The 72089-nt window shown below is 44.5% G+C and overlaps 1 protein-coding gene across 4 annotated transcripts; it reads right to left on the bottom strand.

Annotated features, from left to right (window-relative positions):
• Positions 1-29492: 29492 nt before the first annotated feature.
• Positions 29493-41365, bottom strand: gata3 (GATA binding protein 3). 4 transcript variants are annotated; one of them, XM_040150281.1, is made up of 6 exons: positions 41070-41365; positions 40492-40891; positions 39102-39578; positions 36434-36480; positions 33680-33805; positions 29493-31130 (listed from the first exon to the last, which is right to left on the bottom strand). In XM_040150281.1, the coding sequence occupies exons 2-6, from the start codon at positions 40724-40726 to the stop codon at positions 30840-30842; spliced, it is 1176 nt and encodes a 391-aa protein (XP_040006215.1). In that variant the 5' UTR covers positions 40727-40891; positions 41070-41365; the 3' UTR covers positions 29493-30839. The 4 variants fall into 4 exon arrangements, with proteins under 4 accessions (XP_040006215.1, XP_040006198.1, XP_040006206.1 ...); XM_040150264.1 differs by lacking the exon at positions 36434-36480 and adding an exon at positions 36548-36693; XM_040150272.1 differs by having other exon boundaries at positions 39045-39578.
• Between the last annotated feature and the right edge of the window lie 30724 nt (positions 41366-72089).

The raw sequence follows: 72089 nt of genomic DNA on the forward strand, positions 1-72089 counted from the left end.
AAGCCTTGCTGATTGGACCTCAGACACATGGGTAAATAACACCTTGGGGAATGTCTGGAAATTAACAAAGCACATTTCAGTCTGACTCATTTATACATAATTATACACAGAGAAAGGATGAAAGCATCTGTCAGAGAGGGAATCAACCCGTAATCAAGCCAAAACAAAACTATTAAAAAGGCAAAACGGAGATCGTTAAGTGGTTTGACCTGAAGTGACTCCAGTGCTTGGAGATGTAAAATAGTCCAGGCTTTTTTGGTATATTAACTGAAAGACATTAAAGTTATGGAAGGAAGAAGATGAAACCGAGGCGGGAGAAGGAGAGCAACAGATTAACTTTCCTTTCATGCTCTGATTTACAGCTGTGCGTCAGGTTAGTTTAAGGACTTTAATATAAAGTGATCTATGTATCTTGGCAACAGCCCGGTGTGACGAAAGGCTTGACATGAGCAGGTAGACTTCCATTCCTGTGTCACACCATCAGGCTGCATCAGCAGGCTGCAAAAATGGCAGAAAGAGAAGAAAACTGTGCTTTCCATATGTTATGTTTATACAAATGTAAACAGTAAAATGTGGGTGAAAATACGCCTTGTGAATATCAGTTTGTTAAATACTCTGATGGCTTCTTATTTTATGCAAATGCAAAGTTACACGTCACAGAAAAACAGTTGCATGGCAAGCTGACCAAACAAAGTGCCCGGCGAGCTAATAATATAAAGTAAATTGTAGTATATTGGCTTGTGGCACTTTCTATCTATTAAAGATCAGTATCATTATTTACCTTCACAAACTGATGTTGGTTAAACCTGAACACCGACTCTAACCTTGACCACGCTCTATTTTCTTCAACGGTATCTCTGCTGGTTACACTTAGAAAAACAAACTCTCCACCAGCCTCTGCTCTTATCCGACACGAGCCTCAGTGTGTTTGCTCTCGTTGAGACGTGCAGACTCAGACCTGTGTCAGTTTATCTGCAGCTGACAGCGCTCCACGCCATCACGCAGCCCATACAGCTGCAAGTGTGTGAATGCAACAATGGATCTCTCTCTATCTCTCTCTCTCTCTCTCGGTTCGCTGTTGACCGAAAGATAGAAATGATGCTAACGTTAGCTCAGCTCCGCTATCGCACTGCAAAGCCCTAGAGCGTATGAAGGGGGCCACAATGCATAGCTCCCTCAATCACACACACACACACACACACACACACACACACAGACACACACACTCTCTCTCTCATACAAACAAACACACAGAGATTAAATCTGGGCTGGCTACTGCTCCCCTCTCACTTTGATGAGCCAAGGAGCCAAGAGTCTGGGTGCTGGATTAAGATGGCTGAACTAGATTCACACACACACACACACACACACACACCCTCTGATTCCCTAGAGGGGTTAACCCTGATCCCCTATTCATTTACATTGAGTAGTCTTTTTTTTTTTTCTAAAGCGAACACAAAGACTCCCTCCACAATGGTTAAAAAAAAAAATCCAGCTTTGAGATTAGCTAGCATAAACACTTAGTCACCTGAGAGGAGACCTTTCTCTCCTCTCCCCATCACACACAAGGACAGAGGCCTCCTTTAGCTTGGGCTGGTTAATAAATGACATTGAGGGTCTAAAGGAATGATCCATATTATTAGTGGTGCTGGAGGCTAGTATGACTGGCCTGTGTTGCGTTACACTGCGGAAAGCTCACTTGATTCTTACTGCGTGATGTGTTTATGGAAGCTGACACCACGGGCCATTCGGTGAAAAGCGACGAAGAATGGACCGATGCCGACTGATTCGTGGTTCAAGCATCGCCTTCAACCATCTGCGTTTAGGCGGAAGATTGCTCCGGACAGATGTAGTGTTTGATGTGGGGGCCTGGTATTGATTACTTTGAGTGTGCCGGCTCAAATGCGGGGAACAAAAACACCACCACATGAGGAGAGGTGCTTGACACACCAGCCGGGTAGGGTCATCAAGACCCGTTTTGCCCGATTTGATTGACCAAAAGTAGCCCAATCAAAGACCAGAGCCCGCCAAACTGTCGTGAAAGTAGCCCAATTTTTAAAAGTGTCATGCCAGGCTTACTGAACTCAGCGCTCTGGCAATCTCAAACATACTACTCGGAGGAGAGGAGGATCGGTTTTATTGGAATAAAGCCTAACTTTTCGTCGGGTACCCAAATGGTACAAAAAGTAATGCAAATTATGTCGGCCTGCCCCGAAGAGTTTTTATCCTGTCAATCAAATAAAAAGTAGCTGAACTGGGTGGAAAAACGCTCACTTTTTCCATCACTGATCAAGATTTGAAAAGGACATTAAGAAGCTGAAGAAAAGTGAAGACAAAGACAGTTTTTTTCCAACAGTCAGGATGTTAAGTGGGCGACTCTCTTAAGGGCTGCAACTTAAAGACACAAGGACACAATGTGTTTATGGTGTCTTTCTTCAAAAATTTGATGAACCGGAGCAGGACAAAACATTGAGGGGTTTTACGAAGCGCTCAAATGTTAACGGGTCAGAAATCTCAGTATTATGGCACCAGCAAGGCTTCATCAGAGCTCAGTTAAAAAATTTTTAGTTTACCTACCTGTGCATTCTGCTTTGGGAAAACTATCGTGGCACAATTATAAATTCCATGTACACTGAAGTTCATCTACTGGTTTGCCGCGGGGTAGCCACGAAAGTTTTCATACTGCAGTATGTGTCTTTCATAAAACAATAAAAGAAAAAGACGTGCGATATCTGACCGTTATTATTAAATCAGTATATTTCATATCACGAAGTTTGCTTGACAAGATGATAATGATATAAAACAGGGAGAAGTAGAAAATGCTCACATTTATGAAGCTGGAACCAACAAGGGTTTGGCACTTCTGCCTGTTAAATTAGTTAAATGATCAATCAGAGATTAATCATCAACCTTTCATCAAGGTTTGATTCCCCAGCCGGATTGTGCGCATACTTCCCCTTGAATGACAGAAGCATTCAGAAGTCTGTCCTTAAAAGATTTGAAAGCTGTGCAGTTGTATAAACACACGGACCAGTTAGTAGACTAGAAGAAAGGAACGCCTGAAGTTTATTTGACAGTAACTGAGCGACAGTGTCGGGCGTTAACGCGTGCAGGAATACCAGAGAGTACGAGTGAAAGGCAACAAGAGCGCTTAACTATCCAGCTGATCCCTCGCTCACAAACACACAGTGAGAAACGCACACCAATCCCTCCAACATCCACACCTGTAATTAGCCAGTCTGGCATCAGGGGTTGACTGCCAAGAACCACGCACATGATTGTGTGTGTGTGAGTGTGTGTGTGTGTGTGTGTGTGTGTGTGTGTGTGTGTGTGTGTGTGTGTGTGTGTGAGAGAGAGAAAGTGTGTGCGAGCAGGTGTATTTTAATTTGACCACTTTGGTTAGTTAATTAACCAGTGGCGGTATGACAGAATATAACGCATTAAACAAAGATACAGTAGGTACACGCCACATTCCCAAACATGATTGCTTGAGCAAGAACACAAAAACTGCTAAAATAGCACGGGAACACTAAATTGTCCCCTGAAATCCAGGCCAAGAAAAATTGTTTATCTTAGTCCGCAGCTCTTTGGAAGAATACCCTGATATTTTAAGAATTTTTTTCCTTATTTCCCAAAAACCCTGAGAAGTTTGATATTGGATGTCATCTCCTTGAGTTCAGTAGTGAGATAAGTCCAGGTTTAGCCTGTCTTAGCTGAGCTAGTGTGGACATATCGTGAAGCAATCTCTCCGAGGAACACATCGTGGATTTATTAAAAGAGGTGGACACTGTGTTCCAGTGGTGCCTATGACCGCAGCTCTCCCGGTTGAACCGGGTCTAAGTGACGGCGTTGGTCAGGGAGGAGCTTTCATCATACCATCTTTTGAACGGCTGATACGTGATTTTTTATTAAGAGGGGCCAGCATCTGCAGGACATGACTGTATGATCGCACAGAGCATGTATCCCAGCGAACAAAGACACGAAATGAAGTGGAAGTAATCCCCAGACATATCATTTACACATTACAACACATGCCAACCTACGCAACACTGACAACACTGCAAACTTTTCCAGTGTGATTCAGCAGCACCCTCCATCTCTCTCTTATACAAGGGGGTTTTGTTCTCAGTTCAGGCCCAACTATACCCATACTATGAGGAAAGAAGACGGGGCGAGGGAAGAAGGAAAAAGAGAGAAAGACGAGACGTGAGAAGTGTCTGCCAAGCTACTCGCACCTCCTCATTGCCCCCAAGCGTGGATTTAGACGTCCCATATTGTGCAAGCGTTTCACATGTTTATTGTCCCGCTCAGAAACCATTCACTCTGCGCTGAGGCATTAGTCAACAGATTTCTTCATTACCACTACAGTTTACCACCAAAGGAGATGCAAAGAGAGACGCAGAGATGAGGAAACATTGTCAATGAAATGCTTTCGACACCCGAGTTTGTGAAGCCAAAAGTGACAAATTGCAGTCTCCCTCATGACTGTAACAGCTTATCTTTACATGCACAATGAAATGCTCTAATTCTAACACTGTTAGTGGTCAAATTCCACATTAAATGTGACACGTTATCATTTCGACAAAAAAAACAAAAAAAAAACGCCAACTCCAGGTCTCTAATGTGACAGCCCAAGGGGAAACGACATGTTCTGACTGTTTGCTCTTAATGCCAATGAAGTCAGGGCACTCCCTATACTTTGCTGTGGTAATGTACTGAAAGCTTAGTGGCATTAACAAAAGCCATCCGTAATCACATATGAGCCCATATACTCTACCCACATACTGTGCTGATATTTGTGATTAGTGATCCAAAGTTTCTGGAAACAATAGCCAAACAAATTACTTAGTCCTGATTCTTGAAGTCTTATCTCTTGTAAAAGTAAAAAAAATAAATACATAAACACACACACACACACACATATATATATGTATCGTTTCTGAAAACACTTGTAAAGCTTGTAGCTTCAGCAGCTACAGTTTCAGAGTAGCTTCCTTCGCACTGCCCCCTGGACTCTTTTCAGCTTTCACTTAAGCACGTAGTCGAACCTCCGCTGGCAATTTTTAAGCAAGTGGCAATATTTCTATTTGCTCTGGGTATGTTGTCATCACACAAGGAAACTACCAAGTTGACCTCTTTGACCTATTTGCATTGCTGTAGCCACATAAAGGGGGAGCATGTGCAGGGACCACTTCTAGCTCCGGCCCGTGTCACGGCTACAGCTAGCATGCTAAAAAAAAAAAAAAAGCGACTGTCAAACTGTAAAGATGCTTAACTCGGACTTCGTGGCTGAAAAACAGAGAGCGAAAAGACAACAAACATCAGGAGACGATAAACAGGACACTCTCATGGTTTCACTTATTAGGTTTTCGCAGAATCTAATCGCCCATCCGTTTTAGTGAGGATGATGCCGTCATCGTGAGACACCGATTGTAACGAGAGAAAATGACAGACGGATCAAAGTCTGTTGGAAAAAAGAGGTTGCAGAAAATGAGGGGAGACAGGCAGATTGCTGCCTGTAATTCAGCAATAATTTGTCAGAGGAAGCAATTCCCGCTGGAGTGTTGCCAAGTCACAGGAGGGCTATCATTATATCTTTATTAATTCTAATAAAACCTGGCAAGCGTAATCGGATGAGTCAGACCTCCCGCAGTCAGACACACAGTCTGAGATATTTCTCTTAAAAGTCGATCAAACACGAAAACAGTTACTATTTTGAGAAAACTGTTTCACGGCGGATGCTCCCCATGTATTACGCCTATTTACAGTACGCTGCGTGCTGTGTGTGTGTGTGTGTGTGTGTGTGTGTGTGTGTGTGTGTGTGTGTCTGTGTGTGTGTGTGTGTGTGTGTGTGTGTGTGTGTGTCTGTGTGTGTACTTTCTCTAGTCCTCATCATCAACATATTTTGGACCCGATGAGTTAAAGGGCTGACTAACTGTCAGGCTGTAGGAGGGTAAACATCAGCACAGAGATTTTTAACAACCCTTGTCAGTAGTTTGTAGCTCGTGTGTACGGCACAGGTATGTAAGAATTGATCGCTAGTTATTTTAGTCATAATGACTGAGTTAAGTAAAGCGTCTCTAAAGACTTCCTTCAGCTGCCTCCCCCTCTGTCTCAGTCACCTCTCTTCGTGGGGTTTCTGCCACTGCACGCAGTGCACTAGCCCCGATGAAAGGTGTTATTCAGACAGCTACGTTCTCAAACCACAACCCAAAATTAGCCTCAAGAGACTTGAAGCTCCAGGATATTTATAGCGGTGTGAGTGAAATCAGTAGCTGTTTCCTTTGTATAAATGAAGGAAATAAGTAAAATAATGAAAATAAATAATAGTAAATAAAAAATCACAAGTTACCTGTAACGCTTACTAAAAATGGCCCTGCTCCAGGATCGATTCATGACACAGAGAAGAAATTGGTCACCAACTTTAATTGTGAGACAAATACACAGACCAACCATCATGGCTAAGAAAACCTAATGATAAAAAGTACCTGACATTGTGTTCATTTTTGCACGATGAAAGATTTCCCTTTCAACCCCGTTCACTTTGTGCTTGTATCTTACGTGTACTGCTTCAGTTTTGTGCGCATTATCAACATCTTACCTTAATTCCTGCATATATATATATATATCTACCCCATACTGTGCTCTTTGTTTTAAACATCTGCGGGGATTTCTGCGTTATATTGTGTGTTGTTCTATTAAAGAGTAAAACTTCGCCAAACCAAACCCACTCGGTCACCGAGAGAAATGAAAGCATACACCGAAGAAGATGACATTGTTGCCTGTTGAAAGCGGTCTTCACGATATTATCACATTAATAATTATAATTTTTAAAGAAGCAGAAACCATGGCAACAGGAACACTATTGAAACACATATAATAATTTATATATATCATTTTTTTGGTCCAGCTAAAGAGGGCAAAAGGGGCTTTAGCTTGAATTAAGTCTCGTATGTGTAAACTATAGATTTACATTGCTACATGAGTGTCTTGTGTGCGTCTCTGTGTGTGTCTGGGTGCTTACAGTTACTTCCGCAAGTCAGTACTCACTGCCACTTTGTGTGTGTGTGTGTGTGTGTGTGTGTGTGTGTGTGTACCTTTGCATGCCTGTGTAACGCAGCCTCGGTTGGGCCTGAGTGGTTCTGATCCATCCATGGCTGGCATTCGCATCCAGGGCTTCTCAATTCCGCTTTGTGTGTGTGTGTGTGTGTGTGTGTGTGTGTGTGTGTGTGTGTGTGTGTGTGTGTGTGTGTGTGTCCCCGTCCTGGCGGGAGGCTGGCAAGCGGGTGTAGCCACGGCTGGCACCGGGCCACCGCCGCCACCACCACCACCACCACCACCAACAACACCACCCTCCCCACTCTGTCTGAGAGCACAATGGGCGATCCGGTAAAACAATACAGGCCCAGGAACAAGGCCCACTATAGAGCGAGCGACACACTATCCCTGAAAGAGAAACACTCCAAAACGCAGGGCGGCTGAAATAGACATAGAAAGAGAATTTCCACCTCTCCACCACTTTACTCTCTGTTAGTTCTTTCAAAGCCAACGGTATTATTTTACCCCAAGAGAAATTTGTACACAGTTCATTTCTTACGCTTTTTAGTTACAGCTTCCAAACTGGTGATTTCATCTTCTTCTTTTTCTACAATCAGGGTGACTCAGTTCACTCTCGCTGCGTGCAACCAGGAAACCGAAGGACCTTATCATGTGCAATATGCCGTATGTGTTGCCTTTAGCTTGATGAAAAACGTGTAAAAGTAGTGGGGATTTCTTAAGCCTGATGCAGGAGAGCAAGTATTTTTATTTTTTGATAATCTGACTGACACTGCTGTTGTATATAAAGCAGGTCTGACACGATTTTGAGTCATCAGTGAGGCAGAATTATAGTTTACACAAGTTTATAGGAAACACTGCTGTTGATTGTGTGAAGCCAGTTTGCCGGTTAAACCAGTGATACCACACCCAAGAAGTGTCCTTGTTGCTTTTTTGACATGGAAATTTGCAACAGTGTGAAACATGTAGAACTTTTGTTTTGAGGGCAAGTGCTCGAGAAAATTGAATATTAAATGAACACACGTCTGATCAACCTAGCTAGTGTAACACTCTAACAGGCCTGCTAGTTATCGTTTTCAACCTAGCTAGCTAAAATAGCGGACTTAGTAATGTATTTAATACATTAACTATCATAGCTAGTCCTGCTTCTAACCCTCAGTTGGCTATTTATTTATACTTTGAATGTTTTTCTCACAACGAACTAAAAGTTTTTTCGTTCAGACGGGAGCAGGACTGTAACAGTAGCTACCTTGATAAGTAACGCAGCTTGCTAGCTATGTTAGTGACACTACCCGTGTCTGCTAATACTGCAAAACTCATGAACTTGTTTAATTTACATTTATTCAGCTCGTATATCCTGAGCAGGGATTAAACTTTTCACCACTATGTTAGGATGCAGCTGTCTATCTGACGACGCCTTGATATAACGTGATCTCATGGGATTGCGTACAAATGCCCAGCCAGTTTCGGGGATGTTTTACATGCCACATTTACACATTTTAAGCTTTTCAGGTGTCATTTAACGCCCTTTAGTCCCGCATGCCCTTTTGGTTAGGGTTGGGGGTAGGGAGAGGGTTAGCGGTCAGCGGTTAGTAAGTAGAAAAATGACGTGGCATGAAATGACACGCGAAAAGCAAAAAAAAATGCGTATTGATAACACGCAAAATGACTTAGGGAATCACAATTTTGAGACCCATTTTCATATATCTGCGAGACAAACCATGCACCGAGCCACTTTGAATTGCTAACAATATCACAGGTGTGGCTGGCAATTCACAGACCTGGAACCAGGCTGTGTTGAGAGGAGGTTTTGGTTTCTGTAGCTAATGCTACATGCTTATGTGTGTCAGTACTCGGCAGCATGCTGGCTAGCGTGTGTTGCTCAATGGCAGCTTTGAGTAACTGGAGAAAGTGGTTCAAGCACAATAGACAACAGACAAAAACCCACTCTCACAATAGCAAGCGTGTTTTAAGCTGTATATACAGTAAACACTAAGACCCCAAAACACACTCTCACACACACACACACACACACACACACAGATATACACATGCAGAGCACCATGCTGACACATATAACGAGCTCTGACCTAGCCCTGCGGGTCTGACAGGTAAAGAAGAAGAGCGGAGCAACCTGTCGATGCAGGTAGAGAAACATTCCACGTGCCCCGGCCACCCCCGCACAGCGTGAGGGAGACAGCGCTACTTCCATGTCACACAGTCGAGATCTGCCACCTACCATTTGTGTTTGTGAAACCCAGTGCAGTTTATTCCTTTATCAAGCACGGCAGATCTTCCTCTCAGTGCCCAATCACTAACACCAGTTATAAAACCAACATCCCGTTCTCCTTGCTATCTCTGCTACTTTACAGAGCTGTCACTGAGCAGAAATCATGAATCTCAGTCCTCCAAAGCAAGAGCAGCCTTCAGACATGCAGGTCTAATCAGAAATCTAACGTTTCCCTTGTTTGCAGATGGAATCTCTCCCATATTTATCAAACACAGCCCCCCCCCCCCCCAGGCTACTGGGTGTATCAGAAATGAGTGGCACATCGGCACATTTATCACAGCTATCACCATCACTCTGCCACACACTCTACCCAACCCAACACACACGCAGACAGACACACACCTCAGTTACATTACCACTTATGACACATTACACGGCTGATAAGATCCCTCGTGCTGATAGCATCGCCATGCCCCAGAAAAGGTCGACAAAAACATGTTGGGAAAAACTATCAAAGCACGTGCTGGGAGTTTTTAAAACATGCCAACATGTCATACAAGACTGTTGGAGGGAAGTGGCCTAATAGTTTTTCAATAGCTGTAGAAAAGGCTGATAATTAAATGCGCACAAGACGTGTTGCATTCATTTCATTTCTGAGCCTCCAAACAAAGGACTATTCAAGGATTTTTATTGGGGGGGGGGGGATTGTTTATTTGTTTTCTTTTGGTTTTTTGGTTTTTTTAATGAGGCCGATTCGCTGACCGCATTTACCTTTAAACGGGCACGATCCCAAAGATATGTTTCTGACGGCGGAGTCATCGAACCCCGCGGCTCATTTCGTGCCATTCGTGACACATTTGTTCATATCGTTTAACGCAAAACGTTTTTGCATATCCTCAATATTATGTCATACTTTGATAAGAATAAACTTCCTATGACCGTCAACTGTATCTTGTAACAATTATGTTCTTATACAGCTGTTATGCATCTGCATAAATGCCGGTCGGGGAAAAGATAAGTCAGTTTCTGCAATAAAGTCAACAGATGAGTTACACTTTACGTACAAAGATTTTTCTTTTTTTTCTTTTTTTCCTCGTGTCTGCATGCGGCAACTTGTAAAGGTACGACTTGGTTAGAGTTAGGGAAAAACAAGGTCGGAAAAAGACCGCGGTCACGGAGAAATACTGGAAACGTCAAAAGTACCGGGATGCTCAAAGGATAAATCATGGCTGCACTTGTGGAAAGGGCTGGTGCCCCTTGAGGGCTGGGGATATTCAGACGTATGCGGAGGCAAACGTCAGGAAGTCATGTGTTAAGGTTACGTTTCTTCATTAAAACAGCCCCGGATTTTAACCAGTGTACAGACCGACCCACAAAACTTGCAGGATCTACAAAACCTCCGTAGTGTCGCATTATAGTGCAACTCCACTTCCCTGTTTGAGGAAGGTGCATGTAGTCGCAGTTTATGTTATTAGCCTGGATTCATTTACTCTTCAGCGGTTCTTAAGATTATGATCTCGACACTGGTTTTGTTCCTATGCAGGATTTGTATAATATAGGACACCATGAAAGCCAAACCCCAACACAATAACGGCTCAATGGTCCATATCAGACACAACCACAAAGTAAATAATAATAATAAACAATAAACAGTATTTACTGCAAAATAAACAAGAGTAACTTACAGACCAGACGAGAGATCAGAGGATGAGAACTCAGAATTCCCACATTGAAAGAAAATGTTTATTCACTCTCTCGTGCTCCTATTACGAACACTTTGATAGATGCAAATTGCTAAAGGAAAATAATTGCATTTGATCAAAACTCATATGCAACTGGGTCGAAAGATTAGTGAGCATCACTTTAAGGTGTTGCCCGAATCAGTTTCAAAATTTTACATCATCCTCAGAAAAAGCCTTAGCAGCTGTTCATAAACATGATATTATTGCCTATGAGGTTTTCCCCGTGTTATACCTTGACCTAACAGTACATCACGTCCACCCTAAGTCTCACGATAATGAGATTTTAAAAACGTCGGTCAGTTTGAAAGTGACTGAGGCTGAACGGTTTCCCTGAAAGACTCCGACTTCACTGCAGGCCGCGCTGTGCTGCATTCCATCATCTTAACCGAGGCCCCATTAAATAAAGTAGCAGTCTTCCATCCAGCTGCCCTCCTGTCAACGTGACTCAAGAGCGGCGCGCTGCAATGCAGCAGCACCGGCTAATTGGAATATCTCTGTCTCACTTCTCCAATCACACCTGACATGTTCCCGGGAGGGGAGAAGTGGTAGGGTGATGAGATGGAGTGGCCCCTCGGGGACGGAGAGCCGCCCGAGCTCCTTACCTGCCCCCCTTCCCTAGCAGCAAAGGAGAGGATTGGTAGGCGGTAAAAAGGGAGCAACTCAAAAAGCTCTTGAAGACGTTCTCCGTGTCTGCGCACAACTGAGACAAAAGTTCAACTATTCCGGGACAAGCCTCAGTCTCAGCCTCGCTGGGTTTCATGTCAAATCTTGTCTCATCTGTTGCACCACTTGAGGAATGTGAGGAGTGTGAGAGAGAGTCAGATTTTATAAAACCCAATAGTTTAGAGACTGAAACATTAGCTGGAAGTTGATTTAGTCACTTCAAAGCCGTGCTATGTCGTAACTGCATAAGACACACCTAATGCTATGTAAAAATATATTGTGTCTTCACATGCCAAAACCTGTCCTCATGCACTTCATTTCACTTCTCACTATAAATTATATCAAGTGTGACTCACCTTTCACGTACTCTGCACACGTGTGCGCCGATGTGAGTGGAAAAGTATGTATCCGTGTGTGTGTGCGTGTGTGTGTGTGTGTGTGTGTGTGTGTGTGTGTGTGTGACCTCGAGGTTTAAAATGGAAATGGAAATCAAGAATGTTAATGTTGCGAGCAGCCCCGCAGCGAGGGGAGCGAAAGCAACCAACGACTTCTCTCTGTTAATGAACAGTTGAGCATTCCTTCATGCAATAGAGGGTTCCTTCTCTCTTCAACACACACACTGACACACACACACACACACACACACACACACACACACACACACACACACACACACCTGTCTTCAGCTTTCCCAGGTGTTCCCGTCCTTCTGTCGCTCCACAGCAGGGAGGTCACAACAGGGCACGGCTACTTCCCTTTTTCTTGTTCAGATCAATGCAGTGGCCCTTAGATTTAATCATGTTTGCAATGGACAAGCGAGTTGCTGCCACGGCCGTAGGTAACCTGAATCAGGCTCACGCACCTGCGGCACAAGCCCCTCCCCTTTACACCTGTCGCCACAGCGGCAGAAGGCGGGTAATGGTATGAGTCGGCGATGGTGATCGGGTTTTTAACCGCCAGCCGGTGGTCGGGGCTGTGTGAACCTTGCGGTGACCCCCAGCGACCCCTCCAGTGCAGTTCACAGCTCCTCAGAGCCAGCTCCGGCCTCGCCGTGAACGCAGCTTTAAATGAAGCCCATTATCCAGTTGCACAACCTCCCAAACTGAAGTCCCACTGGGGCTTCCCTTAAGGGCTGGCAGGGGTGTCCATTATGGGTCTTCAGCCAGGAGTTAAAGGCGGGGGGGGGGCATCTATTACGGCTCTGGGGGATGCAATGTCCAGATGGCCAGGTGCTACACAGGAACCTGTCCCATCACGCAACAATCCCAGCATTCATCCCCAGCCCACCTCAACCCTGCGCCGGCCCAGATCTTGTGGTCACACAGGGCCGGTCAAGCAGAGAGGAAAGGAGGAAGAAGGGTGCTGGACTGGGAGATGTTTTCCTTGATAAGGTTTAATCCCCATTTCCTATGAAATGGAAAGTCCTCCGTTCAAGTTGGGACTGTCTATGAAAATAATTACCGCCATGAGTTCATCCTCACTCAGACGGAAGTCCATCTGTGTGCGAGGAATCTCCGACAGTGTCAACAGCACGCACAGAGACGATTCTGAGATTTCAATCTGTCCGCAAGTCTATGTGAGGCATGACTGACACATAGCTATACTGTATAAATATAGTACATGCTACATCATCTCAGTCATTCTGTTTCTCTTTTAGACTGGAATTACCCAAAGCAGAGGTAGAGAAAAGAAAAATCTATTTTCGATTCCCTGTTGCTCAAGAGCTTGGCAAGTATAAAGCATGCTACGCTCTCATTCCAACCCCTTCGCCACTCACGCAAAAACATGCATACATTCAGAAACTAACACACTTCCCACCCACACGCAAACAAATCCCACCCCAATTCACACAGGCGCATTGTGAAGCCACAAAACAGAAACAACAAGCCGCTCAAAAAACACCCAGGGGACTCGCAATTCACTGCTCAATCAATCTGGCCGCTATGCGAGCAGACGTGCGCACACACTCTCGCACACACTTGAGGCACATTTAAACGCAACAAATATGTTTTATGACAAATGAATGAAAAACATGCGCACACACAGAGAGAGCACTGCATTGCATTGCCCTCGAGGGACAGGCCAGCCAGTGCAGATATAGGATTACTAGAATTGACGCTTCAGTCTTTCCATTGTGAATGTGAAAATCCAATGAGGGGCCTCTAAGTGGATGCACTCACACAGAGAACCTGTTCTAAGGCTGCTAATTAAATCTTAACAGGCGGTGACATGGATTTGAGAGGCCATTACCGTCCTCTTATGGTCATAGAGGCCTCATATGTTTTACAAGTGGTGTTTGCGAGGCAGGCCGGTGCACCACAAGGTTAACGGCTGAAAACAGGCGACGGCTTTGTCGGCAGTCAATGGAAAATAGACCAAGAAGAAAGTACGAAACCATCAGAAAAGAGGTGAGTGTTCATTTATGTATTCCGATCTTTAAAAAAGCAGCAGACGCGAACTTCGGCAACACGCTAAAAATGGATTCATCACATGAACCCGGATTTCTCTCAAAAACCCCAAAACATGTGCTCAAAGCGGCCTCGTCCCCCTGTCGCTGTGTCGGCAGTGCATCGGGTCCTTCCTCCGTCTGTACTTTCAGAGAGAGGAACCAGTCAGGGATTCATTAGGCCAAGGCTGAGTAATGCTTCCACAGAAAGGCACATTAAATCCATGGCTGTTAGCGTGGGGGAGGGAGGAGGTGACGTGTCTTTGTCAGCTAAAGGTGATGCTGCAACTTTTTTTAGTTTCACATTAACACAACGATGGCACTATTAGAGGTGTAAGCACGATTAAGTGAAACATACCACACTTAAATAATGATTTATCATCAATACGTCACACACAAATTGTGAATATTGTAGCATTTATGGCACAGAGTAAATAGGGGGATTCTCTATAATGAGAAGTATTGAACAATAGGGGAAATACAGTATTTGAAAAACACAATCTGACAAATACAGGCCAACAATTGTTTCAGCCGTTTTTAATGGAAAAAAAACTTGGTAAAAACTCCATAAAGCTAGCATCTGATTTGCTTCTCATGTTTGTAAACCATCACCTGGTAACACTTCATCTCAATTTTATTTTCACATTTTTAGTGAGTGAATGAAGGAGGAAGGAAGGGGGGGGGTTACAGCCAAAAACTACAGGAACAGTGTAAATGTCACCCAGGGTTTCACTTGCAACTCCTGTAATTACCATAACCTCTGACAGCATTCACATAAAACTGCGACTGAGCAACGCTGGGAGTCTCAGCCTGCGTTAAAGCAACAAACCAGAGAGGAGGAACAAAGAGAGAGGGCTTTTGGAAGAGGAATATACAGGTTCAGTGAACCAAACAAAGGTCCACAGGGGTTTCACAGAGGCAAAACTCCTGGTAGAGTGTCTGTATGACATGCGGGAATAACTCATAAATATCCCCGCCGTCCCCTGCTCACCCTTCACCGGGGATACTTGCTGCGAGGCATCGACGTCCGGGTGAAGGAAAGTTCAGATAGGTTCATTTTCCCTGCCTAACAAACTGCAATGCGGAGAACACACACGTGGCACAGGGACTGCGGACCTCATCGATGCATTTGAACCCGAGAGTGCGTGAGAAGACGTTCAGTGCGTCTACTTCTCCGGCAGTTTTGCTGGACTGTTTGTGTTGAGTCCGCTATGTTCTTAGAGTCACTAAGAAAACAGATTTGTCTGAGTGGTTGAGTAGTCAAGAAGTTGCCAAGCTTGAGTTCATTTCCTCAGAATGAAAAGGGAGAGAATTAAGCGTGTCTTCAAACAAGCGGCGGCGGAGGAGGATCGAGGGTTAGGGTCTCATCACGCCAAAAAGTCACACCAGAGCAAAAATACCTTGCTATGTAGTCGCGTTTACCAGACTTTAGCTAGCTTCAGTCGATTTTGAGAACAGGTTCTAGTAAAACCTTACATGAAAGGTCACTTTTTACTCTACTGTGGCATGAAAGGGTTTTTTGACTTTCATTGTCGATTCAGTTCTTATACAGAACTACCAAAATCGGTGCCTTGTCAATATGCCTTGTTATATTTTTTTGCAGCACTTCTGCTTGATGGGAGACAACAAAAATTTCCCCATGTCCCATTTGTAATTTCCTCTAGAGTTCTGACACGGCTGGTTTTTACTCTTCATATTCACATGACTGACTGTGCTAGCTGTCCGAGCGGCCCTTGTTAGCTGCGGCCGCACTGGCGTTGATAGGTGTAAATGTGTGTAGCTGTATGAACTTCAGTCCCGGTGCTCAGTTGACTTTCCTTGGACGGATTTAAACAAATGGCTCTTATCTACAGAACTGGCCAGGACAATAGGCTCACTGGCCACAGTGAGTCAGGTTTTATCAGAATTAGGTTAAGTTGATTGATAATGTCCAACGACTCCACTTTCACACCTGATTAATTGCCAAGTGTGAAAACCGCGACAATAACAAACAACCTGCCATCACAGCCAGACGAAGCAAAGAAAAGAAAATGCTTTTAAAAACGTCTGGCTCGTCCAAACTATATTTACCCAACTTCTCTTGGAATGTGGGAGTTTTTCTTTTTCTTTCTCATGGGCCAACAATTACAGGAACATTTTCATCTCCCTGGAATTTAAAAAAAAATACCTCGGCGAGAGGAGAGGAGCGCATAACGGAGGAACATGCTGTGAGGGAAAAGCCCTACTTTTGGGAGGAGTGATGGAGATGGATACGATAAAGTCAAGAGAGGGAGAAAACAAAAAAAAGATTGATGAGAAGTGATGAGAAGTGTTTTCCTTTTCCGAAGACTCACTTGCTGTCCTACTCTTCCCTCTCTTTCTCTTTCCTCCCCTCGGGCTGATCTCTCCCTTGCATGTCCGGGCGGGCTCGAGTCATTCCCAGGTAAAACTGGTCACCCGAGTCTTCCCCTTCGTGTAGCCCCACCCCCATCTCCCCTTTTGCTCACCTGCCCCGAGGCAAACCTCCCACTCCATCTGGCACCATGAGTGAGAACAGGAGAAACCACTCGGGTACTCCACAGGATTCTGCACTGATGAAACATTACATGAAACAATGTCCCCAACTGTTGAGCCAAAGTTTTGTATGAAACAACTTTTTTTTCCCTTTTTTTTTTTTTTTTTTTTTTACAGCAACATTGTTCCAAAGTGAACCCATGTATGCATTTGACAATCCCAACTTTTGTTTGTCCCGCTGCTCTCATCGCTTGGCGACAATAGGCCAGCTCTCAAGGTTAAGCTGCAGATGTGTTAATGTGCTAAGACCGTGTGATCGGGCTTTTTAAGAAATTTGAAGAAACAGCCGAGTGAATGGCAGAGAAAGAAAAGAAAAGGGAAGGGATGAAAGAGGAAAAAGCTCATTTCTGCTGACATGGAAGGGCTGCTTAAAGGGGACAGCGAGCCAGGGCAGCAGAGAGTGACAGAGCTACAATGGAAACACAATGGAGACTCTCCTTCCCCCAACGCCAGCCATCTCCCCTCACTGGGTTTTTTATCCCACTGTCGCCCCTGCCAGACGACAACACCGGCCAGGCTTGCTCAGCAGAGCCGCAATAAGACAACACTAATAAACGCCAACTGGGGGGAAAACAACAAACAGCTTACACTTTCAAATTTTACACTGAACTAGTCAGGGCTAATTCCTCCTCCAATGTTTAGGGGAAAACACCAACCCTCACTAACCCCTTCCCTTTTTCTCTTAAACTACCCTATCCCAACCACAACCTGTTTATCCACTGTCAACAATACAGGCCTGTCGTTGGAGCGAGGCACCTGCTGCTTCCTGGTTCACGGGTGGTGATCGGGAGGCGTTCAGATAAACACACTCTGTCTCGTTTGGTTCGGGTGTTGACAGCAACACATTCCCGCTTTTCATCTGCTCTTCTCTTACGCAACCCCACGCTGCACTGGCGCTCTGCAACGCTTTTTCGACAGATTGGTTTCCCCCCCGCTAGGGTTAAGCATATTTCTCTGTGTGTGTGTGTGTGTGTGTGTGTGTGTCTGTCTTTGTGTGTCTTTACTTTGCTTATTCTGCACCTTAAAAGTTGCTTGCGCAGGCACCGTTAAGTGCGGCACTCCAGAGCCTTCCCTAGAGCAGAAAGGAGATGAACTGTTTATCTGTCTATTACAGCCTAAACCACACCCACCCTTATATTATCGTGAGTACGGGCCCCGATGGAAGAATTTCTCTAAACTCAGTAAACAACAACACTGCAGCTCAGGTGAATGATCAAAGACATTGGAGCCTGAGGGCCTCAGGTAACCTACAAATCAAAATTACGAGTGACTTTAAAGAATGTATTTAGCAATCCCAAGCGGGGCTCACGTTTTCACCCCTCAGCTTAATCTTGAGCAGATACATTTGAGGCAGTAGATCGTCAAAAGAAGTTATGGTGCTTTCTTTGTCTGCCTGCTTTGTGCGACTGTCACTAGAGGTCAAGGTCTATTAGCAGCATTCTTATCTCTTCCTCGCCGTTTAGACAGCACTTAAGTAAATTAGAGGCCACAGTGGACGCACACTGTTCTCCCTCTGCCTAATCCATCCTTCGTAAAGTTCGTCTGCTCTCCCAGACCGCTCTGTACGAGGCCTGATCTTCGAACAAGACGTGCCTCACGGTTTACTGTGAAATGTAAAAGCCTGCAGCTGCTTGGGTTGTACGAACAGTAGTTGGTAGCTCATTCATTCCCAGTCTATGGATAAAAGTAGGCACTGATTTGGTGATTTGCGGGTTACGAGATGCAAAAGTACCAAGGTCAAAGCTGGGCTAAATATGTTTTAACATAGATAACATGTACGTTTTTTTGAAAAGTATTCCAGTGATTATATTTCCACTTGTGGTTGATACCCAAACCTATCGCCAGACAAGAGTGTAGATATGCAGAACACCGGATTCCCATTGATGACAATGTCTTTCTTGTTCAGCAACAACATTTTCTTCTCTTTCTCTGTAATACCTTGGTGTGGCATCGCTACGGCATGACTGAGGTTAGGGGTGTTATGGTTAAGGCCGGGGAAAGATCGTGGCCACTGCTAATACAAAGAAATGCAGCATTATATGCAGTTTTGTGATGTGATGTGATGTGATGTGATGTGATGTGAACACCCTTACTTTCGGCCTGGCTACATAAATGCGTACAACTTCTTGCACAGGCACCGAAAGTCGACATTGGATGTAAATGGTGAGGTGCGAGATTTACCAGGGTGAAGGTAGTCGTTGAGGTAGCCGGCTGCGGGGCCTGCTTCAGACCTAGATGCCTAAAAGGGCCTCGGTTTTCCTGCCAACTATTCTACAGCAGTCGATGGCCAACTTTGACTACGGGGACTTTTTCATGAACCTTTTAAAAAACTCAGGAACTTAACCTTTGTTTCAGCCCCGGGTGCTTGACTCCAGTTTTAGGCCCTGAGTCATAGCTTTTGCTTGCCAAAAAGTTGATGCTCTCAAGGAAATACTATACCACTGACCATGTCATTGAGAACTCTGATGGATGCTTTCACGGGGCTTCTCACTCCCCGTAGGTTTAAATGTGTTGCTTAATATTAGCATCATGCTATAGACTGAGCATATCGATGTTTTAAAGGGGTTTCAGCTACTGCACTTATATGTCACTGCAATACTTCCTTGCTTTTCATTTCTTATAGTCTGTATATCTACTATTGTAAGGAAAGCATCCCTGTCCCAAAGCCCTCTGCATCTAATCACGTTCACTTATTGTAATATGGCCTGTTTCTAGGGTTTGTTATGTATTTGGATCATAGAAACGACAACTCTGTTGAGCTGCATTTATCATGTACTTCCACGACATAATATTTACACATCTTATGTCAAACATTAGAAGATCTAGCAACCGTAAACTAGTTTCCTTGTGCACTGGACCTAAGTGTACAGAATATTTTTCTCTTTTTATTAATTTTTTTTGTCCTCCTGCGCCATAAATTCTCTCCTCAGTGCGATGATCTTTTATTAAACTGTAAGCTCATATGCTAAAATGTCTCGTTAAGCCTGCCAAAGCTTAAAGTAGGACTGACACGTACTGACTGAAGTATTTGAGGCTGCTTCAGGCAACAAAACACACTGGGAGGGCAAACAATCTGTTCAACTATTTATCCATAAATTATTTTGTCAAGATCGTTTAATGTTGGCAGATGGGTCATACATTTTGGAGTTATCAGTAGAAACATAATTAATCTTTTTTTTTTCATTTTCCAAAATGAATTGGGCCTAGAAAACAAAATAATGAGCAGAAAATATTTGACCTAACTATAATGGTTTTTAATGTCATGACTACCACATTCATTTTCATCATGTAATGTTTTTCAAACTTATCCTGACATGTTGTGGGCGTGGTCCGCACTGGCAGGCAGCTACGTCTCCCAGACAGCAAATGCATGTGAACTGCAGTGCTTGTGAAATCATGTCGCAGTGCAACTGTTGGCTGCTAAACATTAAACTGTAGAGCTGTAGAGCTCCGCGCCGATGTGATCACAGACCATCCATGACCTCTTGCCAGAGCCGCCGCTGGTCTGTACATGCTACAGCGGTCAAGCCAGGCCAGCATTACCTCAGGAAAGAGATTTCGCTATGAAAACACCAGCCGTCTCCACTGGCTGCCTCCAGTACAAACACTCCCAGGGCTCCCAGAGGGAGGTGGAGTGCCTGTGGAAGCAGAGCGGGGATGGAAGGTCCGGGGGAACATGGGACAGTTGCAGGGGTAGGGGAACAGTTTGAGTCAGGGAGGGTGAAGCAGACTCTTTCTGTGGCGTTCTTGTACAGCAGTGAGCACTAGGAAAGACATGGTTGATCATCGCACTATTGTGGCTGACTGCAAACTGTGCAAGAGGCTCAGATTGCATCAGTGTGTGATCTGCTGCTGCGAGTTCTGCAAGCTTTAAGCAGGGACATAATGTCTTTTTGGCTGTTTTGGCATTGCCTCTTAGTGTTACATTATCTGATGGCCATAACTCTGCTGCAAGCAGTAATGGGAACACAAAACTAGTGGTCAAAAATTAACTAAATTAATCCAGTTAATGTGGTCCACTTTGCACAGCATTTAACTTTGTCTTGCTGGGCCCCTTTTTTGATACAAGAAATCAATCGGTCCTCATCGTTTTATATTGAACTTAGCCAGGAGAAAGCGGACTCATTTCACAATTTGTTTTGTGTTTGTCCAGCTCAATTCCCAATGTGCATTGCATTTTGGAGCAATAGTCTCCAGAACCATTTTTCCTGAGAGAAAATCACATCAGTGGGGAAAAAGGAAGTGCATACAAGAGCTTAATCTGCCGATATCTGATCGCCGTGACCGTAACAGAGTTCCGTGGTTGTTCGCCGCCGTAGGAAGTAAAGTGATTTTTCTCATCTTGTTGTTCACACTCACTGCTTTGTCTGGTATAATGACCTAAGAAGTTTGGTTGGTTTTGAAATTCTCGAGGTAATGTTCAGGATCAGTAGTGGACCCTACGTGGCGAACTTTATCGTGAAATCCAGGGCAAAATGTTGCCATGTTTGACGTTCACACATATTGAAATGTGACGTATGCGTTGTCCGCCGTCCCTTATTTCCCATCACATTTCAGAAATACACATTTTGTGTCTTTAAATTTCTCACAAGCACCAAAGTTACATGATAAAGCTGATTTTGATTTTCAAGTTATGATGCACTTACAACTTTTTCGTCGAATGGACATGGCACAAAAATAAACTTTTTGATGTGTCGGCAATAAAAAAAACCATCAAATACACACTTTCATTACATGTTTGTAGCCAGAATACACATCATAACTAGGATTAAATTGGCTGTTGTCTTTTGAGTTAAGCTTTCAGACAGAATTGTGTGTAAAAGCAATGATGTTTATCAGCCAACTTGGAAAACCCACATGTTGGAATTTCCCAGCAATATATGAAAATGCCTTATGCAAATTCGCACCTGGCACTTCAGGCGCATCGTGCTAAAATAAAACCATACGCTCACCTAAACATTCCTCTGTGTTGGTCAGTGCTTCTGCAAATCTGGAGACGTTCACACTTCTCCAAGCAGCTAATTTATTATCAGCGATGCCTAAGCCTCTCTATGAAATCCATCAGCCACAGATGGTGGGCGAACAGAGCGATATCGACTGTCCAATCGGAACAGAGATGGCCACATGAATTAAGTCTCTAATGAGATATGAGGTACTGCAGATAGTCAGAGGAGATGAGATACAAGGTTGCACTAATGTGTTTTGTCACTTCCCTCATCATTTTCTCCCACTTCCTGGGGCCCTGCAGATAACCAGCCCAGATTCCCATGTGCTTGCCAGCGATTGGCCGCACCAGGCCTATTTACCTAATAAGGCTTGTCTGATTGGCCCACGGGAGACAATGGCATGTGTAAACAGCCCCGGGGCTCTGGACAGCCGATGGACACAGCAGTCCCTTTGTTAGTTATGTAGCTACTCTAACTGTTGGCAGTCGGCACATGCATGATCACACACGCACTCACTGGTTGCAGTTAAGAGTTGGGCTTGCATGGGGTTTTAAGGCCAACTGTGAAACTGGGATATTTGGGTAAAAGCTCCCAATAACCAGTTACCTGTGCCAATATTTAACATCTTCAAAGCTGAGCAGTATCAAGAGGTTATTCACTCCTGCACAGCATTAGGATTTTTTGCCATCGAGCGCTGGTAACGCACAGGACACCTCACTGTTCCGAAAGGTCAAACTGACGTGAGCACTGCATCAAAAAATACAGCCCTGAAGAATGTTGGCCGGTCAGTCAGTCCATCACGTTGCTGCTGGATGGACGCCATTAAATCTGGTGCAGATATCCATGGTCCCCAGAGGACGAATCCTACTGACTTTGCTGATCGCCAGCCACTTTTCCTGTAGTTTTTATTTATCCATTGATCTGTCTAAATATCTACTTGTATTGGCACAATACAACCATAAGGTCCTTAAGTCCAATCCCCTTTGGTTCATGACCAATAAACTACGAAACTAATGATATTCCCATCAGCCTCGCCTGCAATTTGTGTTTAGTGCCAATTAAAACACATCAGACATCAGCATGTTAGCATTGTCACTGTGAGCATGTTGGCATGCTAACGTTAGCATTTTGCCCAGAGAACCGCGGCGCCTTAGGGCAACCTCACAGAGGTATGAGGAAAACTTGGTGTGCATTTAGGCGTGAAATTCTACATCTTTAAATGTGGCTTGTCATGCCAAGAAACTCCTCATGGCAGATGTTTCTTTCTTGCAGTTTTTTAGTTTGTTTTTGTGTTTTTTTGGCGACCTGATGCCTAAGCCTCATCGTACTATAGTGGAAAAAAAAGATCTATTTCTGTGTATGTAAACGTAGAAATAAGAAAGAAAACAGCTGAAATTGGATTAATAGCAAACTTAGTCCCGAAAAGTATGCACAGATATAAAGCTGCAACATCTGTCCAAAGACATCAGCTTCTTACCCAGTTTATTAAAAGGTGATTAATGCATGACTTGGCCTAGATATATATGGAGTGGTATTCAACACACACTCTTCAAACACACCTTTGCAGATGCTGCCAAGATCACGTCATCAAACACAGCTTTGCTAATGCATGTCCCCTGGCACTGCAGCCAAGTGAGCAGAATACAAACACCTGTCTGCTCTACTTTTTCTGTGGATTTGTGATGCGGCTAAGAGGTGCCAGTCAGCTATCAGTCGGTTTTCTGCACGGCTCAGATGTTTTGACTGTGAGTGTTCATTCGCTGTAAAGAGCGGTGAGGGCTTCATGTGGCATTGGGTAAGCCCCAGTGACAGTTTGTGGATGCGGGCCCATGCAAATGTGCTGCTACCACAGAGTTTTCGACAGGTGAGGTTCAGTTTTGCCCAGGGCCGGGAGAGGCGGCTGTCCGTTACAGAGGCCGACCAGGGGACAAGGCTGTAAAACATCTCCAGTGAGCCATGTGGTGTAGCAAAATACACGGGAATACACTCCGGAGGTGCTGCAGCGGGATCTCTTGAGAAAAGAGTGAAATCAGAGGAGTAAAGTCAGATTCCCACGTGTTGATTCCATGACTCAGAATGCGAAGGGAAAGTACAAAATGGCAGTTACTCTCTTTATTTTAGCTAACAATCCATTTGACGAGTGTCTCTGTTTCCCTATATCTGCCTTAAAGGGGACAGATACATAATAGTTATTTTGTAGAGGGTTTCCCAAAAACAGACAAGAACTATGAAGCTATAGCCAGGAGACAGTTAGCTTAGCTTAGCATAAAGCTGGAAAACAGGGGTAAACTCCCCACGTGAACGCAAATAAGGGTATTTCACAAAGAATTCAAACTATTCCTGTAATATTGGTTACCAAAGTAACCAATAAAGAAACAGGAAGTTTTCTCACTTTCTAGGAAACACTAAGGGAACTATAGAAACAAAGCAAACCAAGTATATTTCACCTTTTTTTAATCGTACATTTTATATTGTTAGAAGGTAGAAACCTTTGTAGGTTCTCCGTTGGTTTTGAATCAGACTGTTTTCGCTTTATTTAACTTCTGCAACTTTGATAACCGAAGAACTTAGTTTGTTTTTGTTTTGTATCGCACTTAAGAGATCATATAACAAAGTTTTCCTTTTTGCACATAAACTTGTTCTTTTGGGGATTTTCGGAATAATCTTATCATGTCTACTTTAACTCAAGTAGATTTTAGCACAAGTTGTTTCATTCAAGAAAAATCTCTGTGTTTTTACTTTGGTACTCTTTCTTCTACTGGTGAAAACATGTTTCCACTCATGCGACATTCCCCTCCCCACCTCTGTTTAACTCAGATCCTTCATGCCCCACCTCTCCCGACTCTTCCCTAAGTCACCTTGCACCAGCCTTTTCTCCGCTCTCTCTCAGGTTGTCATTCATTCCCTCTGTAGCTGTCTGTCACACACGGAGGTTTTTACCTTGTGGCTGCTCCCTAAGTGAACCTGTGAACTTTGTGCCACCTCCAGTACACATAGTACTCCACAAAGGCAATTTCTGAATCTACTGAATCTAAAACTGTTGAGAAACCTTTTTTTTTTTTTTTTTTTTTTTTTTTTACAACCTTGTTGCGTGAATCAGACAGAAATCAGCTTATTCAGAGCCATTAGAGAAGGTCTGGATGCTGTTTGTTCATGTGCACACATTCACATAAGCACCTGGAGCATTCAAACTCATCTGCTGACGAATATCAACAATGCAGCAGCAGGCTTCTAAGCCTGTTGCAAATGTATGAGAGAGTGTGTGTTTGTGTTTGTGTGTGTGTGTGTGTGTGTGTGTGTGTGTGTGTGTGTGTGTGTGTGAGTGTGTGTGTGTGTCTGTCTGTCTATGTGTCTGCGTGGGGCGCGTTGTCTGCTAGGCCGTCCAAGAAGCCCCAGGGCACCTCAGTAAGAGAGATAATTATCTTTTATCTGCTGTGTTGTGACGGGAGATTATGGTTCAAATTTACGATTGTTAAGGAGACAATGCAACGCGAGGCTGCTCTTTTGAAAGTGGCGAGGGGGTCTCGAACAAGTGAGAGAACTCCCACAATGCCGCGACAGCTCATCCCTCATGTTTCGGGCTTGAGGTCTTTCAAAACAAAAGAAAAAGGATAAGAACAACAACAGCCACTTACTTTCAAAACGGACTATACAAATCCCATAATAATTTTTAAATGATACCAAACTGTATGGGTATCAAAGTGGTATCACGGGAGATCAAAGATAAACCACACTACAATAAGCAAGCTCATTGTCAATGTAAGCTCACTATGGAGCTCAAAATACCTTTACACCACCTTTAAATTAAGCCCTGGCTTCCTACAATGTCTATATGGTGTCTAGCATCTAGCCTGGCTCTGTCCGGAGGTAACACGTCCGCACACCAGCACCTGTAAAGCTCACTGATGAACACGCCGTACGCCGTTTGTTTAATCAGTGGAGAAAGCAGCGTGTGGAAACAAGAGCAAGTTTCAGTTGCCTGAGGGGGGGGTCATGTGCTGGACTGCCTCCTGGCCCGGCGCGGTGACCTCAGTTTCCCTATGGAGTCATCAAATGAGATATAGCTTGTTGACGAGTGAAACCTTTTTTTTTTTTGTCAGAGAGCCAGGCTAGCTGCTTTCCTCTGTTTCCAGTCTTGATGCTGAGCTAAGCTAACCCGCTCCTGGCCCCAGCTTCGTGTCTAAACGCACCGAGATGAGAGTGGTATCGATCTTCTCATCTAACTCTCAGCCAGAAAGCAAAACAAAACATTCCACAAAAATGTCGAACCGTTCCCTGTAACGCATGAAACGCAGGGTGGGCTCGCTGCGTCGGGTTGCTTTATTTTGCCCGTGGGAAGTCGTTGATTTCACATTCTGTTCAATATTCAAGTGTTTTTGACAAAACAAAATCATATAAGTAGCTTATCTGACTTCATATCAGCATGTACTTGTGAACTCTGATGTGTCAAAATGTAGCACTTGCGTAGCTGCAAGGGCGTTGTTCAAATGAAGTCTTCTAGTGAATGTGGTGAACACAACCCCACTCGAAAGCATCATATGAACACTACACCTTAATAACATTTATACTAGTGTGCAGTACGAGGTGAAGGATGAAGGTGCTGCTTTTACCAGCTCATTGATGTCTTCACTGAAATTAGGTTACAACTGGGGAGTCCCGGAACGGTTCGGACTACTGTAGCAGACGCACACACATGCCGCCGGCAATGTTTGAGCAGAATTTACCGGTGCGGGTGGGTTTCGAGTCAGGGTGCGGGAGTGGAATCATTAGCCCGCAACGCACGACCCGCTCCCAACACGTGTGGCCACGCTGGCACGGATAAGCTCCGTCCCCCGGACCAGTATTACTGATACGGGACTCTGCGTTTGCAGGTGAAAAGAGACTTCGGCACACCCATACCGAGAGATGAAATGTGTGACAGAAACCGTTCGTAGTGTGAAGAAACGTGATGAAACGAATAGCATATCCTGTGCAATCACATTTCTACTTCCTGTGGGAGGGGTGTAGATCGGTTTTTTTTTGGCACTGTGGGGGATTTTTTTGTGAAGTTTGTTTTTTCTCACTTTACTTTGAAAAAGGATCCTGTCCATTCCCTCGTCGCCGAAGATTTCGTTATACAATTTGGATGAAAAACGTGTATTTTAGCATTCAGAGTCACCACGTTCCTCCATGATGGTGACCCCACATCTGACCTGACCCCTGCTGACGGCGACAGCGGTGTTGCCCTGGATGAAGATGGACTGTTCCCTGAGAGCCGATTACACCCACAAATCTGTCATCGTCCTCACCTGAAAGACGAGAGGCAGACGCAGGAAGAGAGGGAGACAGACGGACAGGGAGAGACGGAAATAAGTGGCTCGTGTCGACGAAGACGGCGACGACGACGACGATGATGATGATGATAATGATGATGGAGGAAAGAGGAGAAGAGATCACAGAGAGTTCGTCAGTCCGCAGTCACCCTCACCTGAGCCAGTCGCTGCACATCCAGTCACCCTTGGCAGACGTCCGCAGCCAAACACCAGAGGGGAAAGAGGTCAGCCAGAGGCCATGGGGTCCCACCACGGGGCAAAGCTTTCCTCAATCCCTCTATACACACACACGTACACACACACTATTCCCGTTCTCATTCCACATGGCCCCTTGACCTCACTATTAAAACACAGGAGCAAATCTCCTGATTGGTCACAGCGGCTCAGAAACAAATGATGCCAAATACCTGACTTCTGTATGGCCTTTTCTCCAGGGCGGCATGAGAGAGCCTCAGCCGCCGGATTTGGCTTTCCACTTGTGCAAATATATTCCAATATTGGAAAATGTGGGTTTGCAACGCTCCAAATGATTTTGGGGTAGGGAGATCTGTTTGAGTTGTGTGGAGTTTGCAGGCCACAGGCGACATTTCAACAATAGCTACCAGAACAAATACCCTGCGTTGCATAAGAGGGGATCGACTTAACGAGGCCGATGATGGGCAGCTGAGTTAGCGGTTGAAAAAGAAAGAGGGGAAAGAGAAGCCGTAAAGAAACCCATCTGTTTAACTTGTGGCTTCGTCAAATCAGGGAACGCTATGCAACAATAACTGGATGTCTTGATGCAGGCAACTCGGTTTGTTTAACCCTGCATCCTGTCACTATCGGGGAAGACGCTTCAGCACTAACCTGGATGTTATGAGTAACCAGAATCTGTGCTACCCTCAGGATAAAAGGCTAATTGTCTTCTTTCTTTTTTGTTTTTAGGTCGTTAGTGGGCTCCAATTGCTGTGAAGTAAAGATGATTCTTGTTTCACTAAGTGTCGTGTTCACTCTACAATCACCAAAGCTAATTTCGGATTCGTCGTCATTCATTGTGGCAAATACTTTTATTCAGACCTGTCATATGTGTCGGCTTTGTTGTCCTCGCGATTTGTGGCAGGTCAGGATCACTCTGGAAAGAGGTTATTTTCACTTTTAATGTTTGCCTGCGTCGTGTTTCAGTTTTCTGCATCACACCTTGTCAGTGGGATGTGTGTTTTTTTTATTTTTTAATACTTTGTTTAACTTTTATTTTCCTTCTACACCGTCTCGTAAATATCTAGCCCGCTGTTTATGTTCGTGACATGAACCCGCCCTAACCGGTACGAAAGGTGCTTACACGCCCGAAGCTTGGCTCGTGCCACGACCCGGGCTGCATGCTACACGCGCACGAATGCAGCTGTATGTGGTCCTCTTTTGTGTATCAATGTGCGGAAGGTGCTGCCTGTGAATCCCTGACATGATAGTCATTGAACAAAGGTGCAAAGACTAACATGTTAATTCGGTTTTTTAAGTGGAGAAGTGGTAGCTGATTGATTCATCCGACAAATTCCGGCTGTCAAGGGTTACTACTTAACTAGTTCGGTCAGCAGTAAAAGACTGACTGAATGGACGTAAATCGGACATATGCATTATATTTAGAGAAGGCATATGAATACGGTCCAAATCAGAATCCAAAACTCATAATATTTTTTTTCAGATGACAGAGTTTAAAAAGTAGATCCGTGTCAATTATAAGGCTGAAAAATGGATTCAGGCCTTTTTCCTGCGGTCAGATTGTACAGTATCTCAAGCCGCCATACCTTCCTGCCTGAATTTGGAGTTGCAGGAAGCGCCATCCACTTGGTGCAGTGGTCAGAACCAACACGCAGTTCCTCTTCTTTTCCCAGCCGAACACTTGAACCATTTCTCGGCAGTAGACGTGATACATATAGCAGCGCGGTTGTGCTCACCGTCCACAGCTTAAAGTAATGACTTTTCTTTATCTGATGTTTGTTTGATCATTTTTAAGCTCCGGTTTGCAAAGACGTGTCCGTCCGTTTGACACATGTTGAGCCTTCACTAGCTTAAAGTTATGTATTATAACAGGATTCTACAAAGCGTTTTTCACGATTGCAGTGGCATAAAGTGTAAAAGCAAGCAACATGATAAGTGATCTCGGGTCTGAGGGAAATGGCTGCAACGATGCTGCTTCCTGACGATCCGTCCTCGCTGCATGAATGATAGATGTTTGATGTGTGTAAACATGTCACTCGGTGCGCGCGTATCTATCAGTGGCACGGGACAAAAGCCCCCTCGGCCTACGGTGCCTTTGTGCCCTGGCCTCACTGACCCTGCCATTTGATTTGTTCCTCCATTGCCGCTGTTTATTTCAGCTCTTCCTGTTTGTGCTCAGCTGACCGTTGGAGTCATTCCGGAGAATACTGGGTAAAATAAATAAAATTAAAAACGACAGCGTGTTGCTAGCTGTGGTTGCGGCGGGTGGGCGTAATGTTTCGGTGATCACACAGCACAGAATGAGACAGAAGACAGCTCTCGACCGCAGCGCTAACATGTCAACAGAGATTAAACTAGTTTATTATTTTCAAAGAGGGAAAAAAAAATTACGAAACAAAAAAGCAGTCATATTTTACACTAGTGATTATTATTAAATTTTTACAACCATTCAGTCTGCATAACATAAGGAAATAATTCTACATCTTTGTTTCTTTCGTATTTTTGGTACTCTGATTTATACATACAAATAACAAATACAGGAACTTTTTTCACAATGCATATAATCTGTGGGCAGGAAGAAAGTCTTTCAGGTGATCAAATGCATGTGTGTGTGTTTGCGTGTGTGTGTGTGCGTGCGTGTGTGTGCGTGCGTGCGTGTGCGTGCGTGTGTGTGCGTGTGTGTGTGTGCGCACGCGTCGACACAAACCAATTGCCCGAGACCTATAGCACATCCAAAAAAAATAAAATAAAATAAAATAAAAAAAATAAAATAAAAAAAAGAAGAAGAGAGATGCCTGCAGCCAGAGCCGCTGACTCTCTGCAAACTTAATGCAACACAATTCACGCAGGCAAAAACCGAGGCCTGCCCTTTCTCAAAAGTCTCTCCTTGTCTTCTCACCTCCACCTCCGTTTTTTTCTTTCCTCTGGAACTCGGAGGCGTCCTCTCCTCACTCCTCTGGCGGCAAGTCTCTCCACCTGCTGTGACTCGTACCCTTCTCGTCATTAGCTGCCCAGGGGCATATTTCCTTTTTTTTTCTTACTTAATTAAAAAGTCTTCATTAAATGTACTGTATTTCATACAATTTGTACAAACATATTCAACGTCTGTCTCTCCTCATCTTCGGCAGAAGCAGAAGAAGAAGAAGAGGGGGAGTGGGGGTTCCTGTTACACAGGTGCAAGGTGAAGAGAGGCGGGTTTTGAAATTAAGGGAAAGGGCGTTGAAAAAGTCCTTGTATTGTCTGTTTTTGTGATGTCTGTGTGTGGAAAATGGCTTTTTGTACACGAATGGAGCTCCTTATCATGTGGATGAGCTGGGAGGACAGCCTCAATGTGGTGGCGGCGGCGGCGGCGGCGGCGGCAGCTTCGGGAGAAAATGTTCTTTCTCTCCCTGGTTGGAGGAAAAAAAAAAATCTTCCCCCTGGAGGTCAGTGCGCCACAGTCAAGTCAAGTCTGCGAAGCATTCACATCGCAGAGGTATACTTTCATTTTATAAAAATAAGATACAACTGAGGGCAAAGGAGCCTAAAGCCTGTCGCTCTCGCACCGCGGCTCGATGGTGAGACAGGGGAGCTTAGGTCGGGCCGAGGAGCAGTTTGTTCGTCTTTTAGGATATGGAAGCGTGTCAGCAGAGGTACCGAGGGGTGTGGCGGTGGTGGCGAGGCCGAGGGTTCAGGGGTGGTGCGGCACGGGGACATCTAACCCATGGCTGTGACCATACTGCCGGGGTGGTGGGGGGCGAACGGGAGGCTCGAGGAGGGGTGCATGGGAGTGGGGGTGGTCAGCATGTGGCTGGAGTGCGAGAAGGGAGGGAAGGACGACATGTGGCGGGACAGGGCAGCCGGGCTGAAGGAGCTGCTCTTGTCCATCAGGCTCTTGGAGAAGTCTTCCATGTTGTCCTGGGACTTTTTGCTCTTCTTGGACTTGCTGGACATCTTCCTATTCCTGGTCTGGATGCCTTCCTTCTTCATGGTCAGAGGTCGGTTGATCTGCTCTCAAAAGGAGACAGAGAAGATGGCAGATTAGTATTTTGTCACAACAGATTTATGGCATTTGTCCACATGTCAGATAGAAAATCTTAAAAGTGGATATTTCAACACAAAGACACAGTTAAGTCCATTCACATTAAATCAAGAGCGAAATGTGATGTGAGTGTGTCAAGACGTTTCAAAACAAATAAGAAAAAGGTGGCACACATTGAGCTTTTTTGTTTTCTTAGAGGCAGACTTCAGGGTTTCGGGGAGACATAATGATATGTAATGGAGTCCCATTACAAGGGTAATGTGACTGTCCCATCCTGAAACAGAAGATTGTTTACATATACTCTTTGTGTATGTGTCTAACAGTGTGTGTGTGTGTGTGTGTGTGTGTGTGTGTGTGTGGGGTGGATTTAAATGTTGATTCCTTTAAGCTGGACTGTATCTGAGGCTGTGGCCCTGCCAGAAGGAAAGAGAGAAAAAGGAAAGATGGGGGGGTGGGGGGTGGAGAGAGCGTGTGCAGGACAGAGACGGAGAAGGGTCTGGCAGCTAATGTGCAGCCAGTCGACCACAGAGACACATGGCCATGACGACCGCCGGCGTCGGCCAAGTCCTCCTCTCCACCCTCCTCCTCAACCGCGTGGCCATCTCCTGGCCAAAATGGCCCCGGCTGCCATATTCCAGCATAGGTTTAGGCGGGAATGAGAGCTGGATGATGGAATTCCGGCTGTGGGCAGGATTATGAGGGGAGGTGGATGAGGCCGACTGGCTTCCTGATCTTTCTGAGCGGTTCTTCACAGGGAAATGGGAACAGGGATTTCTTCCTCGCTGTCTCTCTTGCACTGTCTGAGACATTGGCATTTTTCGCTGACTCCTTGAGCAGAATGGCCTCAATGATTAGCGGAGGGCAGAGATCTGTGTCCCCCCACCCCCTCTTTTCAGTGATGTGGTTTCATTCTCTAAGATGTGGCTCCATACTGGGTGACTTTCTCTGACTTGCTTCCAGCTCTGAGGCATGCTACGCCCACCTAAAGCCGGTCAGGCCTGTGCTCTTTGATGCTGAGATGTCTGCCGTCTCACAGAGGAAGCCTGAGCCTCCGGCCTGCGCTCGGCTGCCTCCCCGGCACATCAAACAAAAGCAGAGCCGTGGTGTTTGAGTCAATGACCACCGCAGAATACACAGCACGACCTCTCACATCCTCTCTCCCAACACCAACAGCTAACCCCCTGAAACCACAGCACCCGTACCCGCCCGTCAAAGCTCAACACACTGTACCTCACTCGAATATTTAAAGATGAGAACGGTATCTTTTCACACGTGGTGAGAAAAACCCTGATCACAAAAAAAGAGTCTGACTATGTTTTGGGTTTTACCATGACCTCATGCCTGTGTCAACTTTTCTGTTTGCACAAGTTTCTTATCTAAGCCAAAGTTTACGGGGACAACAGGCCGCTGCCATCAGGTGTGTTGAGATTGTCCACACACATCAGGAGAACACATACAAGGCCGGCAGGGACTCCGCTGAATTCTCCCTGAGGAATGGGAGCGGGCCAGTTTGGGTTTACCAATATAAACTAATTTCACGATTACACCAAGGTCAGGGTCAGTTCAAACGCTAATACGTAGCAGGGAAATATTATTCTTCTCTCCTTTTAAACTTGGTCCGAATCTGTTTCTGCAGCGCCCAACTATGTGCCAAAAGTAACAATGGTAAAATGATTTAACAGGGAGCACTTGCGTGACAAGCAGGGCAGCAGAGTGGGATACTCTTTCCCTTACACACACACAGCACATGGGATATGGGATATAGGCAGCCTCTATCTGTTGTGAGAGGGGGGAAAATATTACCTACATGCTGCCTCAGAGCAGTTAGCCTGGTTGTTATCATCATTATTATTATTAGTTTCGACCACAAGGGCCGTTTGATTAAAAATGACAGCTTTGTGCACAGGAGAGAGACCCAGAGAGAGAGACAGAGAGAGAGACAGAGAGAGAGAGAGAGAGAGAGAGATAAACGAGTCCCCCGGGCTTTCAGATTGAGGATGTGAAATGATGTGGTGAGGCACTAAACCAAACCCAAAACGAATCAGAGGGATTGGTGGTCAGGAGGGGGGGGGGCTTCAAGTCCCAGGCGCGCATGGAACCAAAAGGCTAGAAATAAGAAAAAAAAATAAAAAAAATAAAAAATTCGCCTGGAAATTAATCGAATTTTAATTAAGCCCCCCTTCTTTAATATTCAAAAGCAAGGCGGCTGCAGGCTTAGTTCACTTCGGTCTTATACATTTTAGATTCCTACTTACTGCCAATAAATCATATTAATTCTACAGTATCCTGTTATCGCCGTGCCCCGGAAATTCTCTGCAGGGACAGGACCGATAAAACACTCAGAGGAGGAGGGAAAGGTGCCCAGCGGGACTGATGAGAGGGAAATAAAGAGGGCAGGACAGATGGATTCGGGGGGGGGGGGTAACAAGTAAATATATATATATATATATAGACACAAGACAAGCTTTGATTGGTCAGCGAGACATGGCCTGTCCCACGAAGGCTCATTACTTACATTGTGCAGTTTAAAGTACAGGCCGCAGGCGTTACACACCGGGTCCCCGTTGGCGTTTCTCCGCCACAGCGTCGTCGTTGTCGTTTGACAGTTTGCACATGACGTCCCTGCCCGTCTGGCCGCGGACTGCACAACAACGGGGAAAGGCCACGCAAAACACAAAACAGAGAACAAGAAACAAAAAAACACAAAAAAAAAAACCGTCACATGACCGCGTAACAACCCAATCAATATGATGGTTTATTCTGAGAGAATCAACGCCGAGATCCAGGGCTGCCATTTCTGAAGACACCGTGTTAGTGTGTGTGTGTGTGTGTGTGTGTGTGCGTGTGTCTTTGACCAGTGAGATGTAGCTGCCAACTGCGTTCTGTCTGGTGCGGGTGTGAACTTTGACTGCACAGACGCCCTCTGGCACGTCTGCGGGGCAATTTTACCGGCAACTAAGTACAGAATGTGGGACTTTAAAAAAAAAAAAGAAAAAAAAGAAACGGCTTCTGGACAAATGTTGGTCCCCGTGTGACGTTTGGCAGCCCTGCATGCATGGCATCTGGCATAGTGGCCAATTACATCTCCACAAATGCCATAAAGAAGAGGCAATTGTGTTTTCCTTCACTGCAGATGAAACACATTCTTTATTTCTCACTGACTTGCATTTGTAAGGCTGCTTAGAAAACCATTAAAACATGGAGGGGGGGGGGTCAATGAAGGCTTTATTTTTTTGGACTGCATGTACGTTCCGAATCTCCACCCATCGGAATTCGGTTTTGTTTTTTTTTTTGCATTCAGTGCAAGATGAAAATAGTTTTGAAATAAAGACGTAAATACCAAAAACAGAGCTGCTTTCACCCGAGGCTAAAAATAGCGTCATAGAGCGCATACCTCCTAGAGAATAAATATTTACAGAAGACATAAAAGTAGTGCCTTGAAATGGGAGAGCTATTAAATCTGATTAAGTTTCCCCCCTTAAAGTGCGCGTCTGTGCCACGAAGGCTTGTTTTTAGACGTGGACCTAAAGACGTTAGACAATGGAGATGAAAAGAAAGGGCCTGAACCTGTTCGTATAGATTTGGTATCAATTAAAACCTAGAAAAATAAAGAAATAAAGAAATAAAATAATATTTTTTTAAAAAGCAGGCCTTGTAGGCGGTGTGCTTTTGGAGGATTTTTTTTTTTTTAACATACAATCATAATATGGATGGATATTATGAATGTATGATGCAGTGAAGTGAACCACATGGCAATAACTGCACACCAACCAAAAGCATTATAATAATAATTTTTTTTTTTTTAAAAACAGAAAGAAAGAAAGAAAACGTAGATTACTTTCTTTTTTTTTTTTGGCTCTGCTGCAGGCTACTAGCAGAGTGAAACCCCTCACTTCATCCTGACACAGTGAAAGTCATGTCTTCCCATGGATGGAGTCGCCTGCCTGCCTCAGCCCGGCTCGCTGCAGTGGCCTGACATTGATGTTATAATCTCTGAAAACAATCGATAGGCAGGTGACCGCAAAGGACACGCCGACGCAAAGGACTACATTATCTCTGGGAGGGATTTCCAATTATACACACGTGGTGGCCTAATAACCCCTGCTGCTGTGTGCTGTGAATAACCAATCAGATTGAAGGAATAAACTTTATTATGTCTATTAAGTCTATATATCATGTGTGTATTATGACTGGCCATAATCTGTTTCATTATCTTTACTTTTATTGCCTTTCCTTTCAGTATCCCTTTTTTTTCCACTCTTTTGAGGGTTTTTTTTTTTTGCTTTTTTCTTTTTTCAATAACATTTTCTGCCGCCAAAACGTTAAATATGAGCAATGAAAGACAGACCAGATTATTATTTGGTCGATGTGGTGATTTAATAGAGAAGTTATCAGATTGGCGGATCCTATCACGGTCTTAAATCCTCCTCTGATGTCACCCTCTGGCCTCCAAATGAGACTCTTTTTTTTTTTTTTTTTTTTTGGCCATTGTTCTTCATCTTTGACCCACATAAACCTAAATCTACAAGGTCGAATGTGGCGTGGCAATTACCCACACCTGACCATCCTCGCGTATTTAAGGGGGAGATTATAACACTAAACAATCTCAAGTCGTGACTCTGTGCTGGCCCTGGCTCGGACTCCGCAGCCCTCGTGTTTTGACTGGGGAAGCGGGCTGTGTTGTTAAAAGCGACTTATCTGTGCTGCTCAGATATCCGGCAGCCCTTTTCCTGGGAAGTCGGGTTTTCGCATTAGAGGCGAGGTGGAGGAGAGAAGAGGTTCAGAGCGGGACTGGACAGCCATCTTTGCCTCGAAAGATTTTTTTTTTTTTTTTTCCTCCTTTGCCTAAGAAAGCAGGGGAACTCCTCTAAAGCTCATAAGAGATGCAGCTCTGATGAGAGGGGGCTTTCCCTGAAATAACTTCAAAAAAAATATAGCTCCATCTGAAGGAGGTAAGAATAGCCAAAAAAAAAAAAAAAATTTGCCTACTAATACCAAAATATTAAAATAATTTTCATATGACGGAGCTCACTGCGCGTTTTTGAATGCAGGCCTGCAGCCACACTGCAACAGGTTACGGTAGAAGCAGTTTTCTGTTTAATGGAGGCAATGCCTCCCCGAAATACACATGGGGGCTATTGTTCAAACGGAGTGCTCTGTGAATCAATGACAATTTTAGCAAATAAAAATAGCATCGTCATTGCAATTTAAAAAAAAAAAAAAAAAAAAAATGTGCAGTTTTTCTATGGTAGTATCTGAAAACAGAGACCTGCACTTGTCGAGTCAATTTCCTGCAGCTAATAGGCCTACTTCTTCCTGGATAGGGGAAAAACAGAGAGAGAGACGGAAATGTCATCAATAGAGAAATGTGGTGGAGACGTACCAGCCGCCGCTTGGGTTTGATGAGAGGGCGATTCTGCCCGTTCATCTTGTGATAGAGTCCGCAGGCGTTACACAGATAGTGACCCGTACCGTCCCGCCTCCACAGCGGAGTCGACGTGGCCCCGCAGTTCACACACTCTCTACCTTCTGCAAGAGCCAACACACACGCGCACACACACACACACACACACACACACACACACGCACATGCACGTGCACGCGCACACATTTACACACACGCGCGCGCACACACACACACACACACGCGTACAAACACACACACGCACACAACATGGAGACAGTGCCCAGGTCAGTAATCCTTGAAAATGAAAAATAATTCTTGATGCAGGTAATCTATGCTGAGAATAGAAAAGATTAGTGAAATCAGAGGAATTTTTATAAAACATGCACTATGCAGGAAAACGTCATCTATGCAGCAGCAACAACAACAGCAATAATGACAATAATAATTACAGTGCAAGCATAAGCATGGATTTTACTGCAGCGGTGATTGTTTTCATGGCACACACATACATTAGACGCATGTGGTTAGTGTTGGTGATGAGCACAGCAGTTGTGTTAAGGTCCATAAGGCAGAAATCGTCGTGTCCTTGAACAGGATTTCCAGACTGAGCAAAATTCACGTTGGTCCGTGACAATTTTTTTTTTTTTTTTAAATTCCAGTAAGACAGGCCTTTTTTTTCTTTCTCTCATCAGCCAATCTCTCATTTTATTAATAATAATAATAATAATGAAAATACCTCCATGTATATTTTGTCCTATAACAAGCTGTTAACTTTGCTTTAAAATGATGGAGGGGGTGTTGGGGTTTGACGGGCACTTCCTCCAGTGACACCGGCGCAGTTGATGATACTTATAGGGGGGGGGCCTGAAACTGACACGGGGGGGGGGGGGGGCTGCTGCTCACATTCCGATTATCTGAAAACGGGGACTCACACATGGGTTTTGTGCACCGCCGAGAGCCTTTTGCATTTTCACGCAGCCAGACTTCCCCTTGTTTTCGATCTGCAAAAACACACACAGCCCGAATTCTTCACAAAGGGAGCGACACACCGGTCCGGGTCGTGCAGTATTTAGACGTGACAGACATAAAAAGCACCTGGACAAGTCTGGGGTTCTTTCTTTTTTTTTTTCTTTTTTTCTTTTTCTTTTCTATTTTGGCAAAAGAAGACGCTGCTGAAATCAAACAGGAACTGTGTCGGATCCATTGCATGTGACTTGAGAAGAAAAACACGTTTCTGCAGCGCAGATTTCGTCTTGCACAAGGTGTGTTTGAGCTTTAAAAAATGCTGAAGGTTTTCTCTGAAGTCTTGCGCTTACATGACGCACACGCCGCGCCGATAACCTCGGCAAAACGAAGATACTCCACAGATCGGGAAACATCTTTAAATGAACATTATCTCCCATTATCCTCGAATTAAAATCTTTATATGCATTAATGGCCCAGTGTATGATGCTGAATAATCCTGATGATATGCATCAACTAATCCACTGTTTTCTATACTCACATCAAAGCCGCTGATATTAATCTCATTACAGAAAACTGGTTTTCAGCTGCGCGGCAGTAACCTTTAAAATAATTACCCCCCCCCCCCCCCCCCCTCGCAATTTGGAAATGTCTCCCCTCGCTCTCTCTTTCTCTCCCTCGGTAGTTTGTGCACTCTGCCACGGCGACGGTTCACCCGCTTTTTCCCTGTGAATGAACGAGCAGCATCCGGTGCTCTACCGCTGGGTAAACAATGCAACTGTGGCGTGCACTGGTCTGACAGTAATGGGATTATCTTAAACATATAAACGGGGCGACACAGCCCAGAGAGCTGGCTCTCCCTCTGCCCCCCCACCCCCCCACCCCCTCCGCTTTCTGTTGGTGCAGAGGAAGATGGAAAAAAAAAAATGACCTGAATTAATCTGAGCATTAAACTCTGAGGTCGTTTGCGTCATGATGATTTTATTTTGTCATAAAAAAAAATATCCAATAGATTCTGGGAAATAAAGTTTTGTTTCTAGTAATTTTTTTTTCAACAAATGTATTTAATTTGTTTATTAATCTATTCCATATCTTTTTATACTGGTGTTTAATATATTTTGATATTTTATTTAACTTTAAATTAAATGTCTTATTAATATTATTATCGTTATTATTATTATTATCGCCAACATTATTATTATTACTATTATTTTTATTCTTATCGTTATTATCATCATTATTATTATTATGATGATGATCAGGTGATGAAAGAAAGAGCTTTGAGACACACTGATGCGGCCGTTTGGAACACAGCTTGACCCGTGTGGCCTTTAGTCCCAGGAGGAGAGTTTTTCATGTGAGGGATGAATGAGCTGCTCATGGGCATTTCTCTCTTCTTTTTTTTTTTTTTTTCTTTTCGTATATGAGATTAAACATGATTAATCATTAAGGCTGCAAATCTGGGGAATAATGTTAGATCAAAAGGGAATGTAATAAAGCGCACGCCTACCTGAACAGGACCTTGTTTTTGGTCTTGTTTTGGAACCATAACTAGAAGATGACCCACCTATCAGGCTACTTGGTGGGAAGAGGCCTGGGCCGTATTCAGGGACATAGGGTGGGTATGTGGCGATGGGGTGGTGGGCAGAGGATGACCCTGCTCCGATTGATGCCACGCTCCGGCTGTGAGCTGACTCCAGTTTCATACTCTCGGCCAGGGTCACCTGGTACTTTATGCACTCTTTATCCTCCTGCCGCCCGGAGCTGCTGGAGCCCGGGGTGGATATGCCTGGGTCCGGGGATACGTCTTTCGGAGGGGTCGGGGGAAACGTGAAGAGGTGCGGACTGGAGTGACCGGTGGACAGGGAGGAGGAGGAGGCCGGGGGGTAGACGGACAGGCTGGCCGGGGAGCCGTGGTGCAGGGGGTTCTTGGGGAAGGGGCTCAGGTTCCAGGGAGAAGTGCTGTGGTGCGGGGCGATGCCTTTGCTCCCCTCCAGCCAGGGCAGAGAGCCGTGCAGTAATGAGGGACGGCACACCTGGCTACCTGAGGTAGCACAGAAACACAAGAAAACATCATAACCTGTCCTCAGTCTGCAGCAACTAGAAATACACAATAATTCAGTGGGCATTTAGAAGTGTCCGAGTCGCGCTTTAGGCCTAAAAACCCTACCAGATAAAAGCGATCACACATTTGCGCACAGATTTACCGAATGCATGTGTGTCGATTTTTAGATTTTTTTTAACATATAAGATACGTTCGCCTCCAGCGGTCCATTCAAAAATACTTTCTGCCGAGATTCTGTGGCCCCGAAGACACCGTTCTATCCCCATTGAACAGGCCGCGATGTGACAACGGCTGACTTATAAAGACATAAGCCTCAGAAGAAACCACATCGCGACTGACTGTTCAGGAAGTTAAGGGCTACAATATAGGAAACTCCACAAACGCCTATATGCTGATGAATAAGCACACTATAATAAAGATACATTTTGTACATGCCCTCGGAAGTCAACACGTGTTTCTGACCATTACCAAAATATTCCAGGTCTATCTGTGACTTCTGTGCCAGCGCATCTATTTGTTTAAACCCGTCACTAAACAGCCGATTGATCCAGAAAACAAATTACGCACGGGCGTTTGACATATGAGTCAGCTGAATGTCAATTTATGTTGGGGCTGTGACATAAGCTGTGCAAAGAAACCCAACAAACTCGGGCTAAACCCTACGTATTCACCGCGTCTTTTTCTGCACCGTTTCAGTTCTCGGGGTTTTCAGGGCAAAGTCAGCTCAGGCCAAAACCGAAAGCTGGTCTGGATCCCCGGAAGATAACACAAATAATTCCAAACGCGGCGACAGTAATTGAGTCTTTTCTGCGGGGATAGATTGCGCACAGAGGTCCGCACGGGATAACGTGCACATTATTAAATAAAAGGCCCAAACGGGCCGTTTACTCACTGTGTGGAGGAGGAGGGTACCTCTGGACGGCTCGGACAGAGTTTCCATAGTACGGAGAAACGTGGTTCCCCTGTCCATCGATATTAAACAGTACATCCACATCGTCAGCGAGGGGATACTGGGAAGGGTCCATGTATGAGTGGCCGAGGCCCGGGTGATGTGAGCCGGGATGCTGCTCGTTCAACACCGCGGGATGATGGCTCATCCATCGTGGCTGATCCGCACTTACTTCCATTGCTTTGCCTTTTTTTCTTCAGCAAATGTTCATGCACGCCGAAGCAAACCGGTACAAAGTCACAAGATGAGAAAGAATCTGTCCCAAATCCGTTTTTTTTTTTTTTTTTGGTTTTTTTTTTTTTTCTTAGTTAAATCCACAGGTTCCGCGCTTGCTTCTGATCACCTGGAGACAGAGAGAAGAATTTATTGTCTGGTTTTCTCAAATGTGTTCACATGCAGCACGACTAAAACGGGGCAGGAGGCTCACGTTTAAGTGAATTTACCCGGGTTTGTTTTTTTTTGTTTTGTTTTTTAAAAAAACAAGCAAACCAAAAAAACACACATTTAAACACGAAACATACCCCACATTACAAATGCAACAAAGGTGTTGTCACATAAATACGTCCAAAATGGAATCCAGTCTCACGCGGAGTTCCTGAACTTCTTCCTCTCAGAAAAAAAAAAAATGTCAGTGTTTTCGAGCCCAGCTCAACAAGTACTGGAGGTTTGCACGGGCGCGGGCTCTGGCTTGCAGTGAACGGCTACGCTGCACACTGACCAGCACCAGCAAGTTAAACTCTCTGATCAAATCTCTGTTTGTGCGCAGTTGTAGCCCTTCTCCATTAACTCCACTCCTCTCGCTCGCTCGCTCGCTCTCTCTCTTTCCCCTCTCGCTCTGTGTGGCTCTTACTCACTCACCCTTGCTCTACTCTGCCTCTCTCTCTCTCCCAGCTCTGTCTCTCTCTCTCTCTCTCTCTCTGCAGCCCCCCCTGTTTTTTTTTTTTTTTTTTTTTTTTTACAGTGAAGGCATTCTTTCAGGACGGCGCCAGGCAGCTCAATGCTTGCAGACAGCTGTGGCGCGAGGCAACTTAAGGAGGGTCTGTCAGTGTCATCAGTTAAGGGGAGGGGCCTGCCCTAATTGAATATAACGTGGGGAAGGAGAGATGCAGAAGTGCTGCAAGATTTTTTTTTTTTTTTTTTTTTTCAATGACCTTGCCAAAAAGATAATATTATGATACATAAGGATGTTTCTTTTTCGGAGGCCTGATCGAACCTAACACTCTAGTTACGCGTGGAGACGTAGTGGGGTGCAAAGTTAAAGGTGTGGGAAGTTGCTTAAATTCGTTTACAAAACACTAATATCTACGTAAATCTAAACAGGCCATCAATAGAAAGGCCAATAAACGTTAGAACATTTGCACGTCTACTTCTCGTGAAAGCATACATACAAATAAATATGCATTATATTATATATTTTTGTCTTAATATTTGGGTTTTATCACACCACCGCCCCCAAGTCTCCACTCAAACCGTCTGCAGCAGTTTGGGGCTGCGTACGGCGATAAAAATAGCGAGGGTTGCAGCAGAGCCTGTTGCTCAGGGCCACTGGCAGGTTGCGAGACATCCACGCTCTTAAAATTGTGACAGTGCGTCCTCTCGCGGTGACAGGCACATTATTCTAATGGCAGATCCAAATTGAGCCGATTTCCTCGCCGTGAAGTAGGCCCGGAAAAGGACGCCCGGGTGACTGGGCTTACAGTCTCCAAAAAAAAAAAAAAAAAAAAAAGACAAGAAAGAAGGAGAAAAAGGAAAATCCTCATGGAGACGGGTTATTGGCTGTCAGTTAACTTATCAGTATCTTTTGCCATAACCAACCCACTGCGGCAACTCAAACAGACAGGCAACAATGGGTCGTGTCATTATTTATTCAAAACACTGCATTAAATGTAACACGATAGCGCGCCCGGGGAGTGATGTACCTCACCCTCGCTATTCAACCCCCCCGCCAGGTTTGACAAATAAGCAGCCATAATTTAAAGGGCAACAATTTTCACTCCGAATCAGGGAGGAATTCACCCCGTGTGTTCGGTGTCACGCCGGCGTGATGCCGCGCGTCCGCAGCATCATTCCACTTCATTGCGCGGCAGAAAGGGGGCTGTTCCTTGGGGAAGTATTTTATGTCTAGAGCCCAGTTTGGCTCCTCCATATACTTTCAGATTGGCGGTGTGTAATAGTAGATTAATGTGTGTGTGTGTGTGTGTGTGTGTGTGTGTGTGTGTGTGTGCGCGCGCGCGGTGGGGGCTGCCTCGGCGCCGCCACTGGATGTGACGTCACGGCGGCACAAACAGTCCGGAAACGAACCCTCTCGGCGGCGCGCGGTAGGTAGGTAGGCAGCGGGAGCGCGCACGCCCTTGCACACGTAGGCATCAGCGTGTTACCCTGCGACGGTCTTAACATCAGGTGGGGTCGGTTGGATGGGGAATTCGATTGGCTGGCGCAGCTGTGCATGGGGTGTACCGTCAGTGATCAGCAGTGGCCAAATCAGTTAGATGATGGTTGTTTGTTTGGTTTTTGTTTTTTTTAGATATTAGATTTTTTTTTTTTTTTTTTAAACGTGCGAACCTCAATTTGTTCGCATTCGTCTATATTCCCAACCCCCCCCCCCCCCCAGATATCCAGGTCTCGCTCTCAGCCGGGAAGCGTGGGAGCGCAGACTGAGAGAGAGACTTGGCAAAGTGTGGTATTTTTCCTCTCCAGGATAGCCCCTACCTGGAGAGAGAGAGAGGGTGGGGGGGTGGGGGGGCAGAAAGAGGGAGCGTTTCCTCACTCAAGACAAACCTGAGACTGAACTTGGATGCAAAGTGCTGTAGCTGCCATTGTCAAGCTGTCAGCGGACTCGTGTAATTATCCTCTTGAAAAGTATCGCGGAGCCATTATCCACAAAGTAGGGCTGCCCGTTATAGGTGCTCGGAGGCAACACATGACGGTAAATGTAGCCTAAAATCCCGATTATGTTTTTTTGTTTCTCGAGTGGATGTATCGAAGCTTAGAGAGGGGGACGTGGAAGCCGTCCCATGACTCGATTCCCAAGCCTCGGTGTCAATGACGCCGCAGCTTATTCAGCACGGTGTAAAAACTGGCTCTCCTAAAAAAAAAAAAGTTGTCATTTATAATCCCAGACTGTCGCCACGACGGGGGGGAAAAAGCGGCGTCTCCGGCTCTCTGTCCCTGTCAGTGTGTGTGTGTGTGTGTGTGTGTGCGTGTCTATAAAACGAGCCCCCGTGCACTCGTCTGTTTTTCGCAGTGAACGACCTACAAACAGCAGTGCCGCCGCGCGTGAAGGTTGGTTCGTAACAGCGGGCGAGTGGCCGGTCCGGCCTCTGATGGCAGAGATCGTTTCGGAGGGAACGTGTCGGCCGGCTCCGATTAAACTTTCTTTTTCTACGTCGCGGCTGAGAAATTTAAGACACGAACCGATTATTCCATTGCCAGCGTGGAGGATGAAATGTTTTAGATAACGCCTGTGAGTTTTGTGTTTGTGTGTGTGTGTGTGTGTGTGTGTGTTTACGTGGTCCCTCATCTTCCTGTGTATGGCCTCGTCAGTCACTGTTTTTCCTTATAAATAATAGTTTCCTTCCGCCAGCTGTTTAATCAGAGGTCAGGGAGATAAAATCACACAATAATAAAAATACACTGTGGGTCATAATAGTAATATAACCCAACTAGCCTGACTACTAATACTATTAGTACTGCCATAATAATAATAATAATAATTATAATAATACATATTATAGTAATAATAATAATAGCACATATTAACGTTTTTATATTACAAAAATAAAAACACAAAAGAAGGTGCAATTGTTTTAAATTAGGAATAATAAAAATAGTGTGTGTGTGTGTGTGTGTGTGTGTGTGTGTGTGTGTGTGTGTGTGTGTGTGTGTGTGTGTTTACTATTTCACTAAGGCTTCTTTCATCAAAAAGCTTTGATAACCGGGGTCCACAAAGGGTCACATTTTGCTCGCACTCTCACCCACTTCGACACAAACTGTCCAAAAGCAGCCGCGACTCATATGAACCCCTCATCCAAATAAAGTAAAAAAATTAATAAAATTAATAAAATTAATAAAATTAATAAATACGGAGCACATGGCGAAAATACAACCGAGAGCAGGAAAACACTCGGGATAAATGTCATATATATATATATATATATATATAATTATGTATATATATACACACACACACACACACACACACATATATACATATATACATATATAATCGACCATTTACAGAGTGTAAAGCCGCCCCGGTGCAGCATTTGTTGCTCTTTCTAACAGTGAGGATTCCCAGTCACTGATTAAAAATCCCACGTCCTAGTCTCGGTGCAATTGTGAGAGACTTTACTGGTTAAACGCTCCTTTATACATTTTGAAACCAGTAGCCAGCACCGCTGGTACCCTTTGAGTCATCTGTTACCTTTCTAGTGTTTTCAAGAAAAAAAAAAATGAAAGAAAGAAAGAAAGAAAGAAAAGGCTGCCCTACTCTCTGCATGTGAACCAACTCGGCTTCTCAGAACAAGATGAGGGCGTCAAATTCTGCTCGTTCGAGCTCGCGAAACTTGAAAAACAGAAGTGGATTTCCTAGAATGACTGAAATGAGATGCTGTGGAATAAATCATCTTTTTCTTCGAGTGTGAAAAGTAGCACGTCTTATTTTGTGTCATTCTTCCCGACGACAAAAAAAAAAGAAAAACAAAACGGTCTGCCAATTGACTGACTTGTGATGCTTATCTGTATCTATATCGCTTCTCGCCAGACACACTGATGTAATCTCTCCTTCAACAAACAGGGCCTTTTCACTCACTAGCCCGTGCATGCCCAGCAGAAACAAAGTCATTCATATTTCTGGATCATTTATTAATTGCGGTCCAATCACTACACCGAATGGGTATCTCTGTAATTTGGTTAAATTAAAACGTTTGAGCTCAGGATGATCCCCGCAATCTTAAAAAAAAAAAAAAAAGACGATTAAAAAGATAGTAAAAAAAAAAAAGATAATAATATGCAAAACAAAATCTTGACACCGTCACTGAAATTCAGATGAAATCACAGCACCGTCCTGGTCAGTGGCGGAAAGATGTTTACAATATTTGACCCACATTACAATATTTAACAGGCTAAAACATCAGAGAATGGTTTGGGTATTTAAAATAAATAAATAGATGAATTACAAATTGAAAAATAAAAAACCGTTGAGATCAATACGAGGGTGCGCGAGGTCTTTTCCTCGCGCCCCTTTGCCCCCCACACACACGCGCGCAATAGAAAATAACGGTTGGAGCTCTTGGGCCTGTGGCCGTGCGCGTGCGACGCCCCGCACCCTGGCATCACCCCGTTGGGCTCCCTCTCCGCCAATATCGAGACGCATCGACCAAAGACTAGATGGAGGAAACTAATAAGAGAGAGGGAGGGGGCGGTGGGTGGTGGGGGTGTGTATTGTGGGGGGGGGGGGGGTGGCAGCAGCCTCAGCAAGCCCAACTTCTTTTTTTTTTTTATAACCCGCCGGCAAGGTAGTCAGATCAATTTCACGGCTTGTATGGGATTCTGCCTACACCACCAACCTGAGCGGTAGGTAATAGGTCGTTAAAAACCCTCATCTGCAGCTATTTTCTTTTTTTTTTTTCTAGGGGTGGCGGGGTTTTCTTTTTTTAGCTAGGTTGCTAAACATTTTGAAGAAATTCAGCTGGCCGCCGTTTTAACCTCGCGCATGGGCCGTCAAACAACCCCCCCCCCCCCACACACACACACACACACACACACACACACACACACGCATGTCTACACGCGAGCGGGGAACGGAGGACCGTCGCTAATTGTCACCGGTGGCGAAATTTCGCCTGCGTTAAAAAAAAAAGTAAGACCAGCGGCACGTTTGGGTCAGCGGCGAAAACGGAACTAGCTAACGGCGACGCTAGCAGCAACAATGGCGGTTGTTGTAGCCAGTGTTGTCAACGCTACAGCCCCCCCACTTTTTTTTTTTTTTCTTCCTTCAGCAAGTGCACACAGCCGATGCAGAGAGAAATGAAGGTGTTTACCGGTAGCCTCGTCTCTGGCTCGAACGAACTCCAATTAAACAAACGTCCAAAAAAAAAAAAAAAAAAAAAAAAAGCACATTTACGGCGTTACTTTCGTTTCACTTCGTTTATTAACATTTAAGCTAACAGCCAAAGTTTACCATCAATTCGCGGGCGAGAAAACAATCAGGGAGTTCTCAGTAGACAAAAGCCACCGAGGGGACGAGGCAGCCCTATTGGACGGAGCAATTTTTTTTTTTTTTTTTAGGATGCACCGGCTACGGAGGAAATCGAAATATTTACTGACCTGTGGTGGTCGCCGGACCGACGGCGGCCTTTTTTTTTTCCCGCAGACGTGCGAAGAAAGAGTGACATAGAGATGGAAGCGCCGATGGCATTTAGAGAGAGAGAGAGAGAGAGAGAGCAAGAAAGAGAGGGCGAGAGTAAGAGCCGCGGACTGGCAAGGGAGAAAAAACACACACACACACACACACACACACACACACACACACACTCACACACACACTCACTCGCTCACTCACACACGATCACACACACTCACACTCACTCGCTCACTCTCACAGTGGTGGCGGCGGCGGCGGCGGCGGCTGAGCCCGGCGATGGTGGAGGTGGAGGTGGTGTGTGTGTGCGCGCGTGCGCGCGCCCTCGGTCCCGGAGTCACATCACGACAGGAGAAGCACGCGCGCACGCGGGCTACCGGGCCAACCGAAAGGCGGCATCTTTACCTTGCTTACTGTACTGCGCACGCCAGCTCTTCCGGATCGGAATGCGTTACAGGTCAGAGGAATGGAAACCAGTTACAAGGCAATAGAAACCAATGGGAATGAAAATATAAGTAATGTAATAATAATAATAATATTATTATATTATATATATATATATATCAGGCAGCCATTTATTACACAGTTATTGGGATTTTGTTTTTACATGCTCCAAACCTTGTGATCCCAAATATATTGAATTTATTTTTTTTTATTTTTTTTTTGTTTGTTTGTTTTTACTCTGTAGCTTTATGATAATATTTTCATAGGGGGAAGTACAACACCTGGCTATAGCCAAGCAGGTGACGCCCACTCCCGCAAGTGTAAATATGAATGACTTCCTACTGTCAGATGTCAGTGATAAGTAGACTATGGGACGTAAAATGCGGAGGAGGGGTCGTTACATATAAGAAAAATCAGTTTTATGGTTCAAATTGTGTCTTTTTACGCGATAAATGTGGTGTATTTTGCGCATGAGCAGCACCGAATTCGGTATTTTGTGCATTATTATCTATACAGCCTCTTTATAAGAATTGTGCCTGTACAGTTTGTGCTCTTCAGATTATTCCGGTGCAGAACACAAGATCTCACAGTGACACATAAAATTGCTGCACCTCCTATTGTGTTGAAAGAGCAGCCTTTTTTTCTCTCCCCCGCCACAAAAGGACAGATGAAGCCGTAGCCGGTGTCCAATCAACACCAAAGATCCGCGCCCAGCTCCACGGCAATTAGAGCCGCACTCGAACAATACGCAGGCCAAACAGATCTGAAATCTTTTCCCGCATCGGCGTGGTAGTGTGGCCGGTGCTGCGCTGTGGCCCCGGTGGGGTTTTTTTTTTAGCAGTTGTTCTGAACACGGCAAGGCTTGACACACGCATCCACCACGAACCCGCAGCGTATAGGGGCCTGCTTGCTAGCCTGCTTATTGACACCACGGTTGATTGAAAGGAGCACCAAGCAAATCCGATCCTCCTCCCTGTGAAATGCGCTGATGAGGAGAGGAGAGGGGAGGATGCTGAAGGCTTGGTATCTCTCATGTCGCGCCTCGACTCTTCTGAGGAGAATGTAAACTGATCACACCCAAATCTATCTTTGGGGAAGAAAATTCAATTAAGGTAATAAATTAGAGATAATTGGCGCAAACCTCGTCGTGGGCTCTAAACTTACGAATGCGACGTTAGCCAAATGTGTCTTTTGAAACCAATGAATAATTCAGTATTTCCACGCGGGGGTAAGCGGAGCTTTTCATTTACGGAATTAGTATTTTCAGTATCTAAATAGAATTACAAAATAACACATCCAGATAGTAATGATTTATTAATCTGCTTTGGACGTAAATAAAGTGCTTATTTTGGGAATTATTAGCGCTTCGATTTCAATGTGAAGGTGAAGTTAATATGTGTCTGTGATAAATGCGCATACCGATGGCTTTGATATAAGCTAATGAAAAAAAAAACAACAACAACAACAACAACGGTTAAACCAGTTTTTATGCCGCAGATAATTAACGCATATTATAGGTGTAATAAAAAGATTAATTATGAGGAAAATAACGAGAATCAATTTTGTCTTGTTCAGTCTGGATACAATTGAATAAGGGGGGAAATACATTTTAATTTTGAAAGGGAGCGGATATGAAATGACATGCTTTTTTTTGGGGAGGGGGGGGTTGATTTTATGGAGTCAATCCCTAATTAATTGTAAATGGAGACTGTAAATTGCCCGGATGCCGTTTCAGAGTTTACCTTAACGTTACTAGGCCGCACTGTGTCACACTGAGAGCTGCAGTGTCCGTTATCTCACTCCCAGAAACCGGGCTGCAACGGAAGCGCGAGCGTCGATGCCCAAAGTCCAAAGTCAGGCTCCTTTTCTTTTTTTTTCTTTTTTTTTTCATTTCTCTCTCTCTCTCTCCCGCGTGCGCACCGCCGCCGTGAAATCGCGTGATTAATGTAGAATTTGACGCGAGCCTCCCGCGTGACAAGCGGCGGGCTTGACAACAGCTAAGCACAAACCCTCCGGTACACTGGGCCGTCGCGACCGGCAGAGCCTGCGCACGCCGGCCGGCCTCCACTCCCCGTCGCTTCGGTCGCAGCGAGCTGATATTTATAATCTCACCAGCAAATAGAAAGAGGAGTCATAATGTCACCTTTATATTCTGATTAAATATGGCAGTTTTTTTTTTTTTTTTTTTTTTTAGTCACGTGCAGCTCTCCTTTATGGACTTAATTTTGCAGTTTGAGGTTGTGCAGCTGCAAAAAAAAAAAAAAAAAAAAAAAAAACCAGCCAGTGGAGCAGCGCTTTATCTGTAACCCACCCCTGTACCGTGGCTTTTCTGCCCCGTTAGTGCATAAACGGAGTAAATCATTTACGGTCACCCGCTTTTATAGCCTCCCGGTGTAGCCTAAATTTTATTAGACACTTCCCACTCCAAATGTGAAATAAATGCTGCAGTATATATCTCCCTTTTTCTCCCTGCCTACATGATTCTTTGCTGTAAATGTCGAATAAGATGACCTTAATTTGAGACAAAACACCTCCAAAAATGTATGGGCCACGTATTATCTATTTACTTATTTATTTTCTCAATGTGTTTTATTATTCTCGTCCTGTGCAGCCCCCCCACCCCCCCCTAAAACGTTAAGCCAATGTGTTTTTCTACGGCGGCTTCTCCCTGCGATTTTATTTTAAAATATTAGGCCGAGGTGGGGAGAATTATAAACGACTCTGCTCTTATCTGCTCCCTTCACGTATCCAGGATCACAGAAGCTGATTAAGAAAGAAGTCACAGCCAACGCTGGATTCATAATGATTTGGAATAATGAATCCTTATCTCCCCTCTGCAGATTATCAGCCTTTCAGCTCGCCATGTTTTGTTACATGGGATAATTTATTGCATCTAATACATCACAATGAATCTGATGGGGGAAAGTGATGGCCATGTTAGGAGAGAGGCTGCTTTTTTATCCCGGGGCGATGAAATGCCTTTACGATTTTTAATTGGTAAAATATAAGGGGGATCTGATAAAAAAAAAAAAAAAAAAGAAGAAGAAAAAAATAGAAGCACAGAGGTATAATCTTGCCTGCTAGTGTTCCAGCAGCACTCTGCACTATAATTAGTGTGTCAATTTCAACCTGAAATTAACAGCATCGACCTGCCATCTCTGCTTACGCCGGTGGAGTCAGCTAGATCCTAATTTCGCATGATTTATTTTTCACCAAGAAGAGATAATTAATCATAAACACTGAAAACAGTGCAGCAAAGTGGCGATAACGAAATATTTGCATCTAAAAAGATTCGATGAAGCTAATTCGTTTTCACCCCCCACCCCCCCACCACCACCACCACCACCCCTCCAAACCCACCTGAACTAGCCACTGCTGCAGATCTCATGAGTACCTCCGAGATTTTTAATTTTCCATGATTAATCGTTGATTTCCGATGTATCATTAATCACTAGGTAAGATGGAGAAAACGGAGGCATGTGCCCCCCCCCCCCGCCTGCGTAAATAGCGGCTACAGTGTGGGGAACTGTAATTGTTGGATTGTGGATGTGTAGGATCATGTGCATGGTGGTGTCACTGTTGTTGGGAGGCATGCCATCTTCCTTTTTTCCCCCCCCTTTTTTTATTGAAAGCGGTGGGAGGAGGTGTTGCCTGCTAGTCTGAAAACCACCAGGATGCAGTGCGCGGAGGCTAATAATAATAATAATAATAGTAATAATGATGATAATAATAATAATGATAATAATAATTAAGATGGTGATGATAATAACCGATATATACAGTTACTGATATTATTATTATTACTGGATAATCAGTCTTTGTTTGGAAGTCGTCATTGGCACAGTGCCCGTGCATCTCTGAATTTTTGGATGGCGCTATGTTTAAACTTGGGCATGCTCATCGTGCCAGGATAAATTTGCATTTTATTTGCAGCTGTAATTAGCTGATCAGCATCTCTGTGTGTGTGTGTGTCTCTCTCTCTCTCTCTCTCTCTCTCTCTCTCTCTCTCTCTCTGCCCATCTTTCTTCTCATTATGATTTAGTATTTTCGCCGCCTCTTTCACTGCCTCTCCCCAATCCCTCATTTTCCAATGTCCTGGCAGCGCCACCAGATGTTTATCGGTTTTATACCCAGAGACACTGCCATGTCAAACAAACCGGGGATGGACACTTACAGGCGGCTGGGTATCCAGGCAAGCCCTCCCTCCCTCTCCTCCCTCTCCTCCCCCTCCTCCCCCTCCCCACCACCACCACCTCCTCCTCTTTCCTGGTTGAGCAGAATAATCCTGGACTGGGTGGCCACTGGGAGTCCAGTGAGGGTTTCACGTGAAAGAAAAACAACCAGATCACATTGGTTGTCGCTTAAAGGGGTCTTCAAAAATAGCCTGATTTCATTCACCCGCTGAAAGGAAATCTTAATCTTTAGTCCGTGCAGAAATGGGCCATATAAGCGTTGATGGGAGGCTGATGCTGCGGCCCAGATACCGTAGATAGAGATGTGGAGATGAGCTTAATGAGATGCGAGGCTGGGGACCTGGGGGGGACAAACATCCAGTCAGGAGCCCTCCCAGGAGAGATCAGCACAATGCAACCTGCCTGTTATCTGCAGGGGAATGTACTCACTCCTTAACGAGCAGTCGTCTATTAAAAACACACTCTTTTAACCTCATAATTGAAAAATGGCTTTGCGGGAGCGCCTCGACCTCCCACGTTGCAGGTGCGCAGCTCCACCGCAGGGGAGGCGTACAGTAGCTATCTCCACGTAGATCACCTGTGTTGCTACGATCACAACAACGCGTTAGAGGGGTCCTGCGGAGCCCCCGGTTGGCCGTGATATACAAATATTTATCCACTGATAAGGAACCGCCACGGTAGCAGATAACCTTCTATTCCTCTGCGTCAGGACTCTCTCTACAGTCCCAGCAATTACAAAATATTTCCTTCTCCTTTCCTCCTTTCCCTCTGTAAACTTCTCCCTTGCTTTTAATTCGTCAAAGCGTTATTAGGAGAGTCCCTAAGCCGCTTTAGTCAATGACTGTTTGTGGGGTTGTGGAGTCTGGAGAAGAGAGAAAGCAGAGGAGGAGGAGGAGGAGGAGGAGGAGGAGGGTGGGTGGGGTGGGGTGGGGTGGGTAGGGGGCCGGAGTGGGAGGAGGGTTTCCAACAAAAAAAAAGAAAAAAAAAAGAATGAATGAAAGAGTGGCTTGATTTTCCTCTCAATCCACGGAACAAATAGCCAACATTTGACGTTTACACCCTGCCTGGCGACTCGCTGGCGCTGCGGGGCCGAGCCGAGTCGGGCTAAAGTGTCCCGAAAGCCTTTGGAGGGGTGTAAGTCCCCGGCTATCGGGTTCTCCAGATCCCCCCTTTAAATGACTGTCAAAGAGGCGAATATCAAATTGCACGGGGGGGGGGGCTCACTCCCCCCGCCCTCTCTCCCTCTTTCAGCGGTCTCTGCCAGCCTGGCACCCAGTAACGCGTTACTGTAACGTGATTACCTCTCCAGGAGTAAGCAGGGGTTTCCAGGGGGATTGATTCTTTGATTTTAAACGAGTTTTGTTGTCATTAGTATTGGAATCAGACACCGGGCAAATATTAATGGAGGGCTTTATTTGAAAAGCAGCTTGGAAACTGTTTTCCCTTTTAAGATGATCGATCCTTATCTAATAATTTATCGTGTCCTGTCAGTCATCGATTTAAGCAAAAGCTGTCACTACACGTAGAGAGTTTGCGGCACTATTTGCTGAATTTAAGGCACAACGCGAGACATAAATAATACAACTGAGCACCCAAATGAAAAGTCACGAAAGGAGCTATAAAGTGCAAATTGCCACATCGAAATGAACGGAGCTCATACGGATGAGACCATCATTAATATCACGACCTCGCTGATGTGTGTTTAAGCCAATGGCGGGTTCTTATTACGTCAGCGGTGGCTGGAAAGTTGCAGTAACGAGTGATCCTCCGAGGGTGCCAGCGCTGTAGTGAGGATACAGTTACTCTGTAGGCCCTAAAAAGAACCCAAAAAAACCAACAAAACAAAACCAAAACCAAAAGAATTCGTCAACAACTTTCGGTCTTTTTAGAGGTGGAGTGTGTCAGTTACCAAAGGAAGCCGTTTATTAAAGTGCGGGGGATTTTTTTTTAAACCGCCACTTTCGCTTTGTGCAGGGATGAACTGCTCCGGGTGAAGACCCCGCGCCCAGTGACCAGGCACGGCACATCCTCCAGGTGACTGGTAGCCCGCCCCACTGGCGCCCGTTCCGGAGGACGCGATGGCGCGGCCTCCCGGTGCTTGTTATTTTATTTTGTCTTCACTGTCTTTCACTGGCCGCTTTCTCCCCCGCAAATACCCGTAATGCTGAACAAGACCCCGGGCGCAGCGGCTCCTCCGCACACGTCAAGCCGCACGTGCGGCATCAACACAGGTGCCACGACTTTGAACCCAACTCCCCCCCTGCGTCCGCAGCGCAGCGCGCAGCGCGCAAGGTTTCCCCACTTGACAGCGTTGACCGGACGTTCTCCGGGATCCTCAGCGACGTGGCGGTCAGGCGATTTGGGGGAGATCGACCAAAAACACTAGCCCGTATTTTCAGTTTCAGAGTAAATAAATAAATGGATGCATTGAAAGAGAGAAAAAAAAAAAAAGCGTGAAGTGAACGGAACAGCAGTTTGATGCTATTATACACACACTCTTTCTGATTTATCTCAGCCGACAAAAAGATGTATTCAAACTGGGGCCTAAAAGATCTATAGTATACTAATTTTAGCAGGGTTTTACCACACTCCCAAGTTTCCCAAATCACACACAGACACACACACACACACACACAAGAGTGTATAGCTTTATCTACAAAAGGCCTATGCATTGCCATTAATCTTCACCAGGCTAATTAAATTAATCCATCGCCTCTTGGCATTGGAATATAACGACCACCACTAAATCCGCTGCAGGATAACGGATTTGTTTTTTTGTTGTTTTGTTTTTAAATAGCTTACCAAAAAAAAAACACCGGGGCCGGATTCGTTATCGGTCGATTTCTTTCCTTCTTTCTTTTTCTCCTGATGCACGGTCGCACATAAAAACGCACCTTTTTTTGGGGGGGGTCTCACGGCGCAATGTTTAAATTCGCTGTTAGCGGAAGGAGGGTTGGAGAGCCGTGATTTTTTTGACTGACAGTCCGTCCGCGGGATCATGTTTAATCCCTGCCTCTCTCGAGCCTGTTCAGAACTCATTTCTCCACCGCGAGATGGGGGACTCAGATGGTTGCCGGGGCAACGGCGATAGTGCTAAGCCATTTCCATTTTCTGCGAATGAAGGGTGGGGGGGTGGGGGGGGGTGCTTTTGCAACAGAGGTCGTCACAAAGTCATTCACAAACACAAGCGGAGGGGCACATTACTCGCCACTTCACTCAAGAGTAATTTCTATTCGTCCACTGGGGCCGCTCGTTTTGGAGCCTCCGTTACTCGTTACTCCGGGTGGTGGAGTAAGGGTGTTCGGCTAAGTAAAAGCGTTGCAGGCAAATGTCCAGCGTTCAAGTAGCTCCTTCAGTGAAAGCAGCCCAGCAACATTTACCCAAAGTCTCAGAATTAAACGTACTCAGTGTAGTGACCTGCCGCCCGTGAGTCTCCTCCTGTTATAAATGATATCATTGGATTCTCATTACAGATGCATAACTTTGTAAAAAGCTTTTTTTTTTTTTAAACCACTTTATATACTCTCAGGTAGTTTAATCTATATAAAAGGCCACATATTTTACAAACTCAACATGTAATGTTTTGTGTATAAAATTTTAATTTGTACAGTAAATCAAAGCTGTGAAACAGATGAAGTGGAGCATAAAATAACCTGAAGTGGAACTTTGTTAAAAATGTTCTTTGTCCACTTTTTCTCAGCACTATTCTAATAACGTCCACCCCTAGATAAACTAATCTCAAATGATGCTAATTGGGCTACTATAAAGTGAATGGGGATGTCGGCAGGTGCATTGGATTAATTCAGCCTCCGAGTGAAAGCCAAGGTGATTTACAGACTCTCCCGTCCTCCAACAAAAACAGCATCAATTCACTAAAACCCTAATGCAAAGAGAGTGAGCCGCCGAGAGGAATGGATTGTTTGTTACTTTACTCGAAAGCAAGAGCTGAGAAGTCCACTTTCCTCCACCCAGGTTCTGCTAATATTTACAGCCCACCCAGAGAAACTCTCTTTAAAATCGGTTCATTGTAACAAAACGTGTGGGGATGAGGTCAGTGGATGCAGAATGGAGAGTATCTTTGCACTGGATCTAACCATACTACCAGGTCTTCATCAGACAGATGGCCGACATGGCAGAGGACGACGTATGTGTAGACTCCACACATTGATTAGATCCTTCTGACGTCGTCGTCAAGCGATCAAACCAATACAGTCAAGACCGGACGCATTTGGACACTCACACTTTCGTGGTTCCTCGGGTTCTGAGCTTCAGCACGTTCAATTTAAAATAAAACTAGAATGGCACTCGGTAGAGTGCATGCCTCCGCCACGGCCAAACAATCCTACACACGTCTTTCTAGCTCTCAGAATAGAAAAATAAAAGGAAGAGAGGGAAGCAGTCTGATAACATGAATGATTTATTTGTCATAAAACACGGTAAGTCATAAGTCGTAGACTGTGTGTGAAGTCAGAGATATGGACGCCATAAATATGTCTGATTTCTTACACCGAGATCCACACATCATTTCTTGATGCCCTCTCTCATCATTTTAAGTAAAGTGATAAAAATAAAAATAAAAAATAGAACAAAACTTCCTGGATACAGAAATTTAAACGGGTAATTTAACCCTGGCCCACTCCCCCTCCCTCCACCAGGTTTGGTGCAAATTGGTTCACTACTTTTTGTCCTGCTGGCAAACAAACCCACAAACAAATATACATGGCTGAAAACAAAACCTCCTTGGCAGAGGTAATAACAGATACTACGTTAAAGTGCCAGGTTTTCAGCTTCAATTTGAGTAGGTTTGCATCAACACAGAAAGACCTATGAGAGATATATAGCCCTTTAAACACATAGTGCCCGAATTTTAGGGGCTCAAAAGTAACTGGACAGACACACGTGAAGTCAAAGTCATCCTGTTTAATATTTTGTTGAAAGTCCTTTGCAGCAATGACTGGCTGAGGTCTTTGCTCCACAACTCCACCCGTTTCTTTTCGCGTGTTTTTCTGACCTTCAGCCCGGCGTTTCTGTTCTTGAGGTTCACCAGTTGTTCGCATCTTGTGCAGAATCCTCTGAGGTTCTGGTCATCAAGTCTCTTGATCGCAGACAAGGAAACGTTACCACCTACATCCTGCAGAGCGTTCTTGTCTTGCTCGGCAGGTTTTCCTTCACCAATGCGAAGGGTTTTCTGCTCATCCACAAGACTTGTGCTCCTGGGTTTACCAGCTCATTTTCAACTACACACCTGCTTTTTTTAGAGTGTAGCCAACTGCTGATTTTGGCAAACTAACTACTTTTGATCTCTCTCTGATAGATTTACGCTCATTTTTGAGCCTCATTATTGTCTTCTTCACTTGCATGGTCACCTCCTCACTCCTCATACTGACAGACAACTCAATCTAAATAGCATCTCTCAACTTTCAGTCACTTCTGAAGCCGCGTGTGAGCTCTTCCCGTGCGTGAACTAAAGGTAAAACAACACAAAGCTGCCCGAGAAACATCTAGTAGCCAAGTGTCCAAATACTTTTGAACGACTACATTTTGAGCAGCATGTTTTTAAAGGGCGACATCTCTGTACCTACTCAAAGTAAATCGGAGACCTGCTACTTTAATGTAGTATCCGTTATTTTATTTCAAATTAAATGTCCTGAAGCTCAGAGGCTGAAGAACAAAACGGTTGTAACCGTCCGAATACTTCTGGTCTTGACTGTGTGATCCGTACAACACTGCTGTGCAGTATGTGTGTTGGTTTAAGATTTCCATGTTTCCAAAGTTACTAAATATGTTTAACAATTGGGAAATATGTAGAAATAATGCACAAGACATCTCGAATAATTCCGTTTGAAACATAGGGTTTCGTGTTGGAATATTTCACTCGGTGTAAACATCATGTAGCTGTAATGATAAGTAGGGGCAAGCTGATACAGGTATATAAACATGTGTGTGATAACGTTAGACTGTGTTGAAAAAGAGGATTTAACAACCTGGAAGCTACCTAAGGGGAAGCAATAGGGGAAGCAATGGGGGGGGGGGCTACGTGTAAAGGGTTAAGCATGGTAAAACTGACACGTTGGCTTACCCATTACGTTTTCCCTCACATCTTATTTTCCTTTCTGTCTCTTCAGAGAATCCGGGGCGCAGCATCATCAGCAGCCGGCGACCACGTCCACGAGAAGATGAAGATGAACCGGCCTTTCTCATCAAAGCGCCCGTCTATAAAGCTCAAGGCTGGCCTTTCTAGGCAGGTATGTTGCTTTTATTCTGAGGGCTCCCACACACACACACACACACACACACGCTTCCTTCACCCCCTAACAGTGAGAAATGCCTTCGCCTTCAATCTAGCGTGCACAAACCTGCCATCTTTCTTTTTGGCATTTTAAATCGACTGTCTGCTTCACCTGCATCTGGAATACCGCACCCTGGTCCCCAGGGGTGCTGCTTGCATACAACCGGGTTCGACATAGTCAGCGTGCTGGCAGGGTGTTAATGCACTGCTTGTTGGTTTTTAATGAAGTAGCCGATAGCCTGGCGATCAGTGAGATTAAGGGCAGCCATTTAAATGTGAAGCACGCCGGGTCTCCGGTAAACTGCAGGCGAGAGTGCCGGCTCCAGCTCTGCTCCTCTCCTCCATCGCCGGGCCTCATTAATTCAAAACATCTTTGCCTTTCGGTTTGACGTGTCACCACACCTGTCAGAAAATAGCCCACTCCTCACTCAGTCCTGGCATCGGGGGTCTCGTAATTTTATTTTCGCAACCGACCAACTTTCCTCCTCAGCAGACAGCCACGGGCGTCTGCAGAGTTTATTTGGTCTGTGTCTACACGATAAAGAGGAAAGTTAGGTGAAGGACAACAATCTGGTAGAGGAGACTGATCAGGAGGAATAATGATAATAAGGCTAATAAGGTATCTCTCTCTAGCACATTGTTGAAGAGTTTGCATGTCGCCTATGAGGCTGCTTAAATTAAGCCACATCCAGCAGGGTTTTTTTTTTTTTTTTTTTTTTTTTTTTTTTTTAAATATTGAATATGCAAACATATTTGACAACGAATAGTGTAATTGCAGATGATGCTTTAGGCCTGTCTTTGAAAAAAAAAAAAAAAAAAAAAAAAAAAAGCTTTCAGAATATTCAAACTGCCCTCCTTTCACATCACATCCCTAACAGCTTTTGAAAAGCTGATGTTTAAAAAGAATTGATAAAGGAAGGAGAAGATCCGCAGGCAGAGGAGATAGAAGAGTTGCTTTCAGGCTAAATACAGTCTGACGCAGTCGCCGCATCTGATGAAAGGTTGGGATATTGTTTCAAGAGTAAGCAGAATAAAACTATAAGTTGCAGATTGTTCGAGCAAAAAATGGGTCTATTATGCAGTTTGAACTTTTAGAAGAACATTTGTTACTTTTATCAAAGAAAACAGCCACTTATCAGCGTCCACATTTGGACTGGTTGTTGTCTATGACCGCACAGGGTTCTTACCATGTCATCAAATCACGCTGTGTCAAAGGATTGAAATAGTTAAATTTGTTTTTAAGGGTATGTTGAAATGCATGCTGCGTGCACATATGTTCCTGCCAAACAACAACAATGGATGCACGCTACTGAAGCTGTGTCTATTTTAATCAGTTTTGTTTTGTGTGAAGATTGGTCCAGAGTTTTATGCTATTTTTTTTTTTTTTTTTTCCGATTTTGATAAATTCAGCTATTCAGTGAAAATGTAGACTGAGGTTTAACAGATTAATTTGAATTGAAATAAATAACCACATTCATTTTACAAAGCAGATGCATCATGGCGGATAAGTGTAGTTACTTGTATTTCGGGTCGTCTCAACTTTCACTTTTCGGAACAGTCACAGCTGCTGCTCTGAGCACTGGACTGGACTGCCGCCCGCACCCCCCAACAGCCATGTCAGAGCAGGTGTTTCCCATCACGTAAAACACTTGGAGGAAAAAAAAAAAAATATATATATATATATATATATATATATATATATATATATATATCAAGTTGTGTTATCAGGGGCCATTAATATTCCAGCTTACACAGAAAACTGTGAGATACAGTTTAAAGCTTTACTTCCGAGGTCAGGAATGAGCTTTCACAATCAACCGTTTCAAGTGGTTTCTCTCCAAAAAGGTACCCTGTGGAATTTTTTGACCACTAGCTTTCGTGTCGTGCATGCAAACGAGGAGCCACGCAGGCGACGCGACACTCATTCCTGCCGTCGACGCAAAGGAGTTTAACAATGTGCCAGAAAAAGGCAGGGAAGAAGGAGGACGGCAAGCTAGAAAACATGGATGTAAAGAACGCATGATTTAGCAAATTCAAAAAAAAAATAAAAAAAGTTTTAGAATTGTTTTTTGAGGAAGGAAATGCATTCAACCATTTTTGTTAGAACTTGAGGATACACACAGTGCATTTTGGTGAGAAATGGTGAATATAAATATAACTTTATTCTTTTATAAGAAAACCCAACAGAGCACCTTTAATTGTGGGATAACGATTAAGAAAGTATTTATAAATGTTTACTAATCACTGTACATTCTTGACCAAACTTCTGGCCAATTACTCCTTTTCTAGTGGCAAATTCAAGGCAAAACAAAGCACAACAGTGGTAGCTTGCATAACTGCATAACTTAGAATAAATACAAGGTGATTTTACAATGTTACCATTTAGACTCCTCCAACTAGGAAGGAAATGGCTTTAGAGCAGAATTTTGAATACTTTGCGTTTTTTTCTTTTTTCTTGAGATCCAGTTTTGTCCTGCGAACCCCTCAGAACATTATTCACGATCAAACAAAAAGACTAATAGAAAACCTCTCTGAAGCCAACTGAAACACATTAAGACATTAGACATAGCAGGCAGGAGCCACTGAGATTATAGATAACCTGATAAATAATTCCAAGAGCACTTAGTAAAATGCCAGTCGCAATTCTCAAATATTTCCCTCTAAACTCTGTGGAATAAATCATGAGGAATAAGTCAAGACAGACATTTAAGGTCCCTGTAGATGTACTTAATCTAATGGTTTGACTTTTCAATATAACCAGTGCCGGGTCAGGATCAACCAAAGCAGGCCGCAGCTCATTAGACACCATAATCTTATCTGCCTCTCTACCTTCAAAAACATATATCCATCGCAAACTGTTATCCATGAAAACAGATAATGTTGTTGTTAGATCTCACTGACCTGAAGGTATTTCTTCCAACAAAAACAACAGGTGTTAAGATGAAAAGTGTGAGGTTGGACGACGGAGAGAGTGATGTTGTTTCTGCGACTCAGTGTACAATAAGGACCCGTTTGAAGTGTTACCTTTTCACCTCATCGGCGAACAACTGGGGCATTACTGTCGGGACATGGTAGACTCTTCCTCTTGATGACAGCGTCCCTCCTGATTACAGCCTGGACGGCTTCTTAAAACCAGTTTGGTCATGAAAAAAAGAGAAGCAAATGCGAGGGTTTCCTTCCAAATAAAGGGGACAAAAGTGGAAACCGTATGCGCCGTGGCTGCACTTGTACAGTTCCATACCTATCTGAGATATACATGCGCACACAAATTTACAGGCTTAACAGATTTGGCCCGTGTCCTCACAACGTCGACTTCTGATTTTAAGATGAGAGGAAAATACTCTGCTACAATCAGAACCAAACTCATGTGGAAAACATTTCTTATCAATTCTCCAACATACAGCGCCAAAATGCTACCGTCTGTCTGCTTGGGCCAGTGTCATTTTTTGAGGAAACGGGACTAGATCTCGAAAATGAAAGGCTGCAATTTTCCTTTGATTGGTCTTATCATAGAACAGAAATCTCAGACTGTTCTGGCCCAGTCATTAAGCCTGATCAGACTGCGGGGATATGCCAGCCAAATGTATGAAAAGGTTATGAGAGTTATCAAGAGAAGGGTGATGTCATGAGTACTTTGCTGTATTTAGTGAATGAAGGATTGGGCAATTTAGATATATCCAAATAGCCCCAACAACATTAAGGGGAACGACCTGATGAAATGGCATCAAAAGCAGGTCTGGTCTTTTTGTGTTCAGTGATGTCAACATATCTACTGAAAAGTAGAGGGAGATGGATGAAAAAGAGACTGAATAACTAGAAGCCCCGCAGGCATCTGCCACTCATCTGCCACTCAGCCGATGCAGATCCAGTTTGATTTTTAACTCCTTAATACTTGATTGTATTATCTGGGGCGTGATAAAAATAAGTCACTGTTTCAGCCGAGAGCAACAAAATGTCAGTCAGAAGCCGAAGTGAAGATACGCTAAAAGGCTTTCTGAGCTTCTGGCGCAGACAAGCAGATACAGAGCAGATTATGCTTTATTAGCTGTTCATGGAGACTTAATTGTGAGATCAAAGTTAACAGTTTTCCACTGGTGCGGGGCAGAGCAGATTTCATTAGGCTGAGAAATTTCAGTGCAATAATAGTGTCATCTGCACACGGCAAGTTCAGAACTCAAAAAAATATTTTCTGGACATATTGGAGCCGGAAATTCAGACGCACAGTATGAATGGCAAAACACATTCAAATATTTCAAAACTAATAAAAAATAGTTCACAGTAAGAAACAGATTTTTTTTAAAGATAAATACAGTTGAATTTGGCTTGACGGTTATATACAGCAGCTGCTCTGGCAAATTAGAAATCTTGTAGGCAGGACTACAACAAAACCCCAGTGGGAATACAGTGAATGGAGCCAGTTAGAGCACATTTACTCAGTGTGAACGTTAAAACCAATCTGCCTAATATTGTGCAGGTCCCCCGCGAGCTACCAAAACAGCTCGGACCCGCTGAGGCATGGACTCCACAAGACCTCTGAAGGTGTCCTGTGGTATCCTCTACGGTCCTTTAAGTCCTGTAAATTGCGAGGTGTGGCCTCCTTGGATTGGAACTGTTTTTCCAGCACATCACAGGATTGAGATCCGTGGACTTTGGAGGCCAGGTCAACACCTTGAACCCTTTTTCATGTTCCTTAAACCATTCCTGAACAATTTTTTGCAGTGTGGCAGGCGCCCTAAAAGAGGACACTGTCATCAGAGAATACCTTTGCCATGAAGGGGGGTACTTGGTCTGCAACAACGTTTAGGTAGGTGGTAGGTGTCAAAGTAACATCCACATGAATACGAGGACCAGGGGTTTCTCAGCAGAACACTGCCCAGAGCATCACACTGACTCAACTGGCTTGCCTTTTTCCCATAGTGCATCCTGGTGCCATCTCTCCCAGGTAAACGACGTGCGCGCACCCGGCCGTCCACATGATATAAAAGAAAACGGGATTCATCAGACCAGGCCACCTTCTTCCATTGCACCACAGTCCAGTTCTGACGCTCACGTGCCCGTTATAAGCGCTCTTGGCGATGGACAGGGGTCAGCATGGGCCCTTGGACCAGTCTGCGGCTACAGAGCCCCACATGCGGCAAGCTGCGATGCACTGTGTGTTCTGACAGCTTTCTATCATAGCCAGCATTAAGGTTTTCAGCAATCTGCGCTACAGTAGCTCTTCTGTGGGACTGGACCACAAGGGCCAGCCTTCGCTCCCCACGCTCATCAATGAGTACTGGGCGCACATGACCCTGCCGCCGGTTCACCGGTTGTTCATCCTTGGACCACCTTCGGTAGGTACTAACCGCTGCGTACCGGGAACACCGCACAAGGCCTGCCGTTTTGGAGATGCTCTGACCCAGTCGTGTAGCCGTTGCAGTCTGGCCCCTTGTCAAAGTCGCTCAGATCCTTACGCTTGCCCATTTCTCCTCCTGCCAACACATCAACTTCAAGAACTGACTGTTCACTCGCTGTCTAATATATCCCACCCAATGACAGGTGCCATCGTAACGAGATAATCAACGTTCACTTCACCTCTCAGTGGATTTAACGTTGCGGCTGATCGGTGTATGCACTATAACATTATACTGTATTTTGTACAACATACTAGATGAATGAGAAATTGATACTTGGAGAGACAAAGATGTGAATAGTCTATTACTCACTGACGAGAAGTGAGAGCTCAGCTTGCAGAAAAACATGAGTGTGGACATGGTCTCAAAGGATGGCCCATCACCAGAACAAAAGGCCAAATTTCTGATAAAGATGAAAGAAAAAAAAAAAAGTGGTCATAGTGTGTGGAAACAGGGGAGGCTGAAAAAAAGCGTACGTGATGAGAATAGTTAGCCGGTGGTAGTTAGCAGTAGCAACAGCAGTTTGTAGCCGCGGTAGCGATTTGTAGCAGTAACAGCCGCTGTAGAATGTAGTAGCAGCAATAGCTTAAAATGGACAACAGAAGTGGTAGAATGTAACTAAGTACATACAGGTCCTGCACCCAAGTACACATTTGAGGTCCTTTTACATTACTTTGGTATTTTCTTTCCGTGCCACTTCATACTTCTACCCCACCACCCTTTATTTTTTTAGTTTATAAATTAAGATGTTGCGTAGAAAACACATGAAGAGTTTATAAACTACGATGCTTTGTCATAGATTATTCTACCCAACAGCATGCATGATTAGAGCGGAAACAATAAGTTGATTAATTTATTTGTCAATTAACAGAAAACTAATTGGCAACTATTTTGATAATCGTCTAAGTCATATTTCATGCAAAAAAGCCAAACATTTCACGGTTTCAGCTTGTCGAATGTGAGGATGTGCTGCTTGTAGTCTTTGCAAATATTTTAATAAACACAATTACAAAACTATTTGTTGACTAATCAAGGCATTTGAAGGTGTAACTGTGAGCTCTGGGTACTTGTGTGTGCATTTCTCACTATTTTCTTAAGTTTTACAAACCAAACAATCAATCGATCAATCAGGAACACAATCGGCAGTTTAATCCACAATGAAAATAGTCATTAGCTGCAGCCCTATATAAAATACTTCAAAAACTAACTCCACCTCAGCCAGCTGCAACAATAAAATGCTGTTTACACATTGATGCATGGGTAAGAGTAGTCTAATTATATAATATATAACAGTCAGAAGTGCCATTTTTGCATTGAGTACTTGAGACTTGAGACTTTAAGTACATTTCCCTGTTTATACTTGCATACTTTTACTTAAGTAGGAGTTTCAGTGCAGGAGTTGGAGGTATAATGGAGTATTTTTAGTGTTGCAGTAGTACTTTTACTTAAGTAAAGGGCCTGAATACTTATGACATAGATGATTCCAGGCTTTGCCATTTTTGGTCTTTACGTTAAAAGAAAACTGCCAACAGAGCTTCCTGTCAGAAACTCTGCCTCCAACGAGTGAGAATGGCTAGGAATCCTTTTTTTTTTTTTTTTTTTCATGACCACAACTCTCAGTAAGCACTTTGAAAATCAGTGTAATATGCGTTTGCTTTATCCTCTGTTTCAGTAGTCTTACCTTAGACCCACTCGTCCTTTCCCTTACCAGTCGTATAAACCTCCTCTCTCCCGAAAGCGTGCTCTTTAATTACACATAGGATTGGGTTTCTCCTGGAAGAGAACAGACTGTCTTCAACTCAGTTCAGTTCACATCATTCAAAAGTAACCTCAGTTACAAGGCCGGGGTTAAGGAATGCCATTTGCGCCCCAACGTCAATGTTATGTGCATCATCAAAGGCCCCGAAGCTTCCACACTGAGGGACTTCATCTTGAACACACATTTTGTACCTGCCAACATGACGGACATCTGCACTCCAATCAATAACTGATAACTAGGAGTAGTAAATGTTATCCAGAGGTGAAATCAAGTGTCCTCTCCGTGGATGCCAGGTAACCACGTGATTAACAGTCCATGTACTGATATGAGCCCTTAACAGGAGGTGTGGCAGACTGCCACTGCTGCTGGGGCAATGATCCTACGTGACCCCTGCTGTAACGAGCTGGTCTCAGATGGCCGGCTCATTTTCTACGTCTTATTTCAGTGGCAATGTCCTTTCTGGCTGCCTCAAAACATCACGCACATACATATCAGTTTACACAAAAAAAAAAAAAAAAAAAAACCCATATAACACTGACGTAAATTCAGCTCAGTGCTTCTGACAGCTCTTTGACCCGCCCGGCGGATAAGCACCCATCCTCGGCAGCGCAGAAGGGTGTAGGCGGCTGGTTTGCCTGTTGAGGAGCGGACCCCGTGACCCCATCAAGCTGGGGGTTAGACGGTGGGGTTAACGCCAGGACTCCCAAGGCCGCTTCTGTCCTTGAGTGGCATCAGTGGAGTGTTGTTTTGAGGTGTGGTGAGAGGGCGTCGGATATCCACTTCGCCTCACCTACACAGGAAGCTCCACTTATTTGCTCTCTCCTGCCGGTACTTCCTCTGTCAGTTCGTCATCGTTCAGGTGCAGTCAGGCACTTTAAAGCTGGTGCCAGTTCAAATTAATCAACTAAGAGGCATTGTCGAGACATGTAAAAAAATGTTCAAGTGTTTCCCTCACAATTATGTGGACCATGTAACCTCAAAACCCAATAGGGGTCATTGTTTTCTGTTAAAATGTTTTGAGGAAAAAGTGAATTTCACAATAACTATTTTAAAAACAGGAATTTTGGAACATACAAATTATGACACAATTTTTTTTTTTTAACAATTTCTTGGTTGTTTCATATTTTCTTAGTGGGACTCTGGTACATAATAAACCGCTCATTTGCATTTTCTCTGGGTTTTTTTTTCTCTTCTCTTTTTGTTTTCAGATAATTTTCTGAGCTTTACTCATCACACACATTAACCGTTCACGCAACTTTGATGTTCCAACTTCTTACAGCAGGAAACAACAGCTTTTACGTGAGTGAGAACAAAATATAGATGAGAATCAGTTTCAATTTGCTTCTTTTGAAAAAAAATTCCCACTGAAAATCCACAAAACAATAAGGCTTAAATGTAAATGAACATCTTAGCAATTTGTTATCTCAATGTAATCAAACCTGCTGCAGCATAAGAAAACTGTACTAACAAAGATTTATTTGACCTTGTCTTAAAGACCTTTTCCTCATACGTTTGGATTAAAAACTGTATTGTTGAGGATGAGTGAAAGCGGTTTTTGAATGAACCGCAAATTTGACTGAAAAAAATGCTCGTGATCATTTACAAAATCACAACCGCAGGTGTTATCACATTTTTTCAACGAATTTGTGGTGGGGTTGAGGAATCCATCACGTCAGCAGTGGACAACAATGACTGTAAAACCCCATTATCAGCTCCTCACATTAATCCAACCTTCGCCGTACACCTGCGTAACCCACGGTGCACACGCCGCCCCTGTTTGACTTCATCCGACACACACACATCAGACGCTGCAGCAGGTGATTCTGTTGTATGCGTGAAACAAGTGTGCGACAATGAGGCTAAATGAAGTGGCCACACATTGAATCAAAGAGCCTGAGCAGGGCGGTGCAGACTGAGGGAATAATAGCGTCGTGTCACTCGGCGGTTTGCAGAAAAAGATGAAATGGCCTTTTAGTAGCCGAGGAAACTGGAGGAATCAAACACTTCCTGGCTTTAAAGTGGAAACAGAAGAGACTTCCTCCCTCATATGCAGGTACATGAGGCACCATCGGGGAGGAACAAAGACGCAGAGTCTAAACATCAGGCTTTACGCCATCACCACCTCTGTCTAGGAGTACACAGGGAAAGCTTGTGTATGCGTGTGTCTGCATGTGTGTACCGGGTGTGTGCGCGGGCTTGTCGGCCTCTCCTGGTGTGGTAACACACACCGGGGTGGTGCGGGGGTGGGGGTGGGGGGGCTCAGTGGCGATTTCTGTGGAGCTCATTCCACAACCGGTCACAGGGTTAAGTGCCCCAGTTAGAACTCACACACGCACACACACGTGAAACACACACACACACACGCACGCACGCACGCACACGCACGCACACACACGCACACACGCATGCACGTATGAACACTGGAGCCATTGAGTCCAATGTACAGAGTAGATGCCGCTGGAGGGGGGCTCCTCACACACCAACACACAAACACACACACACACACACAGTCTTGCTCACATTCATGGTAAACAGGAGCTGAAAGGAGAGTGTGACCACACAGGCAGCAGGAGCTTTATGACTAACATCCTTTAGTTTTATGTAATCCTGAGCTATTGTAGACGGCGTACTGCGGTAATTACAACAGTAGGAACCTCTACAGTGAGAGGGAGACCTGGTTAAAGGGCTGGCTCACCCAAATAATGAACAAACACAGTGTCTCTGCTAACTCGAGTGGTGTCTAACCATACAGAAATCTCGGGGATGATTATCTCTAAACATGGGCTTAACCAAGACGAATCTCTGCTACTTTTTTTTAAAATTTTTTTTTTTATTTGGATGAACTGACTGTTTTAAAGCAAACGTTTTACATAATTGTTAAATATGCAAGCAGGTCACTCAGATGAGGCCAACGCGGAATTTGAGTGGATATCAGCCAGCAGACATTCTTGCCAATAGCCGACATTTTGTCGCATGCTTAAAAAACGTGTTGCTTGGAAATTGTGTGAACTTGCGAAGGCCTCTGAAAGGTGAGGGCGAGGCCGGTTCCATTCATGATTTTACAGACTGACCACCACCCTGGAGTTGTCTTACTAGTCAAACAAGGAGAATACAGCCTAGTAATTAGGTTCATTTTAACCCCATGACCAATGTCGTCAATAAACCCCCTCTTAGGTAGCTTTAAACAAGTTAAAACATTTTTTTGTTTTACAACACAGATTCTTCACACCATGGTCCATGGGAACCACTTGTTTCTGATTGGCTGGCAGGTGAAAGTCAATAATATATTGCAGGTCCCCTCAAACTTGGTTACGGATCACTATGGCGACGAAACTACAGGATAGCAAACTATCAGCTGGACTGTTAACGGATAAGTATATTAAAAGGCAGGTAAGCATAGCGACAGTACTTGCTTCACACTACTGGATGTTACACAACAAGTCCTTCAAATTAATCTTTTGTCCGTGCCCTCCTGGATGACGCACAGAAGCTCTGTCTGATCTGGCGCCACTATCGACAGGACAACGTCAATCGCCGGCGCCGTTCCAAACCTGTAACAGCTCACAAACGAATCTGTTCTATTATGCGGCAACGCTACGGTTAAAGTTTGCTCGGGTGTAGGCGCAAGAACGACTCGGTTAGGTTTAGGGAAAGATCTTGGTTAGGGTTAAAGTACCGCGTGAAGGTTATGGGAACGTGGTTTGGTCTAAACCGCTTCTCCCTCTGGGTATATCACACGTTGGCACACACTTTGGTCCAAAGTGACTCACAGTAAGTGCATTCAACCTCCATACATTGTTCCAACAATTTCCTGAAGCAATATCAGGATTACAGTGAGTTAAAGCATATTGCGGTGGCATTAGTTCAAAGGAACAAACCTAGAAAATGTGTCCAATAATATTCAGACATTTCCTCATAACTCAACAATGGCTCGGACTTTAAGATGAAGTTCTGTTGCTGGATAGTAATAGTTCATATAAACTCATATATACTGTAACTTGCAATTATGGAAAGGAGCACATGCAAACTCTTGATCACTTCGCTTTAGAGAGCAGATTATGTAGACAGATGTATAAGAGTGTTACAGTGACATTTTAAAGCTATACTATTACAGACTTATAGACAGCGGGATTGTGGACGTGGTTCCATGCAGCTCCACTGAAAGCTAGTGTGGTACTGTAGCTTGGCTGGGCTGCAGAGCATCTGTCTTTGTGTCTTTGTGTCTGGGGTAAACCCCTGCTGCTGCCGAGCTTTTGTCTCTTCCTGATCGGCTCTAATGCTGCAGCACTAATTGTTTAACATAGAAACACATCTTTTCTCCCTTTAATGTTTTTGTTTTTATTGTCGTCGATGCATTTATTACAAAACCTTTGTGGATTTTGAACACACGCCTCCCTCGCCCCTTCCCCTCCCTCCTCCTGTCTTTTCATCTTCCTCCCTGTGCTCTCTCTCTCTCTCTCACTCTCTCTCTAAAATGCCCGCCCAGAGAAAGAGAGGGAAAAAAAAAAAAAAGAAAATGTGAACATCAGCAGAAAAACGGATGTCTGGCAAGTTGCATCATTTTCAGAAACAAACAGTGTGAAACCGTGTTAGCCAGCCTATTAGCATATATACATAAAGACCATGTGTGCGTGCCCGTCTACAAAATAAAAGGAAAACACAAAAGGAGGCGAACGTTACTCTCCGCTACCCGTGACGGAGGTTTCTCAAAGAGATAGCGCTCTGGGTAAACATGTGATCGCCACAGATCCAATCAGCTCAAACAAAGGGGATAAGCAATGGAGCTGTGTGAATTTTATCATGCGTGTGTGCGCACTGTAATGTAGGTGTGCATCTCTACTATAATGTGCCGTGTTGTTCATAGTAAAAGTGCAGAAGAAAAGGGAGAAAGAGGGAGCCAGGCGCCACTGTTATCATTTGCATCATAATGGTAAACTGATATGAATAGTGCCGCGTCGATGCTAAGCCCTTAACGTGCATGGAAATTGCTTACCTTCAAGAAATGTGTCGCCACGTTCGTGTTTATGTGCGCGTATTGTTTTGTGGTTTCATCATACTTTTTTTTTCCTCACAACATAAACAAAACAAAAAAAAGAAGTGTCGCCGAGGTATCGTAGGAGTGATTTTAGAGACAGCCGGTGAAGACGCGGCCGCCTCCTGAAATAGGTAACATGAATATAAAGAGCCGGAAATTTGGGTGAATCAACTCTTCATTCTCGTTTTGTTTGTTCCTTCCAAGTTTGAAATAAACTGTCAAACTTTCAGCCGCGCAGAGAGAGACATGCACAGAGACCGAGAGATGCCTAGATACAGGACACTGACAGCTTTTTTCTCCTGGTCATTCGAGTCGGGGACTCAGTAGCCTGTCTGCGGAGTATATTCGGCCATTGTTTCTTACCGCTATGATAACATATTACCGTCCGAGTTCATTGCTGAGAGATCTGGGAACATGGCAACATGGCTAAAAAAAAAAAAAAGTCCAACGTGGAAAGAAACATGAGCAGTCGGACAACCAGACAGGCTGCACACAAACCAAGGGGTGTTCAAATCTATTTGTAAAGTGGTTCAAATTAGAGCCCAAACTGCCCAACGACACCAACCCCCTTATTTTCACATGGACTCGGCTGATGGGAGCGTTAGTTTTGCAGGTATTTGCTCGTAAACCTAAGTGTTTGACCTGATGATGGTTAGCGACTCAGCAGGACATCACTATTCAGCCTGCAGGAGACATGCACGTTTCCCCTCCTTCAAATAGTGTGAGAGTTTTCAATCGCCGGACCGACCAACAGACCGACCGTCCCTGCGATCAGTAGAGCCGGTGTGGCTAAAAAAAATGTACATATATTGCACCAAAAGTGGGTTATTAGGGCCCCGGGAGCTAATTTGTCCCTGGTTAGTCCCAAGCAGCTCAGTAACCAAAACCTTTGCCAAAAACATTGAAAATAAGACCCGATTTGAAATAAACGGGTTGGAAAGTGTTACAGATATAAAGTTTATTATCTAATATTATCATTCAAAAGGCATGAAAAATCTTAGAGGACACATCCAAAGACACGGAGTGTTCAACAACAGGATCAACCCCTCCAACCACCCGCCCCCCCCCGTTTTTCTTCCCTACAGGACCCACCTCTGCCTCCTCCTTCCATCATCTCCCCAGGAGACTACAGAGGCCCTGTACATCCCCGATAAGACCTACTCAGAGGGAGAAAGGAGGAGGTGGGGGGTGGATAGGGGGGGTACCATGGGTGGTGGTTGTGGGGGGGGGGGGCCTTCAGGGTCACCACAATGGCACTCTCCTGATAGCGCTATCAGCTTATGCTAATCACCAGCTAAGTGTTTCGGGGCGAGAGGGAACGCCAGGGCGCTATCCTAAAACATGCGCCTCCTACTTAACCTGCGCCATATCACGATGAGCCCATTCAAACAGCCACCGCTCTTTATTTAAAGAGTGACGACAGTGACGAGACACGAGAGAGGGAGAGAGAGAGAGAGAGAGAGAGGGTCCAAATTGATTAATCGTGTCACAAATTGATGTTAAGCGCCATCGCAGATACAGCACCTCTCTTTTTTTTTTTTTGACCAACTTGGCTTTTTGATGGTATTGTTCTGCCGATAATGGTGAGGATGGGAGGGGTGTCAGAGCCGCTTTGGATGTCTGACTGGATGGCGTGAATACGGAGCGGGCGTGTAATGTAATGTAAGGCGCCATTGTTACCCGGGCTTACTGTACATGACAGGTGAAAGATAAAGAAGTGTGCAGGCCAAGCTCCCCTCAACCTATATTTCAAGATGAAAAACTTGGCTGATAAACGCACCACAGGAACAGAAGATTTAGATAAAAGTCGCAGCGGAAGTAAAATGGGAGACTTCAGTGTCTCAGTGAAGCATTTACCTGTCGCCCAAAGAGAAGGATGAGACCTTTTGCTCAGTCACTTCAGTGCATTCATCTCGAATCCTTCCGTCAAACCTCCTCTAGCATCCCACCGCCTTTGTGTCTTTTTTTTTTCTAACTCTGATTTATGTTCATCTCACCCTCCCACTTCCTGCTTTCAGCAAAACGTCATTCCTCGGTAACTTCGTACCTCTCTCTACCGAGGGCGTA

The sequence above is a fragment of the Xiphias gladius genome, chromosome 2, assembly GCF_016859285.1.
Source record: "Xiphias gladius isolate SHS-SW01 ecotype Sanya breed wild chromosome 2, ASM1685928v1, whole genome shotgun sequence".
Lineage (NCBI taxonomy): Eukaryota > Metazoa > Chordata > Actinopteri > Istiophoriformes > Xiphiidae > Xiphias > Xiphias gladius.

What these genes read in the sequence shown, in the direction of transcription:
- gata3 (XM_040150255.1), bottom strand. Translation starts at nt 40,726, where the DNA reads ATGGAAGTAAGTGCGGATCAGCCACGATGGATGAGCCATCATCCCGCG. An exon ending in TCAAACCCAAGCGGCGGCTG is followed by an intron (nt 33,806 to 36,547) that starts GTACGTCTCCAC and finishes GTTGTTGTGCAG; the next exon opens with TCCGCGGCCAGACGGGCAGG. An exon ending in TGTACTTTAAACTGCACAAT is followed by an intron (nt 31,131 to 33,679) that starts GTAAGTAATGAG and finishes TTTTGAGAGCAG; the next exon opens with ATCAACCGACCTCTGACCAT.